The 72,089-nt window shown below is 40.1% G+C and overlaps 1 protein-coding gene across 3 annotated transcripts; it reads left to right on the top strand.

Annotated features, from left to right (window-relative positions):
- Nucleotides 1-3,875: 3,875 nt before the first annotated feature.
- On the top strand, nt 3,876-55,988 carry POLD3 (DNA polymerase delta 3, accessory subunit). 3 transcript variants are annotated; one of them, XM_025356231.1, is made up of 12 exons: nt 3,876-4,058; nt 5,404-5,459; nt 18,251-18,353; nt 25,244-25,283; nt 26,601-26,733; nt 32,284-32,551; nt 33,738-33,810; nt 38,758-38,923; nt 42,513-42,619; nt 47,828-47,940; nt 49,435-49,513; nt 53,828-55,988. In XM_025356231.1, exons 1-12 carry the CDS (start codon nt 3,999-4,001, stop codon nt 54,028-54,030), a joined length of 1,401 nt encoding a protein of 466 aa, XP_025212016.1. In that variant the 5' UTR covers nt 3,876-3,998; the 3' UTR covers nt 54,031-55,988. The 3 variants fall into 3 exon arrangements, with proteins under 3 accessions (XP_025212016.1, XP_025212017.1, XP_025212018.1); XM_025356232.1 differs by having other exon boundaries at nt 3,945-4,376; XM_025356233.1 differs by having other exon boundaries at nt 3,945-4,269.
- The last annotated feature ends 16,101 nt before the right edge of the window (nt 55,989-72,089 follow it).

Here is a 72,089-nt window from a genome sequence, read left to right on the forward strand (position 1 = left end):
CACACCTGATCGAAACAATCTGTGAGCCCTACATAAATCAGACACCGCCTCCTCAAGCTGGACTATAAAGTCCAGTGCATCTGCCACCATGATCACTAGGAGACCCCTCTCTCTCTATATAAAGAGAACTGTTTCTCTTTCTCTTCTGCCTATTAAACCTCCGCTCCTAAACTCTTTGTGTTAGTGTCCTAAATTTTCCTGGCGCCAGACTACCAACCCCAGGGTATACAGCCCAGACAACATAGCCACTTCACTGTCATCTGCTCCATTTGGCATAGGGATAGTATCAAGACTCTTCCCTGGCCAATTATCTTGACTTACTTCCCACTCCTGTGGAGCACTGACAAGGGCCTGAGTTCTGATCCCACAGTAACCACCTAATAATCCTGGAAAAATCTACTTCTCTCTAAGCCTCAACAATCTAGTCTCTAAAACATGGACAATGGCCAGGCGCAGTGGCTCACACTTGTAATCCCAGCACTTTGGGAGGCAGAGGCGGGCGGATCACTTGAGGTCAGAAATTCAAGACCAGCCTGGCCAACAAGGCAAAACCCCCTCTCTACTAAAAATACAGTTTGGTGTGGTGGTGCATGCCTGCAATCCCAGCTACTCAGGAGGTAGAGGCATGAGAATCGCATGAACCTGTGAGGCAGAGAGATTGCGGTGAGTGAAGATCGTGCCACTGCACTCCAGTCTGGGCGACAGATCGAGACTCCGTCTCAAAAAATAAAACAAAATAAATTAATAGGCTGGGCGTGGTGGCTCATGCCTGTAATCCCAGCACTTTGGGAGGTGGAGACGGGTGGATTGCCTGAGGTTGGGAGTTCAAGACCAGCCTGACCAACATGGAGAAACCTGTCTCTACTAAAAATACAAAATGAGGCACATGTATACATACGTAACAAACCTGCAGGTTGTGCACATGTACCCTAGAACTTAAAGTATAAAAAAAAGTTACAATTTTTAGGTACAAAAATATTTGTATTTTAGATGTTGAAACATACACAAAATAAAATAAAATAAAAATAAAAATACAAAATTAGCTAGGCATGGTGGTGCAGGCCTGTAATCCCAGCTACTCGGGAAGCTGAGGCAGAAGAATCGCTTGAACCCGGGAGGCGGAGGTTGCGGTGAACCGAGATTGCGCCATTGCACTCCAGCCTGGGCAACAGGAGCAAAATTCCATCTCAAAATAAATAAATAAATAAATAAATAAATAAATAAATAAAATATGGACAATATAATGCATTTGCAGCATTGCTATGAGGACTAAATGAAATATTGCTCTCCAAGTACCTGGTACAGTGTGTCTGGTATATAATAATGTAATAGTCAATGATTATAGATTTTATTGTGTGCAGCTACTGCATGAGGGTTTTATGTATATTACCTCATTTATAACTTGCCAAATAGAATTATTTGATTTTCTCATCTGCTTCCAGTTTTTCATGTCTCAGTCAAGGGCATCACCATTTACCTAAAGATTTATGTTCTATATCTAGGTATTTTCCTTGATTCCTGTTTTTTCCACACTTCACTCATCTAATTCATCAGCAGGTTTTGCCAACTAACAGAAAACTCAAGTCACTCAGTTCTCTCAATTTCCACTACCACTACTCTATTTTAAAAAATGTATTGGCTGGGCACAGTGGCTTATGCCTGTAATCCCAGCACTTTGGGAGGCCGACGCGGGTGGATCACCTGAGGTTAGGAGTTCAATACCAGCCTGGCCAACATGGCGAAACCCTGTCTCTACTAAAAATCCAAAAAATTAGCTGGGCGTGGTGGTGGGCGCCAGTAATCCCAGCAACTTGGGAGGCAGAGGCAGGAGAATCACTTGAACCCGGGAGGCAGAGGTTGCAGTGAGCTGAGATTGCGCCATTGCACTCCAACCTGGGGAACAGGAGCAAAACTCTATCTCAAAAAAAAAAAAAAATTACTATTTTTTGAGACAGGGTCTCACCCTGTCACCCAGGCTGTATGCAGTGGCGTTATCAAGCGCTCACTGCAGCCTGTACCTCCTGGGCTCAATCCATCCTCCCACTTCAGAGCTGGGACCACAGACCACAGGCTTGCGCCACCACCATGGCTTTTTTTTTTTTTTTTTTTTAGTAGAGATGGAGTTTCACTATGTTGCTGAGGCTGGTCTTGAAATCCTGGAGCTCAAGTGATCCCCTTGCCTTGGCCTCCCAAAGCGCTGGGATTGTAGGTGTGACCTACTGTGTCTGGCACTGCTACCCTACTTTATTTTATTTATTTATTTTGAGAGGGGGTCTCACTCTATTTCCCAGGCTGGAGTGCAGTGGCACGATTTCAGCTCACCACAACCTCTGTCTCCCAGGTTCAAGTGATTCTCCTGCCTCAGCCTCCCAAGTAGCTGGGATTATAGGCATGTGCCACCACACCTGGCTAATTTTTGTATTTTTAGTAGAGACAGGGTTTTGCCATGTTGGCCAGGCTGGTCTCAAAGCCCTGACCTCAGGTGATCTGCCTGCCTCGGCCTCCCAAAGTGCTGGGATTACAGGTGTGAGCCACTGCGCCAAGCCATTTTATTTTACTTTTAGACTGAGTCTTCCTCTGTTTCCCAAGCTGAAGTGCAGTGGCATGATCTTGGCTCACTGCAGCCTCCACCTCCTGGATTCAAGACATTCTCCTGCCTCAGCCCCGCGAGTAGCTGGGAATATAGGCATGTGCCACCATGCCCAGATAATTTTTATATTTTTAGTAGAGACAGGAGTTCACTATGTTGGCCAGGCAGGTCTCGAACTCCTGACTTCAGGTGATTCATTCCCTTCGGCCTCCCAAAGTGCTGGGATTACAGGCGTTAGTCACCGCGCCCAGTCTGCTGCCCTATTTTAAACCACCACTATGGTTCACTTAAATATCTCAGAATGTAAGCTACATGTGAACAGGCTGGGTTTATTATTGTTCACAGCTGCAGCCCCAGCACCTCAGCACTCAGAACAGTATCTGGCCTTTCTCAGGATTTTGCTGTGCTTTGAATGAATGCATGTTGCAATAAGCCTTTGAAGTAGGTACTATTATTATTCCCATTTTATAGATAAGGAAATAGGCTCCTAGTGGCTAAAGAATTACCTAACTTTACACAACGAACTGCAAAACGAGGATTCAAACCCAGTAAGTCTGATTCACTTATGCACTACAGCTGCGGTACTGAACTGCACCACCTTATGCTGAAGTCAATTATTAAAGATTTTTGGGGGGTGATATTAGGAGAAATTTGAGTTGAAATTCCCCAACCTGATAACTTTTCTCCAAGTTTTCCTGAGAACACAGCTCATGCACCTCTTCACATTCTCCTAGGCACAACTATTTGGTTTCTCCCAAGTATCTCTCACCCGCCTCTTCTCCTAATAATCCAGAGATAATGAACTCTTTTCCAGCAAATTCTCCTGCCTCTATCCGAAACACTCAGCCTCTCCTCATCCCCTCTGGAAAAACCTTCCCTAATTTCTCAACTCTGAGGGATTATAACAGGCAGTACTTTTCCCCAGTTGGCAGCACTACTAAAATTACTTGTTTTCAATAGTCTCCCTTTTATCCGGACTTTCCCGGGTTTCATCACCCGCAGCCAATCTCGGTAGGGAAATATTACATCCAACGACATCTGTTAAGAGACCATATTCACTAATGTTTATTACAGTATAATAATAACAATTGTTCTATTTTATCGTTAGTTATTTTTGTTAATCTCTTACTGTGCCTAATTTATAAATTAAACTTTAACATAAGCACGTAGGTATAGGAAAAAACTAGCCAGGAGGCCCCTTACTTTGCTGTTTCCCACTAGCTCTGCCTACTTCAGTCTGCGCCGTCTCCATAACTAGTTTGACTCGCTGAGGGCCGCCGTAGTGCGTCGCTTCCGTTGCCGGGGAAACGACCCGGGACCTGGGAGGGAGCAAAGACGTTTCCCGCCGGCGGGAGCTGTGTCTGTGGTTGAGAGAGGGGCTAGAGGCGGGTCCCAGCGCTGCCGCACCATGGCGGACCAGCTTTATCTGGAAAATATAGACGAGTTCGTCACGGACCAAAACAAGATCGTGAGCAGCTACTACTGGGGAACGCGGGCGTGCGACCGGGGTCCTGGGCCCGGCTGGGGTGGCGGGAGCCTTGACTCTCTCTGAGGTGGCTTCGTGGGGAGCAGGGGGAGACGGGTCCCTACGAGGGGACCTGGGTGAGCTCTGTGCCCCAGGGCGAGCGAGGACTCGTCGGGAAGGTCCTCCGGCACACACGGAAGTCCGTGTCCCTTGGGTGGGCGTGCTCTGAACAGAGCCTGGGGCTGGAGCCGCGGAGACCGGGCGAGGAGGGAGGGCCGTTGGCTGAGTATTTCTAAGGCGTCCCTACACCTATCTTTTAAGGTGGTTGGCGTTTAAAGTTTTACGTTTATAGTTGAGGAAATCGTGTCTTAACTGTGTTAAGTTACAAGTTGTGTAACCTCCAGATACTGTTTCCTCTTCCTGGAAATTTAAGCATTGATAGAGGTTTGACCCGCCTCACAGGGGTGCGGTAAAGATCAAGCGAGATGATGGATGTGAGTGCACTTTTCAAACCTTGATGATCGAGTGCATGCTGTGTGCTAAGGCACTTTAATCTTTACAGTGACCTCCCCGCACCCTACCCCAGGTCGGTGGTGGTATCCTTAGATGAGGAAATTGAATCTGAGGGGCCAAATAACTTGTTTATTTCCGGTTGGTAAGGGATAGGCAATTTTTCAACCTACGTCTGTCCTCTTACTAATACTTTCTTCTACATCACACTACCTTTGCCTAACCTGTGCAAGTCTTCTAACTATTGGAAGCTTGACATTTGGAATTGGAGAGACTTTGAGAGAAGAGAGTGCAGGCATCCTGGGTCTAGGAGGGATGAAGGCTTGATGCTGGTAGTTCCCAATCTGATCTCTTATAAAAATATTTACCCTCTTTGTTCATTTCCTGACCCCTGCACCACCAGCGCCCTTTAATGTTTGCATGGGTGCAACTTTCTTTAGAAGTTTCTGAGACATAACATTTCAAAGTCATCTATCTTCTGCATGAGTTTTAGGATGGCTTTGGCTGGTGGTCCCAAAAAAAAGACATCATGAGGAAAGGGCCTAAGTAAAACAAGGAATGTGAGGAAAATGAGAGCTTTTTCTGCTAGGTATGTTCAACCTGTCTTGTTAGATTATTTTTCATTACTTCATGAAACAAACTTACTAGCATTTTTAAGATAAGTAACTTGGTCCTGCCTATCCAGATAGATAGTTCTTGGCAAAGCCGCAGTGGCATTTGTTGTAATTTATAAGGCATAACCATCTAAGAATAGGGATCTTTAGGAACAGACACTCGGGACTGATCTGCACTCTGGAGTCATCTAATAAAACATTTGAAAATGTTTTTCTTCTTACAGGTGACATACAAATGGCTGAGCTATACACTAGGGGTTCATGTTAACCAGGCCAAACAGTAAGTCCAAGTTACTACCAATTTTAATCACATTGGAGTTTTTTGTTTTGTTTTTTGTTGTGCTTTGCTTTTAACTCTACAGATAGCCTATAGATTAGAGCTAATTTTCTGGGTAAATGAAAATAATACTCTTTTTACTACCTTTTGTCTTGTTTAAAATATTGGTGGACTTGTATTAGGTTGGTGCAAAAATAATCGTGGTTTTTGCCATTACTTTTGCAGCAACCTAAATATATAAAGGTATGATGGTAAATTTATTGGATTTATTTGCAGCCTTGGGCTCTGGTTAACATCACTTTGTTAATTCAAATTTATTAAATGGCCTGCCCAGTTCTGTTTACATCTCGGATTTGTATGTTTGTTTCTTACATCTTCACTATGTTTTCACATGTTTTTCTTAGGCCCATTTCTGGATGTTATTGAAATGCTTCCATAATGAGGTCAACAGGTGTTTGACACAAGCTGTATGACAGTATAAGAGATGGGAGAACTATTTAAGTGAAACTGAAAAGAATATGTTTAGGCTGGTGCAGAACATTATTCTTCTTGAATTTTGCCATATCACCTTTTCTTACTGAAAACTGTGATCCAGTTTGAAACCAGAGGGGAAAAGGCAAGCTTTTGAAATAACTTTAGAATGTTTTGACCTGCATAGGTGCCAGTATCATCTATGTCCCAAAAGGGGGAATTAGTAAACAGGTTGAGGACACAAATATTGGGTTAATTGCTCATTTAGTTTGTTTTATTCCTAAGGATGGTCTGAGTTTTCTCTATTCTTTGAGTCGTACAAACTTTTTTTTTTCTTTTTTTTTTTTTTTTTTGAGACGGAGTCTAGCTCTGTCGCCCAGGCTGGAGTGCAGTGGCCAGATCTCAGCTCACTGCAAGCTCCGCCTCCCGGGTTTACACCATTCTCCTGGCTCAGCCTCCCGAGTAGCTGGGACTACAGGCGCCTGCCACCTCGCCTGGCTAGTTTTTTGTATTTTTTTAGTAGAGACGGGGTTTCACCGTGTTAACCAGGATGGTCTCGATCTCCTGACCTTGTGATCCGCCCGTCTCGGCCTCCCAAAGTGCTGGGATTACAGGCTTGAGCCACCGCGCCCGGCCTTTTTTTTTCTTTTTCTTTTTTTTGAGAGAGAGCCTTGCTCTGTCACCCAGGCTGGAGTGCAGAGGCGTGCTCTCAGCTCACTGTAACCTCCGCCTCCCAGGTTCAAGCAATTCTCCTGCCTCGGTCTCCCAAGTAGCTGGGATTACAGGCGCCCACCACCACACCCAGATAATTTTTATATTTTTAGTAGAAATGGGATTTCACTATGTTGGCCAGGCTGATCTCAAACTACTAACTTCAAATGATCCGCCTGCCAAAGCCTCCCAAATTGCTGGGATTACAGGTGTGAGCCACCATGCCTGAAGGAGCCATAGGAATCTTTGAGCCTTAAGAACATTCCACAAGTCTTAGAAAGTTCCTAGTCTCTAGAATGGGTTGCTTTGACTCTATCTGGGTTAGTGTTAGACAGGTTTAGGAGTCTAATTTTGGTGGTGAGGGTTAGGCTTTCAAACCTGAAAGTCTTAGCCTAGGGATAGATTGGGACTAGTTTTGACTGAGATTGCACAAGAGCAGCTGGCCCAAACCCAAGAGGTTCAGTTAACTTTGGGAATGGATACCTATGGGTTATTGTTCATTGTGGTTATGGATGTTTAAAGTGAAATTAGGCAACTATTACTAAGCCTATTGGGATACAAAGGTGTATACTGTGAACTAGAGTTCCCCAAAGGTGAAATGAAGATGCCTGCAATTTTACTGTAGCTACCTGATTACCTCTAATTTTTGTAGCATTAATGTACTGTCTAGCTCCTGCCTATCTACCCAACTTCATCTCATACCACTTTCTACCTCACTTACTATAGTCTAGCCATATTTGCCTTTCTGTTCTCCAAATATGCAAGCTTATTCTCACTTTAGGATCCCTCTGTCTGGAATGCTCTTTCAGCTGTCCATGTCCTTCAGATTTCAGCTCAGATTTTACATGTTACCACTTGTAAGGAATCTTACTAATCCTCTATTTCAAGTATCCCCACCCCTCCCCAATTCTGTCATATCATTCTGTTAATTTCTTTAGTAATTCTCCCTTTAAAAAGTTTATTGAGATATAATTCACCAATTTAAGGTGTATAATTCAGTAGTTTTTAGTATATTCACAGAGTTGTGTAACCATCACCACAGTTTTATAACATATTCATCACTCTAAAAAGAAACTACCCACTATCACTCACTTACCATTTCTCCCTTACCTCTATGCCCTCAGCCCTAGACAACCACTAATCTTTCTGCCTATAGATTTGCCTGTTCTGAATATGTTGTATAAGTGGAATCATATATAGTCTTATAATGTCTGTTTTTTTTTCACTTAGCATGCATCACTACTTAATTTGTTCTTATGGCTAAATAATATTCCATTATATAATTTATTAGTTTCCAAGGGCTGCCGTAACAATATACTACAAATTGGGTGGCTTAAGACAACAGATATTTAATATCTTATAGTACTGAAGGCTAGAAGTAAAAATCAAGGTGTTGGCGGGGCTGTGTGCTGTCTCTGAAATCTATAGGAAAGAATCTTATTCTTTACTTTTTCCCACCTTTGATGGTTTGCTGGCAATCATTCGCATTGGCTTGTAGCTGCGTAATTCCAATCTCTGCCTTCATTGTCATGGCATTCTCCCTGTGTATCTGTATCTTTGCATGTGTATCTTATATGAACACCAGTCATATTGAATTACGAATCCACCCTACTCCAATATGATCTCGTCTTAACTAATTACATGTGCAATAACTCTATTTCTAAATAAGGTCACATTTTAAGGTATTGGGGGTTAGGGCTTCACCATAGCTTTTTGGAGACATGATTCAGTCTCCAAATATATATGGATACAACAAATTTTGTTTATTCATCATTAATAGACATTTGGGTTATTTCCATATTTTGACTGCTATGAATGATGCTGTTATGAACATTCATGTATAAGTGTTTATATGAACATATATTTTCAGTTATCTTGAGTATATGTATTAGTCCCTTCTCATGCTGCTATGAAGACATACCTGAGATTGAATTTATAAAGACGAGGTTTAATTGACTCACAGTTCCGCATGGCTGGGGAGGCCTCAGGAGACTTGGCAGAAGGCATCTCTTCACAGGTTGGCAGGAGAGAGAATGAGTGTCGAGCGAAGTGGGAAGCCCCTTGTAAAACCATCAGATCTCGTGAGAACTCACTATCATGAGAAGAGCTTGGGGGAACTGCCCCCATAATTCAGTTATCTCCACCTGGTCCTGTCTTTGATACGTGGGGATTATTACAATTGAAGTTGAGATTTGGGTGGGGACACAGCCAAACCATATCAGTATCTGTACCTAGGATTGGAATTGCTGGGTTATAATTCTGTATTTAACATTTGGAGGAACTGACAAACTATTTTTCAAAATGGCTACACCGTCTTACCGTCCTAACAGTATATGAGTATTTCAGTTTCTCCACATTCTGGTCAACACTGACACTTTTTTTTTCCCTTAGACTTCTCGTGGATGAATTCTCTTTTTTTTTTTGAGATGGGGTTTCACTATGTTGCCCAGGCTGGATTTGAACTCAAGGATTCTCCCGCCTCAGCCTCCCAAGTAGCTCTACGGGTGTACATCACCACACCTGGCTAAAACTTTTTGTTATGTCTTATTTTAACCATCCTAGCAGATGTGAAGTGGTATCTCATAAATGATGTTGATTTGCATTTTCCTAATGACTAATGATGCTGAATATCTTTTCATACACGTCTTGGCCATTTGTATATCTTTGGAGAAGTGATATTCAAAATTTTGCCCATTTCTGTCATTGGGTATTTTTGGTTGTTTTTGAGTTTTAAGAGTTCTTTATAGGTTCTGAATATAAGACCCCGATTGAAAAATGATTTGCAAAAATTTTCTACCATTCTGTGGATTGTCTTTGTACTTTCTTGATGGTGTGCTTTGAAGTGCAGACATTTGTTGTTGTTGTTGTTGTTTGAGACCGAATGTCACTCTATTGCCCAAGCTGGAGTGCAGTGGTGTGATCTCAGCCCACTTCTGCCTTGACTTCCCTGGGCTCAGGTGATTTTCCCACCTCAGCCTCCCAAGTAGCCAGGACTACAGGTGCATGCCACCACACTCAGCTAATTTTTTTATTTTTTGTAGAGATGGAGTCTCGCCATGTTTCACAGGCTGGTCCCAGGCTGGTCTTGAACTCCTAGGCTCAAGCCCCTGCCTTGGCCTCCCAAAGTGCTAGGATTACAGACATGAGCCACATGCCTGGCCAATGGAAGTTTTTATTGCTGATTAAGTCCAATTTATTTATTTTTCCTTTTGTTGCTTATGCTTTTTTAAGTTTAAATTTTAAAAGGATTAATTTTTTTTTATCTTATTATTTTTTTTTTAGTAGAAACGAGATCTCGCTATGTTGCCCAGGCTGGTCGCAAACTCCTGATCTCAAGTGATCCTCCCACCTTGGCCTCCCAAAATGCTGGAATTACAGATACGAGCCACTGTGCCTGGCCTAAGAAGATTTTTTTTTTTTTTTTTTTTTTTTTAAGACAGAAGCCTTGCTCTGTCGCCTAGGCTGGAGTCCAATGGCGTGATCTCGGCTCACTGCAACCTCCGCCTCTCTGGTTCAAGCCATTCTCCTGCCTCAGCCTCCCAGGTAGCTGGGACCACAGGCATGTGCCACTACGCCCGGCCAATTTTATTGTATTTTTAGTAGAAATGGGGTTTCACCATGCTGGCCAGGCTGGTCTCGAACTCCTGACCTCAAGTGATCTGCTTGCCTTGGCCTCCTAAAGTGCTGGGATTACAGATGTGAGCCATCGTGCCCAGCCAAGATTTTTTAAATTGACAAGTTAAGTTGTATGTATTTATTGTGTACAACATTATATTTTGAAGTATATGTACGTTGTGGAATAGTTAAATCTAGCTAATAAATGTATTACATCACACAGTTATTTTGGTGGTAAAGACATTTAATGTCTACCATCTTTGCATTTTTCAAGAATATAATATATCATCGTTAACTGTAGTCACCATGCTATACAGTAGAGCTCTTGAACTTATTCCTGTCTAATGGTAATTATGTATCCTTTGAACGACATCTCCCCATTCCCCCTCTGCTAACCACCTCAGCCTATGGAAAGAAAATTCTGCTTTCTACTTCTGAGATCAACTTTTACAGATTCCACAAATGAGTGAGATCATGTGGTATTTGTCTGTGTCTGGCTTATTTCAGTTAACATAGTCTCTTCCAGGTTCATCCATTTTGTTGCAAATGATAGGATTTTATTCATTTTTATGGCTGAATAGTATTCCATTGTGTATATACACTCTATTTCCTTTATGCATTTATCCGTTAATGGACATAGGTTGATTCCATATCTTGGCTATTGTAAATAGTGCTGCAATAAGCATGTGAGTGCAAATATCTCTGACATACTGATTTCATTTCCTTTGGATGTATATCCATAGTGGGACTGCTGGATCATACAGTAGCTCTATTTTTGATATTTTGAGGAACCTCCATACCGTTTTACACAATGGCTGTATTAATTTACATTCCCACCAACAGTGTATAAGCATTCTCTTTTCTCCATACCCTTGCTGTGTTTTCTTTCTGATGTGTTGCATATGCTTCTGACATAGTATCTAAGAAGGCTTTGCCTAACCCAGGGTTGTGAAGATTTACTCCTGTGCTTTTTTTCTAAGATTTCTTAGTTTTTGCACTTACATTTAATTCTGTAATCCACTTAGAGTTTTAAAAAAATCATTTTTATCACTATATTTAAGTTTTCTACAGATCATGTGCTTGTCAACATCATTATTATTATTGTTTTGAGACAGCGTTTCACTCTGTTGCCCAGGTGGAAATGCAGTGGCGCAATTTTGGCTCACTGCAACTTTGGCCTCCCAGGCTCAAGTGATTCTCCCTCCTCAGCCTCCCGACTAGCTGGACCTACAGGTGCACGCCACCACACCTGGCTACTTTTTGTATTTTTTGTAGAGATGGGGTTTCACTGTGTTGCACAGGCTGGTCTTGAACTCCCGGGCTGAAGCCATCCTCCTGCCTTGTCCTCCAAAGTGCTGGGATTGCAGATATGAGCCACTGCACCTGGCCATGTACTTGTTAACATTAGAAATGCTTCAGTCAGGTGGGTGTGGTGGCTCAGTTGTATTAGTCCCAACACTTGAGGAGGCTGAGGTGGGAGAATTGCTTGAGCCCAGGAGTTCAAGGTGAGCCTGGGCAACATAGTGAGACCCCCATCTTTATAAAAAGGTTTTTTAAAACAGAAGTTGGGTGTGGTGGCATGCACCTGTAGTCTTAGCTACTCGGAAGGCTGAGGCAGGAGAATTGTCTGAGCCCAGGAGTTCAAGGCTGCAGTGAGCTGTGATCCCATCTGGGTGACAGAGCAAGACCCTGTCTCTAAAACAGAAAGGGAGAGAGAAAAAAGGAAGGAAGGGAGGGAGGGAGGAAAGGAAGGAAGGAGAAATGCTTTAGTCGTTATAGTAAGACTATACTAAAGCTTTCAGATTAGGTGTTAGTTCAAGCTAATTTTTAAATGAATCACTGAAATGTATAAATATTGACTATATCTTCTAGGAATCACTTGGAGTTAATTTTTTGTGTATGGTGTAAGGAAAGGGTCCAGCATCATTTTTTTGCACATGGGTGTATGGTTATCCCAGCATTTTATAATTCATATTATTGTCTTGGCATTTTTTGCTTATTGTATGTCTTTTGCCACTAGAATATAAACTCGATGAAGGCAGGAAACTTGTCAGGTTCATTGCTGTTCTGATTACTATTGCTGTATCAGAAATCACCCCAAAATGTAGTGCCTGGAAACATCATTTTATTATGCTCATAGAATCTTTTGCTTTGGAATTTGGATAGGGCACAGTGGGAATGGCTTATGTCTGTTCCGTGATGTCTGGCATCCCCACTGGAAAGTCTCAATAACTGGAACCTGGTCATCTCTAGGCATCTTTAAGCACATGTCTGGCTGTTGCTTCTGGCCATCTGTTGGGACTTTCGCAGGGGCAGTGGACTAGAGTGCTTGCATGTGGTCTATGTATATGGCCTGGGCTTCCTCACAGCCTGGTGTCTCCAGGTAGTTGGACTTCTTACATAGCAGCTCAAGGCTCCAAAAACTTGTGTTCCAGCACAGTGTAGAGCCAATTGCCTTTTCTGACTAGCCTCAGAAGTCAAGCAGTGAATCACTGGCCATACCAGATTCAAGGGGTGGACTCTACTTCTCAATGAGAGAATGTAGAAGAGCATATGGAATGGGAGATGCTGTCTCAGCCATCTTTGGAAAATATAATATGCCACAATTATTCTCTCTTCAGTGTCAGGCACACAATGAATGCCAATACATATTTATTGAATGAATACCAAGCACTATGGTTTATGTTTGTTTGTTTTGAAATAGAGTCTCACTCTTATCACCCAGGCTGGAGTGCAGTGGTTCAAACATGGCTTCCTGTAGCCTTGACCTCCTGGGCTCAAGGGATCCTCCCACCTCAGCCTTGTGAGTAGCTGGGACCACAGGTACATGCCACCATGCTAGCTGATTTTTTCATTTTGGAGAGATGGGATCTTGCCATGTTGACCAGGCTGGTCTTGAATGTCTGGACTCAAGCAGTCCTCCTGCCTCAGCCTTCCAAAGTACTGGAATTATTATAGGCATGAGCCACCAAGCTCGGCCTCACTATTTTCACAAACATTTCTCTCACATAATTTTTTTTTTTTTTTTTTTGATGGAGTCTTGCTCCGTCACCCAGGCCAGAGTGCAGTGGTGGAACTTGGCCCACTGCAACCTCTGCCTTCCAGGTTCAAGCGATTCTCCTGCTTCAGCCTCCCAGATAGTGGGGATTACAGGCACCCGCCACCATGCCCGGCTAATTTTTGTATTTTTAGTAGAGACAGGGTTTCACAATCTTGGCCAGGCTGGTCTTGAACTCCTGACCTGGTGATCCGCCCGCCTCGGCCTCCCAAAGTGCTGAGATTACAGGCTTGAGCCAGTGTGCCTGGCCTCATACTGTTTTCTTTAGCATTATTTCAGGCTGTCATACAATAGTAAACCTGACAGACAAGCCCACCCCCCACCCCCCCCACCAATTGATTTAAACAAGATAATTTCAGATTGTGAAAATGCTATGAAAGAATTAAGTTAGGTTAGAGAAAGCAGTATGGGCAATACATTGTACTCATCCTGGGGAACATTATGGGTGGAACTGATCAGGAGGGAAGATTAATGAATTAAAATGGGAAGCTATAATTAATCATACGTGTAGGAAGTGTATCTTGTAAGAAGTCATATATGTTGTTATTCTTTTTTTTTTTTTTTCTGAGATGGAGTCTTGCTCTATTGCCCAGGCTGGAGTGCAATGACACAATCTCGACTCACTGCAACCTCCGCCTGCCGGATTCAAGCAATTCTCCTGCCTCAGCCTCCCAAGTAGCTGGGGCTACAGGCACGTGCCACCATGCCTGGCTAACTTTTTGTATTTTTAGTAGAGATGGGGTTTCACCTTGCTGGCCAGGCTGGTCTCGAACTCCTGACCTCGTGATCTGCCTGCCTCGGCCTCCTAACATTTTGGGATTACAGGCGTGAGCCACTGTGCCCAGCCTGTTGTCATTCTTATTTAAGAATATTTTACATTTTGTTTATTAAAAAATGTTTGGCTTAGGCTGGGCGCGGTGGCTAATGCCTGTAATCCTAGCACTTTGGGAGGCCGAGGTGGGCGGATTGCCTGAGCTCAGGAGTTTGAGACCAGCCCGGGCAGCATGATGAAACCCCGTCTCTACTAAAATACGAAAAAGTAGCCAGCGTGTGCCTGTAGTCCCAGCTACTTGGGAGGCTGAGGCAGGAAAATTGCTTCAACCTGGAGGCAGAGATTGCAGTGAGCTGAGATCGCACCACTGCACTCCAGCCTGGCGACAGAGCGAGACTCTTATCTCCCAAAAAAAAAAAAAAAAAGTTTGGCTTAGATTAGATAAAACATGTTTTAGACTCAAAAAAATAGGCAGGAATTCTTTCCTTTTTTTTTTTTGAGATAGAGTTTTGCTCTTGTTGCCCAGGCTGGAGTGCAATGGCACAAGCCTGGCTCACTACAACCTCTGCCTCCCAGGTTCAAGCAATTCTCCTGCTTCAGCCTCCTGAGTAGCTGCGATTACAGGCATGCACCACCACGCCCGGCTAATTTTGTATTTTTAATAGAGATGAGGTTTCTCTATGGTGGTTAGGCTGGTCTCGAACTCTCGACCTCAGGTGATCCGCCTGCCTTGGCCTCCCAAAGTGCTGGGATTACAGATGTGAGTCACCGTGTCCGGCCGCAGGAATTCTTTTTTAAAATAAGAGTTTGCTTTGAATTTTCTGTTAATAATATAAGAGAGAAGAACTGGGGTCAATTTGGGGAGACAGGTACGTAGAGGACAATGACTGATGATATGGGCAGGACTATTAGTTGTGGATAAAAAATACTGCATTTGGCCAGCAAGCTTGAGAGCATCTTGGGCATGGTACCTGCCTATCACGTCTTCCCTTAGCATGGTCCAAACTAGCATCAACAAACCAAAATGTTCGTGGATCTGTTAGCTCATTTATTCTTCTAACACAATTGTTGTAATGGAAAGAAACATCAAAGGGCAAAGAGGAGGAATCAGCAAAAATCCTGACTAGGGCACCTTTTTATACTGAAGGAGTTAACAGTCCAGAGCGGATGCCTCATATGTAAAATAAGTAGTTAGAATGCAGGGTGATACATGCTGTAATAATGGATATGAGATAAGATTTGTTAGAGCTTAGAAGGCAGAGGCTCATTGTCTAGGCATGATGGCTCACTCCTGTAATCCCAGCATTTTGGGAGGCCAAGGCAGGAGGATCACTTGAGCCCAGGGGTTCGAGGCCAGGCTGGCAGAAGGAGGGGCATATACAAAGGAATAAAGGGAACTGTAGAATGTTTCATAAGGATGAAGATAGTGTAGGTATGTTGGGGAATGGTCAGAGATACCGGGCCCAGAACAAGAAGGGTTTTACCTGTCATACCTAGAGATTTGAAGTTGATCCTTAGGGGATGAGAAGCTGCTGAAAGCTTTGTTACACTTATTATTATTATTATTATTTTGTCTTTTTTTACCCCCGCTTTTTGTGGAGAACGGGATCTCACTATATTGCCCAGGCAGGTCTCAAACTCCTGGGCTCAAGCTATCCTCCCGCCTCTGCCTCCCTGAGAGCTGGGATTACAACCGTGAGCCACCGTGCCTGGCGCTACTGAAAGATTTATAACAAGGAATTATATTTCAGGCAAGACTCTCTAGCAACTTTTTCAACATCAACAGTGACTAATAGGCATTGCAAATTTAATATGCCCCAAAACCTAACTCCTGACTTCTCCCCTCAACGCCTGCTTTTCTTGCTTTTCCCCTATCTCGGTGAATTGCAGCTTGCTTCTTTGGGTTGCCTAGTGCAGTCATTTTTGACTCTTCTTTCCCTTACACCTCACCACAGTATATCAGCAAATCTTCTTGTTTCTCACTTTAAAATATACCCAGAATTCATCCACTAATTACTACCTGCACTGCTACCGCCCCAAACTGAGCCACCAATCATCTCTAGGCTAGGTTATTGCAATAGCCTCCTAACTGGTCTCCTTGCTTCCTCTCTTGCTCCCCTACAGTATATCGTCCACATAACCTCAGATCCTTCCAAAAGGTGAGATCATGTTACCTCTGCTCTCAAGTTTCTAATGGCTTCTTAAAGTCCTATGGTAGCCACAAAGCCCTATGTGCCTGGCACTCTGCCCTCTCTCGCCTACTACTGTCCTTATTTCACTGCAGCACACTGGCCTCCTTTCTTTTCCTTGGATCTTGCTGACCGTCCTGCGTCAGAACCTTGGCATTTGTTGGACTGTCTGCCTAGAACATTGTTTCCCAAGATATCCACCTTGCTGGCTCCCTCCCTCTGTGCAGGGCTCTGCTAATGAGGCCTTCCTAATCACCTTATATAAAATAGCAAAACTTCTCAGGCACCCTCTGTCCTCCTTACCTTACTTAATTTTGTTTCCATAAACTTACTGTCATCTGAGATTATATATATTTATTGTGTATCTCATTTCTAGAATGTAAGCTCTAAGAGCAGACTTGCTTTATTCACTATTCTGTCACTAAGGCATAGAACATAAAGTAATCACTCGGTAAAGTTTTGTTGACTGAATGACTTGATTTGCATTTTTTAAACTTCACTTTGGCAGCATCATGGATAATGAAGGTGAAGTGGGGAGGAGAAGAGGAATTGATACGTGGAATTGAAATAGTCTAGTCAAGACATTTGGAGGGCATGGAGTCAAGAATTACTTGGGAAGGAGAGCTGATGAGACTTGGCAACTCACTGGATAGGAAGAAGTGAAGGATAATGACTCCCAGATTTCTGGCTTGGGTGGTTTGAGCAGATGATGTTATAGTCAGGGATGGATGAAATAAACCGAGGAAAATATGTAGTAGGGTGACCAGCCACCCTGGGTTTGCCCAGGATGGTCGATTTTGTCACTGCAAGTTCCACATCCCAAGAAACCCCTCAGACCCAGGCAGACAGGAATGGTCAGTCACTCTAATACATAGAGTGAAAAGATAGCTGAAGGCAGAACACCAACAGTTAAGGAAAGGGAGGAGGTAGAGAAGTCTCTTCAGAAAGTGAAGCAGAAGCAGTGAGAGGGGTAGCAGGAGACTCAGTGGGTCATGGTTTTATGGAAGCTGAGAGAGCAGGCTCTTCAAGAAGAGAGTGAACAGCAATGTAGGTTGAGTTTCTCTGGGGATTTTTAAATTTCTAGCTGTGCTTGGCAGAAGTATATTATAGAGAGACTGTAAATGTTTCTCGAAATAAAAGACATGTTATGTCTCTTTTTGTTGTTTTTAAACTGGATTGTTGAAGGGAGCCAACTTCTTATACTTGCTGGATCATAGGGTAAAAATGAATTTAGAGATTTTACTAAAAGCAGCATTATTTCTGCATTTAGTATTTGGCTATCTCAGGTTAATGAATTATTCTGAATACTGGGTGATGTGAGTAAGCTGTTACATTCTGCAATTCTGAATCGGCATTAAATCTGAGTAATCTTAAAATAGGAATTTCAGAGCTGGACATTTGTGATCATATACTTAGTAGTTCTTAATGTTTTGGAGTAATTCACTCTTCAGAATCCATCGAAAACTCTCACACATCTCCTCCCAAAAAAGCACATAAACATTTGCTGAAACTTTAGGGTTGGAGGGTTATAGATGGCCACCTGAATCCCAGGTTAAAAGAATCACTAATCTAATATAACCCTCCTGTTCACACCTTGGGATATTAAGAGGCCTAGACACATTAATTATCTTATCCAGAGCTTAGACAGTTACCAAACTACTTCTTGATTCAGTGTTCTATTTATTATGTATCATTGCCACTGTTTTAATGCAGGTTCAGTCCCTCTTGGTCTATTATTAATCTTATTTCAGTTAATATACTGATCACTGTGCCAGCTCCATACAAGTGGACTCTACTCCCCATGTCCTGTCTATAGTCCATCCTTTTTTTAACTGACCATAAGCCAAGCAAAAATGCTACTGTTCAGAAAATTTGATGGACTACCAGATTTCATTTATCTTTTAAGTCGTTAATTAAGAGTTGATCATGTAAGAACTCTTACTGATGACTTACTTGTGGCTTGTTTTCTTTGGAACAGGATGCTGTATGATTATGTTGAAAGGAAACGAAAAGAAAATTCAGGAGCCCAACTGCATGTTACCTATTTGGTGTCTGGCAGTCTCATTCAGAATGGACATTCCGTAAGTTCTCAGAGCCTTGTAATGAGCTTAAATGTGTTTGTGTTATGAAGAGTGTTATAACATAGTTTAGGGGAGAGAAAAAAACCAAGATTCTGTGTTATAGTAGTTTTAAAGAGCTGTTTGATGGTGATGATTATTTTGGGTGTTTAGACTAAATCTAAAACTGAGAAGTTTGGGTAATATCTTGGCTGTGATGCAGAGACTGTATCATTATTATGCAATAAGATGTTAGGAGACTGCTTCTGTTATTCCCTGTATCTCTTTTTCCCTCTTGAAGGTATATGGGGAGCAATGGTGCTTAATTTTACACCTGTTCAAATTTCGAATCACGAATACAAGTGTTCAAAAATTATAATTTCTTTAACTGAACTTCATTTTAATTTTGAACATTCATTTGGGTAGGCTTACGTCTAAGTGCCTAAAGGGTAAGGGTTTTTGGCAGGAGCATGGCTAATGCAGTGCATAGGGTGGGAACATTTTATTCTCCTTCCTCTTCTTTTTGTAGTCCCACCTGGTATCTGGTCATCTGGCACCGCAGGTGACTGCTGGATTTCATCATCCTGACTGTAAAGCTTTCTCAGGTCTGCTTGATTTTTTTCTTAGCTATTTTCATGTCCCTCTCAGGGGCACAGGGATCATTCTGTTACTCCCATGCCTTGGTGGGTACCAGAAGCTCTGCTAAGATGTCTTGTTCCCTCTCCTGCACCACACTGGGCCTTGGGAACTTTAATAATTCCCCTCTCTGGCGTCCTCCCAAAAGTAAGGCATACCTCTTCTGTTCTCACTTCCTCAGACTTCCTGTCTGAAGGTTCTTTTGGGCATAAAAAGCCCCGTGGGACTTTGCCCAAAGGTCAGATGGCCCCTTCTCAAAGATCTACTACATTTTCCTCTTTCCTTTGATTTTCCCTCAGAATCATAAGTTCAGAGCCCTGATTTGTCAAAATATTGACTGGATTTGTTTTTTTTTTTTTTTTGAGACGGAGTCTCGCTCTGTAGCCCAGGCTGGAGTGCAGTGGCCGGATCTCTGCTCACTGCAAGCTCCGCCTCCCGGGTTCACGCCATTCTCCGGCCTCAGCCTCCCAAGTAGCTGGGACTACAGGCGCCCGCCATCTCGCCCGGCTATTTTTTGTATTTCTTAGTAGAGACGGGGTTTCACTGTGTTCGCCAGGATGGTCTCGATCTTCTGACCTCGTGATCCGCCCATCTCGGCCTCCCAAAGTGCTGGGATTACAGGCTTGAGCCACCGCGCCCGGCCGACTGGATTTGTTTTTTAGCAATTGAGTCTCAAGCATGTGAGATTTAAAACTGAAATGTCAGGCTGGGTACAGTGCCTCGCTCCTGTAATCTCAGCCCTTTGGGAAGCTGGGTTGGGAGAATCACTTGAGCCCAGGAGTTCGAGACCAGCCTGGGCAACCTAGCGAAACCCCATCTCTACAAAAAATACAAAAACTAGCCGGGCATGGTGGCATGCGCCTGTAGTCCCGCCTGCTCAGGAGGCTGAAGTGGGAAGGATCACTTGAGCCCATAAGGTCAAGGCTGCAGTGAGCTGTGATTACACCACTGTACTCCAGCTTGGGTGATATAAAATAAAACTGGAATGTCAGTTTAGTAATTTACAAGGAGCAACAAAACTGCTAGAAGGATCAGATACTTAATACTCTCTAGCCAACATATTCTTTTCTTGTTTGCAAGCTATTTGGCGAGCCAAATGATAACCAAGATATTTGCAAGTGTAAAATAAGATGTCATTTATATCTCTGAAGCAAAGTTAAACAGATGTGACTCATTTACTTTCAGAGATAAACCTGCCTCCAGAGTTCTGCCACTCTAGAGCTCTTGAATGGTTATTGTCAAAGATTATAGCTGATTGTCATATTTTCTTCTGTTTACAGGGTCAACTAACCTTCTGTCTCTTTCTTTAGTTATGTCAGTACCCTCAATCTAGTCATATTTAAGCCTTTACTTGGGAATCTTTATATTTCTTTAAAGCAGTAATTTTTTTTCTTTTTTTGGTCACTGAGAATCTGAAAGAAAAATGCATATGTTGACATTCATAAAATTTTGAGTTCATGGATCTTCTGGAATAGGATCCCAAGTTAATAATTTGTGTTTTAAGATAATATAGATTTTTACTCAAACTGACCCATTATAACAGGGGCTCTTAATTTAGGATTCTTGGACAGTCTTCATGGTTGGTCTTCAGAGTCCGGAGTTTTCTTGGATGACACTGAAAGTGTTCAAATTGTTCCTCAGTGCATATTTCTGAGACCATTTTTCAAAATGATGTATAACCTATAATCAGTTAAAAACTTCTAAGCCATGGCTTGCTTATAAAAAGGTTTTCTGTTTCTAAGTATAAGATGGCATTTAAATTCTGCCTATCTTTTTTTAGCAGGAGAATGCTTTTTCAAACAAAATCTTAATCAGAGTTCTATATGTAAAATTTATTAAGAGCGTGGTTGCTGTGGTTGAAGTGGTTGTGAGGATTTTGGAGCCCTGGACTTGCCCTCCCAATAGCCTCACTGGGAAGCTCTGTGGAGCCCTGTGGAATTAACTGACCAAATGTGGATGCTTACCTATGCTTTTTTTCCCTTAAAGGGAATCCTAAGGAAAGGCAAATTCTTAAGCATTATGTCAGGTTTTGTTCTTTTAATTCTTGTATTGATAATTTCCTTTTCAAGTTTTTAGTGCTTCTAGAAAGAAAAAAGACATTACACAGCTTTGTATGGAATTTTTAATCATTTTTATTTTTATTTATTTTTTGAGACAGGGTCTCACTTTGTCACCCAGGCTATAGTGCAGTGGCAGAATCTCGGTTCACTGTAGCCTCAACCTCCTGGGTTTAAGCCATCCTCCTGCCTCAACCCCGCAAGTAGCTGGGATTACAGGTGCTCGCCACCATGCCCAGCTAATTTTTGTATTTTTTGTAGGGGTAGGGTTTTGTCACGTTGCCCAGGCTGGTCTCGAACTTCTAAGCTCAAGTGATCTGCCCTTCTCGGCCTTTCAAAGTGCTAGGATTACAGAAGTGAGCCACTGTGCCTGACCTGGATTTTTTTAAATGTAAATAATTTTTATTTTTCCAATGATTATTATAAAAAATGTTTAAAAATATATAGAACGTGAAAGCTTCCTTCAAATCTCATTCCAGAGATTCTTCCAGAGGATTATTTGAAAATTTCAAGGAAATGTTTGGCTGGTTCTTTTTGTAATGTGAAGAACTGTCAACCTGATCTATGCGTTATGGGTTCCCTATTAGCTTTTCATCTAATGATTTTAGCTGAGATTAGTTTTAATCATTGCCTAAATCATTAATTCACTAAAGGTTACAAAATGGTGATGTTTTGCCTTGAACTCCTGGGCCCAAGTGATCCCCTTGCCTCAGCCTCCTGAGTAGCTAGGGCTGCAGACATGCACCACCATGCCTGGCTAATGTTTTACTTTTATTTTTGTTAGAGACGAGGTCTCACTATGTTGCCCAGGCTGGGTTTTTTTGTTGTTGTTTTTGAGACGGAGTCTTGCTCTGTTGCCCAGGGTGGAGTGCAGTGGCGTGATCTCGGCTCACTGCAAGCTCTGCCTCCTGGGTTCACGCCATTCTCCTGCCTCAGCCTCCTGAGTAGCTGGGACTACAGGTGCCTGCCACCACGCCCAGCTAATTTTTTGTATTTTAATAGAAATGGGGTTTCACTGTGTTAGCCAGGATGGTCTCGATCTCCTGACCTCATGATCCACCCGCCTCAGCCTCCCAAAGTGTTGGGATTACAGGTGTGAGCCACCGCACCTGGCCGACTGGTCTTAAACTTCTGGGCTCAAATGATCCTCATGCTTCTGCCTCCCTAAGTGCTGGGATTACAGCCATGAACCACGACACCTGGCCTTTCTGTTTTTTTAGCCGTAATTTTTCTATGAAGAATTTTCTCTCATCAGCTAGCCATGTTTTCCCTGTTCTGCTAAGAACAGGGGGCTTACCCCGTCCTAGGCTCTGGGTTTGTGGATGCTCCCTAACTCCCATGTCCACTTTAATAGGAACCCATTGAATCAGAGCTCTACTCTGGTCTGCATTGTTTTAGCACCAGCTGGCATTTCCATTCTGTTGTTTTTTACGTACTTTCAGTATCCCCCGAGGCAGTATATAGCCACTCTGACCTGTCTGGTCTATTCAGATCTTCTCATGAGGTGCGAATTACTGTTTTTAGGGCTCTTTACTGCAAAGCTGCATAGGTTTTGAGTGATTCATTCCTAATGGTCTGTACTTTTTATAATCTCTGTAATTTTTAGTGTGCAGTTTTACAGAACCTGACTTTTTTCTTCCCTTAAATAAACCAGTAAAAATGACATTTTTAGGACTGCCTGTTTTAAGAGAAAACACATTATGAGAACATTAATAATCCCAGCTCAAACTTATGGTTACACTTTTTAAAATACTTATTTGATGTTTAGATTGCTCTTTTTTTTATGTTGTGAATTTTGGTGATTCCGAACATTAACAAAAATATCTATTTGCTTTACACAAATATACAAGGTTTCGAAAAGCAAAACCAGTATTATTACCAACAATTTGATTACTGAAAATAAGATTTCTTTGCAGTTCTTTGTCTGTAGGATATGTCCTGCTAAGGATGCACAGTCATCCTGTATTTTAGAATCATTTGAAATAATTCCTCACTCTACTGAAGCCACCAATTCAATATCTAGTTAAATTCAATTTTTTTTTTTCCATTTTGCTTTCAATTCATAGGTTCCCTCCTTTCCCTTACAGGTAACTATTACGTTGGGTTTGCCTTCTCCTTCCTTTTTTTTTTTTTCAGATGGAATTTCGCTCTGTCGCCCAGGCGTTGGAGTGCAGTGGTGCGATCTCGGCTCACTGCACCCTCTGCCTCCCGGGTTTAAGCAATTCTCCTCCTCAGTCTTCCAAGTAGCTGGGATTACAGGCACCCACCACCATGCTCGGCTAATATTTTTTTGTATTTTAGTAAAGACGGGGCTTCGCCATCTTGGCCAGGCTGATCTTGAACTCCTGACCTCGTGATCCACCCACCTCAAACTCCCAAAGTGCTGGGATTACAGGCGTGAGCCATTGCGCCTGGCCTGTTGTATATATTTTTAATATAAGAAAATATATATTAATTTTGCCTCTCTTTCTTAGATAAATGTTTTCATACGTGCAACCTATTTTGCACTCTGGTTTTTTTTTACATAACAGTAGATTCAGAGCATCACTCCACAGCAGTTATAGAAATATTCCTCATTATTGTAGCCACATAGTGCCACATTGATAGATATACCTTAGCTCATTCAGCAATCCTTTATTGGTAGTTGTTATTTACGATCTTTGGCTATTACAGATATTAATAGTGCTGTAGTGAATAGCTTAGTGTCTATGTGTTTTGTATATTTTTGCTAGTGTGTTTTAGGGTTACATTCCTAGAGTAGAATTGCTTGGTCAAAGGGTGAGTGCATGTGTACTTTTGTTGGATATTGCCAAATATCACTCTGTTTCTTGTTCCCACCAACAATGTATGAAAGTGCTTGTTTCCGTACAGCATATGTTATCATATGTTTTAGGGATATTTATATTTCTTTTTCTGTGAACTATCTGTTCCTACCACTTGCCCTTTTTTTTTTTTTTTTTTTTTCCTTTTTTGAGATGGAGTCTTACTCTGTCACCAGGCACAATCTCAGCTCACTGAAACCTCCACCTCCCGGAATTAAGCGACTTTCCTGCCTCAGCCTCCTGAGTAGCTGGGACTACAGGCACGCACCACCACGCCTAGCTAATTTTTGTATTTTTAGTAGAAACGGGGTTTCACCATGTTGGCCAGGAAGATCTCCATCTCTTGACCTCATGATCTGCCTGCCTCAGCCTCCCAAAGTACTGGGATTACAGGCATGAGCCACTGCGTCTGGCCTCTCTGGCCCATTTTCTAAAGGGTTGTTAGTCTTTGTTTTCTTTATTTTTAGAAGTTGCATATTAACCCTTTGTGATGTAAGTTGCAGATTTTTTTTCCACTTTATTGTTTGTTTTTGTACTGAATTTTTTTTTTCATTTAAATTTTTTTTTAATAGATTATTTCAGTTATTTCTGGATTTCAAATTATACTTAGGAAATGTTCCCTCTTTCTTAGGTTATAGCCGGTTATAGAATTCACACATGTTTTCATGTGCATGTATGTGTTCTTTTCTTTTTTTTTGAGACCAAGTGTCACTCTTGTCGCCTAGGCTGGAGTGCAGTGGCACAATCTTAGCTCACTGCAACCTCCGCCTCCCAGGTTCAAGTGATTCTCCTGCCTCACCCTCCTGAGTAGCTGGGATTACAGGCGCCTGCCACCACACCCAGCTAATTTTTGTATTTTTAGTAGAGACAGGGCCTCACCATGTTGGCCAAGGTGGTCTCAAACTCCTGACCTCAGGTGATCCACCCACTTCAGCCTCCCAAAGTGCTGGGATTACAGGCATGAGCCACCGCACTCAGCCTCATTTTTTACATTTAAATCTCTGATCCATTTAGAATTTATTTTGGTATATGGTATGAGGAACAGATCCAATTTTTATGTGGCTCCATGTGATTATACAGTAATTCTTATTAAATCACTCACTAAAAAGCCTTTGCTCACACTGATTTGAGATGCTTTATTTTTTAAATTGTAGTACTGAAATCTGTACTAGATCACTTTTCTTAACCTTATTGAGAAGTTTTAAGATAAGCAAATTATTTTTTTCCTGAAAGTAAGCAAATTAAAAGTGAGTCTGACTTTATTAAATTATAACATATATTTTAAGGAGTGCCTGGTGTTTTCCTAATTCACATCCAAGCACAATTGAATTATTGGGGCAAGGAAATTAAAATTGCAGATTCTTACATTAAGCACTAATCAAGTGTTGTTTTCTTACAGTGCCACAAGGTTGCAGTAGTGAGAGAAGATAAATTGGAAGGTAAGTGTTTTAGTGACTTAGCAAGTTTTCCTCTTATGGCATCAATGTAGGTGCAATAAAAAATCTGCCTCTAACATCTGCATATATTTAGCTATTTAACTGAATAGCCCAATAGTCATTTTATTAGTAGTTTTTGAAGCATGTTAAAATATGATACTACATCTGCCTAACTTCCCATTTTTAGGGCCAATAGCTGCTGACATTTATAAAGCACTTTTATCATAGAATTTCAAAACTCGTGACACATGCAGAAACTGTTATGAATACCATATGAGCTACCTCATCAACTGTAAAAAGACAGTGGCAGTTTTTTTAGGAAGCAAGTTAAAGAATGCTTTTCTGGAAGTCAGAAAGACTTCTAAATTAAATTTGTCTCACTCTTTCAAGACTATTAGTGCTACCATTCGATTGTTTAAAAACCCAATTCAAAGGAATTTAATAACAGGGTTCTCCTGATCTTGGACCTGTATCTCAAGACAAAACCTGTGCTGTTGTACTTTGTATATAAAGGCTCCTTGGCCTGCAGGCCCCATTTCACAGATTGGGACTGAGGAGGGTGGAGGGCAGCCATGTCAGGGACACAAAAAATATGTGTATTTTAAAAAGAAAGAGCTCCTGCCTGTGAGGGTAGGATGGGGGTATTTTACCAAATTTAACTCTAAAGTATTCAAGAGTGGTGGGTTTGTCTACTTTTTACTTTCTGAATTCCCACAGTGTTAAGCAAAGCAAAATTTCTTTATTGTATAGATAGGTAATGACTATCTACTATGTGCCAAGCTCTATACTAGGAACTGGGGACATGGAACAAGTTAGCTGCAATCCTTTCCTTCACAGAACCTAACATTTGTTCTTGTGGTGTTCTTTTGTGTTTCTCCTCTGTAGGCTTATCTAGTTTGCATTGTTTTTATTATAGAGTTGCTTTCTCTAAACTAAAATTGAAATATATAAATGATATTCTCAGATATAAATTACTTAGTCCTCTTTAATTATATGCTATAGTGTAAGGCTCTTTTCTGACCGAAAGAAAAAGATCATCGTAGTCATCATCAATCATTAATATTTACTGAGTGTCCACTGCATGACTGATACCCTCACAGGTGCTGTACTTAGAAATGACTCACCACCACCAACTTGTCATAATGTCCCCATTGCAGACAGAAGGGTTGATGTTTTACTGTATATGTGGCTATGTGGCCTTTTAGAGTTTTTTGGACCACCGCAGATTACAAATGCTTTAATGCAGAAGGGTTTCTTGTTAAAGTCCTCTATGCTATGAAGTTTGTGTATTAACAGACTGCTTTTCCTGTTGACTTGTAGCAGTGAAGTCCAAGCTAGCTGTGACTGCCAGCATCCATGTGTACAGCATCCAGAAAGCCATGCTAAAGGACAGTGGGCCTCTGTTCAATACTGACTATGACATCCTTAAAAGCAACTTGCAGAACTGCAGCAAGTAAGCTTCTTAATGTTCCTTGTGGGCTTCTTTACGAATTGATTTTGTAAGATGTTTACACAGTGGCTGCCTCTTAAGAGTGAATGCCAAGTCTAGTAAAACCCCATTTATCTTGCAATAAGACACATGCCTGGTTTTATTAGTACATCATAAGGTGAAAAATAGCAGCCACAACCCATATTGAAAACCCCAGTGGACTCCCCATAAATCTACTTCTCATGTATTTATCCTGTCACTGCCACCAGAAATGTTTGTCGTGCCCTTTCTAACTCCCTTACCCAGTCCCTGCTTGTCTAAATCCTACCTATCCTTCCACTAGTTCAAATGTTGTCCTTAAAAAAATAATTCCTAATTTGATACCCCTCTACTTTTCATTCAAAAACAACTTTTTCTTAAGCTTCCATACCAGGATCAGGTTTTTAAAATCTTTTGTATCCTTAACAGCACAAGGAGGTAATGGGCTATAATGCATGTACATTTTGGAAATTGGTGGTCACAGGCTTGAGTTGTGGCTTTGCTGCGTAGTAGCCCGGTGTCATTGGACGAATTATTTAAAATCTTTGAGCTTTGGTTTCTTTGCCTTTCAATTCGATGTAATAATGTCTACTTCGTGGGGTTGTATTGAGAATTCAGATCAGTTCCCCAGATATATATTGAGCACCTACTGCTGTGACAGGTACTGAGCAAAATCATTTGAATTCATTCAGCAAATATCTCATGATACCTATGACATACCATACAGTAGAGAGTGAATGTGCCCGCGTACCTTTTCATGTAACTGATGGGAGACAGGAGTTATGATACAGTGTAAGAGTGTTGAAATAGGAGGAATATTGGGGGAAGATGTTGGCTGGGGCACTTATCTCCCACTTTTGGATGGATAGAGTCAGGGGACAAGACAGTTACGACTTATGACACTGAAGGTTATAACATCTCACTTGAGTCTTGAAGGCCCAGTAGAAATAGCCAAGCAAAGGAGAAATGAGAGGCTAAGGACAGAGCTAAGAGAGAAAACATGCTTGTGCAGAACCACAATCGTTTTCTGTGGCTGCAACTTAGAGTGAAAGGTAGGAAATAATTAGATAGAAGACTAAAAAGGCCAAGCAGGAATTACATTATGCTTTGATTACTAGGATAAAAATTTAGACTCTATTCTGAGAGCACTGGGGAGCCACTGAAAATATTTAAGCAGATGGAGTGAAATTATCAAAATTGCATTTTAGAAAGATTGTTCTGGCTGCAGTATTGAAGATAGATCAGAAGAGAATAATCTGGAGGCAAGGCCATCAGGGAGGAGAAATGTGGCAGTGATCCAGGTGGATACGACAGTTTTCTGATGTAAAGTTGTGCTGTTGGGGATGGAGAGGTGTGAAGTTTAATGAGTCATGACCATCAAAAAACCTTGACATGGCCGGGCGTGGTGGCTAATGCCTGTAATCCCAGCACCCAGCACTTTGGGAGGCCGAGGCTGGTGGATCACAAGGTCAGATCAAGACCATCCTGGCTAACATGGTGAAACCCTGTCTCTTCTAAAAATACAAAAAATTAGCCAGGCGTGGTGGCAGGCGCCTGTAGTCCCAGCTACCCGGGAGGCTGAGGCAGGAGAATGGCATGAACCTGGGAGGCGGAGCTTGCAGTGAGCCGAGATCACTCCACTGCACTCCAGCCTGGGCGACAGAGCGAGACTCTGTCTCAAAAAAAAATAAAAAACAACCTCAATGTATGGTAGTGGTCAGGGACAAGGTGTGTGGGGGTAGGGGATGGGGGAAGACAGCCTTTCTTGGTATTAAAAGTTTGATACCCATGCTTCTGGCTTGGGCAGCTGAGTACTAAGACGGGGAATATAACAGGAGGAGCAGGCTTTAGGAGAGAGAGAAAAATAACAAATTGGGTTTTAGAGATGTTGAGTTTGAGAAGCCTGTGAGAAATCCAAGTGAGGATGTCCATCGCAAAAGATAGGTGAATCTAGAGCTAAGGAGAGAAATCTGGGTTAAAGAGAGATTTTGGAATCAGAAAGAATAGTAACTGGGCCATAGTAGTAGATAGTTATGCAGAGAGAATGTATAGAATGAAAGAAGGGCAGAAAGTAAAACTCTAGGCCAAATTACTAGCTGCGTGACCTTGGGCAAATTATTTAACTTCTCGGTGCCTCAATTTTCTTGTCAGTAAAGCTGATAATAGTACCAGCCAAATAGGGTTGTAGAGGATTAAATGGACTATTATATGTTAAGCACTTAGAATAGCACTTGGCACATAGTAAGCACTATTTAATGATAGTTGCTTTTCAAGGGAAGAACAGAAAAAGGGGGCTCAAGAGGGAGCCATCAGAGATAAGAGTATATGGGGTTTTAGCCCCTAAGGAAAGAGATTCAAGTAGGAGGGACCAGTCAACAATGTTAAACGTTGCTGAGAAGCCAAGTAAGTTAGAAAGTGAAAATTATCCATGGAATTTAGTGATAGCCTTGGTAAGAGCATTTTCAGTGGAGTGACCAGATTCTGGTGAGCTAAGTAAATGGGAACACAGGAAGTGAGACAGCAAATATGGACAGCTCTTTCCAGGAGATTTGACTGCAAAGCAGAAAAGAGGGTGGTAGCTAAGGAGGGATTGAGACGGGAAGGATATATACGTTTCTAAAGTTGAGAATGACTTGAACTTGGATTGTTAGGAGAGTGCTATAGAGAAGAAAAGGCTGAAAATCCTGGGGAGGTGGGATGACTGATAAAGATGGGTCCTCAGGGAGAGAGAGAGACAGAATTGCCATAGTTTCTGTAAGTTCCATGAGAATAGGGATCGTGTCTCAGTTAACTATATACCCAAAATAGTGCCTGGCACACTAATAAGTAGTTATTGAGTGAATTAGTGATAGACATTAGTTCTTTTTTTCTTTAGCTCAAAACCTTGAGCATAAGTATACAAATATTTATTAAATAAACAAATGTATAGCCAAAGAGTAATAATTTACAAGTCTCTTGTCTTTTAGGGAAGGATTTCAAGAAAATATTAACACCCTGATAAGTTTATTTGAAATATATTACTAGATTTCAAAAAATTTTTAAATCTAGTTGGGTATTCCGGGCTCTAAAAATCAGTTCCTTTGTTGTATCTAGCAAGTAAGCAAACAAGAATAAAAGTGACGCAAAAGTTCAAAATGAAATCTTCCAGGGCCCACTAAAATAAACATGGCAAGTAGAAATGTGGTAATAGGAAGCACTTCAGTGAAACTTTACCTAATTACTTAAAGCATCCTCAGTAGAAAAGTGAATTTATCTCCAACAAATGAGTTTGTATTTGGTCCTGAGAATTATGGGCCAACTGAGATCTGACTCATGATTTCGTGTGTTTTAAGTGCCGTGACATGAAGAAAGTTGAAATTTTAGGATTGACCAGAGATCTCTTGTCATCAGACATACTCCCAGCCTAACTCGGTCTCTTCCTCATTGCCAATTCCTGGTCCTGACCCTAAGGTGTGGAATTCAAACCAGAAGGAGAAAGAGTTGTTTCAACGCCAACTTCAGACATTGACAGTGAAATAAAACATTACCCTTTTCCTTGTATGTGGAAGTACTGCAAGGCCAGAGAGGAAGAGCAGTGGGTGAAAGCAAATGATTTCCATCTGTTCTTAACTCTGATGCACAAAAGATGTGTGTAAATACAGAGTTTTCTGATGAAGACCATAATACATCAGTGGAAGATTTTTGGAGCTTTTGACTCTAGCTTTGGGGCTGTCCAGTCTAAAGTTACTTCTGAGATGAAATGATGTATCAGGGATTTTCTTTTTTTTTTCATTAGACCAGGTGTTCTAGCAGTTAATCTCAAAGTTGTGCCTGGTTGATCTTTAAGATAATTGCTATCACCACATAGTTTAGAAATCTCCCACCCCAAGTTGAAGGTGATACACTAAAGAAGGGAGAGAAGCCAGAAGCCTCACTTTCATTCACTTAGTCATTCTTTCAACATGTTGTTTCTAGCACTTTTCTGTGCCAGGTCTTGAGCTGGGTGCCTGAAATAAAAAAGATAAATAAGACTTCAAGGAGGTCTTACGTATGCTCAATAAGCAAGACTGGGAAAAATAAAATATTTTTCTTTGTTAGAAAAAGCTGGGGAACTTTGCTTTTTCTAACAAAGAAAATAATCCTGTGAGAAGGCTAAATTAATTACCTATTCACAATGTGGAATGTTACGTTATGGATTTGTGTGAAACGGCACTTCTATAATGATTAGAGAAGAGATGTATGTTCCCTTTAATATGCCACGCAAGCTGTTCCACCAATTTTCTTCTCTTGGCCTTGGGCATACTTACTTGTCTGGTGCCGTTAGTATTATTAGAAATTATTAACAAATGGCTGTCAAGGACTATAGGTTATTGGAGCCAGTGGCTGTGCTCCCAGCTTCTCCTATTCTTCTTTTTTTTGTTTTTTGTTTTGAGACAGAGTCTCACTCTGTCACCCAGGCTGGAGTGCAGTGGTGTGATCATGGCTCACTGTAACCTCTGCCTCCCAGGTTCAAGCAATTCTCCTGCCTCAGCCTCCTGAGTAGCTGGGATTACAGGCACGTGCCACCATGCCCAGCTAACTTTTGTATTTTCAGTAAAGACAGGGTTTTGCCGTGTGCCAGGCTGGTCTTGAACTCCTGACCTCATGATCCACCTGCCTCGGCCTCCCAAAATGTTGGGATTACAGGCGTGAGCCACCACACCCAGCCTTTTCCTTGTTTTAAAGCATGATTTGTTTATTTATTTTGAGACAGCGTCTCACTCTGTTCCCTAGACTGGAGTTGAGTGATGAGCTTATGGCTCAGTGCAACCTGGACCTCCTGAATTCAGGTGATCCTCCTACCTTGGCCTCCCGAGTAATCAGGGCTATAGGCGTGTGCCACCACACCCAACTAATTTTTGTGTTTTTTGTAGAAACAAAGTTTCACCATGTTGCCCAGGCTGTCTTAAATTCCTAGACTTACACGATCTGCCTACCTCAGGTTCCCAAACCTCTGGGATTACAAGCATGAGCCAGCACACCCAACCCTGCAGCATGATTTACTCTGGCCAAGAGCGTTGCCAGGAAATTTGTTAATATTTAAAGCTTAGTTTTGATTCAGTCAATATTTATTGCAAATCTAGCCCTATCAGAGGCAGGTCTTTAAAAACAAGGGCTATTTCATTTCCCAAGGATAATGAAATTACTGCGTCTTTTATTATGGTTGGTTGCATTCTTTTTTGAATTAGGATACTTTTTTCAAAAAAAGCAAGAATATTCAATTAATGGTGGTAGAAGGCACCTAATTCCAACCCTGTCTGTTACTAACTAGATGTATGACCTAGTACAAGTGACTCACTTCTCTCTAGTGTTTGTTTCTTTATGTAATAGTTTCATACAACATTTTTCTAAAGTTGATTTTAAACAATATTAGAGTTAAGTATTGTGTGGAAGAAGCAAGAATTTGAAAATAAGGTTGTATACTGACATTAGTTTTTTTTTCTTTCTCTTTTTTTTGTTGAACCACCCAAGAATGCATATGCTGACATTAACTTAATGTAACATTTCTGTCCCTAGATTTAGTGCTATACAATGTGCAGCTGCAGTCCCTAGATCTCCTGCTGAATCTTCTTCATCTTCCAAAAAGTTTGAGCAGTCACATCTTCACATGTCAAGTGAGACACAAGCCAACAATGAGCTGACCACCAATGGTCATGGCCCACCTGCATCCAAGCAGGTTTCCCAGCAGCCCAAAGGAATTATGGGAATGTTTGCCTCCAAAGCTGCTGCTAAAACCCAAGAAACCAACAAGGAAGCTAAAACAGAGGCTAAGGAAGTAACAAATGTAAGTCTTCTTTGAAGATACCCTTCATTACAGCTCAGAGTGGGTAACTAGAAAAGCATTAATGGTCCCAGGGGTAGTAGTTTATTTATGTAAGGTTCTGATACTCAGTTCTGATTTTTCTACTTTAGTTTGAACACTTTAATACTTGATACTATTACCTGAAAGAGTTCTTTTGCTTTTGATAATGATTCTCACCAAGCCTTGGATTTCCTTTGCAAACGAGATTGTTGTGAGACCCAGATGAAAACATGTGAAAACACCTCTAGAATTGTTAACATTCAAAAAAATGTTTATTTGCAATATGTCATTCTGAGGAATATCTTATGTTCTGGGCTTTGCAATATATACCTTCCTTCCTAGTGTATTTCCCATTCTTATTATACTTTATGTGGGTTTTTTTGTTTTGTTTTGCTTTATTTGCTTCCCTTAGATTTTTATTGTTCAGTCATCTGAACTAACTTAAGGGCATTGACTTAAGAAAAGTATCATTCCGATACTATTTTAAAAATCCAGAAAAGTATAATTATTGTTGTTACTATTATTATCACTGTCATTTTCAAGTGTCAAGTGTATTCAATTCAGATCACTGTCATTTTCAAGTGTCTGTCTTGGGGAAGAAGGATGGAGGAAAACAATAATGTTTATTGAATTTCAGCTGTGTGCCAATAGTTTGGTCTTTGTTCAAATCCTCTTATCAGTTCTGTGAGGGAGGTATTAACTATTTCCCTTTCGCATATGGTAAAACTGAAACCTAGACTTAAGTAATTTGCCTGGAGCTCATATTGCTACTAAACGGTGGGAACCAGGAATTCAGATCTACTTCTGATGATTAAAAATGTAATGTTTTAGGTTTTCCCGCTTTGTGTACATACTGCCTCTGATCTTTTTTAATTCTGTCAAATTAAATAGTTTTTAAATGTGCTCAAGAAAAGTTTAGACATATCCATGGGTACTTAATTTTATAAGATCTATAAGAAACTAAGCTTTAGAGATTAACACCAGTTACTATCTGGTGTGGATTATTGTTCTAGATTTGTTCTTATATCTAACGCCTCTGCATTTTGGCACTATTATATAGAGACTATACTATCGCAGCAGTGTGCTATAGAAGAGATTGTTTGAGACTGCTACTTCATGAACAGCCTAAATGCTAGCAAAAAATCATACGTGTTTTCTGTGCTTGTAGGCATCTTCAGCAGGCAACAAGGCCCCAGGGAAAGGGAATATGATGAGCAACTTTTTTGGAAAAGCTGCTATGAGTAAGCATGTTCTTACCTTACTTTGACTAATGAATGAATGTTAATGTAATGACATATTATACCGGAAGTGAAAGTTACTTTGTTTAGTTTTTGCCTGTCCAGGAGACTACCTGCATCCTAACATAAATTTACAGTGTACTGCCCAATATATTGATGAAAGTAACTTAGCTGGAACTTTATGGGTGAGTTAGGCTCAGTTGAGATCTCTTCGAGAGCAGTTTATTATTCCTGGTTTAACTTCCCGCCTTGAAAAGATAATGAACTATTTCCTTCATAGGGCCCTTGAAAATGGGTGATTAAAATAAAAGGGAGGCTGCCTGGCTACGCAGTATAGTATTGAGGTTAATAACATGGATGCTAGAGTCAGTTTGCCTGGTGTGACCTTTATTTCTTCTATCTCTCAAGGGTCCACAAAAGCAAATATTTTGCCTTTCTTTGGTTATTTTTTGCAGATTACTTACAGTAATGAATTAGACTTCCAGTGTGAATTAGAAGGGCCCGAGTCATAATGGACATTTAAAAATCTTTTTTTGAGAAAGCAAAAATCTTCTTTATTTTTAAAAAGATACTTAAGTAAGAATTCTTCTGTATGGAAAGAACCAGTAGTCACATATTTTCATACTTCTCATATCAAGTGTACATCCCCTGAGAGTATGTGGTAGAATACCAGGAAGAATGCAGGAGCCACAGGATAATTATGGCACACTTTCTTGGAGCATCAGTTTTACAAAGATTTTTCAAGGAGGCATTTTGTTACATGCCTATGCAAGCAAAATTAGTCAAAATTCTGCCTTTCCATGATGGCTAAATTTTTTTTCATATTCTGCTTATGTAAGCGTGACAGTTTTTGTGTTTGCTATAAAAGCTGTCAGAGAACATTTTTGTGTTCTTGCAGCTCAGAATGGGTAACTAGAAAAGTGAATGGAAAATGTGATACTTAAAGGTTTCTGGGAAGCATTGTTGTATTACTGCAGGCACAGTTGGTGTACAGGGAATGATTCCTACTTCTGTTAAAACAGGTCCCCAACCCACAGGCCACTGATGGGTAGCAGTCCGGGGCCTGTTGGGGACTGGTTTGCACAGGAGGTGAGCAGCAAATGAGCAAGCATTATTATGCCTGAACTCCACCTCCTGTCAGATCAGTGGTGGCATTAGATTCTTATAGGATTGCGAACCCTTTTGTGAACTGTGCATGTGAGGGATCTAGGTTGCGGGCTCCTTATGAGAATCTAATGCCTGATGATCTGAGGTGGAACAGTTTCATCCTGAAACCACCCCTACCTTGCTGCCCACCACCACCCCTGCCTATGGAAAAATTGTCTACCATGAAACTGGTCCCTGGTGCCAAAAAGGTTGGGGACTGCTGTGTTAAAGCATCATGCTGTCACTGACCTGCCTAGCTGGTATGGGCCACTGTACCCAATCAGATCATGGTTTCTTGGCAACTTTGATGAGAGCCATCTTTTTGTTGGTTGCTTTTTTTTTAATGCATTTGTAACCTTAAAAACCCAGTGAATTTTAAAATTCTTATTTTTAAAATACATAAAATATGTGATTGTGAATTGTTTAAAAAAATCAAACTATACAGAAGTGTACTTATTTAAGTCATGTGTTTAGTTAGCAAATAGATCAAGCACCTGCTATATGCTTGGCATTGTTATGCACTGGTGATACAATAGAGAAAAAGACAAGGTCCCTGCTTCAAGTCCTTATACTCTACTGAGAGAGATGGACAAATAAATATGGAAAAAAAGCCAGGCATGGTGGTACATGCCTATAATCCCAGCTACTCGGGAGACCGAGGCAGGAGATTTGCTTGAGCCCATGAATTCAAATCCAGCCAAAAATATAGCAAGACCCCATTCCTTAAAAAAAAAAAAAAAAAAGAAAGAAAGAAAGAAAACATTCAAATAGTGGATGATTGTAATTGCTAGGTAGGAGTAATAAGGTGTTATAATGGCACGTAATTCAGTGAGGGGGAAAACCTGGATAAAATAAAATATTATTAAATATTAATGTAAAAAAAAGAATTGCTTACAAAGTTAATTTATTTAACAGACATTTCTTCAAGGCTGAATGTTCAGAGTAAAATTAGGACTTTTTTATTGTATTTGACACATGACAAGATCATTACAATGAAAATGAAGCTTGAGAATTTGATGAAGAGAGTTCATTGTGGGGACTTGAACCATGTAAACTTAATACTGGACAGTAACAAGTGTTGGCAAGGATATGGAGAAATTGAACCTTCACGTTCTGCTGTGGGGAATGTAAAATGATGTGTACTAACTTTGGAAAATGATATGGCAGTACTTCTAAAAGTTAAACATAGAGCAGCAGTTCCTCTCCTAGATATCTACTCAAGGGAATTAAAACTGTATGTCCACACAAAAACTTGTACATAGATGTTCATAGCAGCATTCTTCATAATAGCCAAAAATTGAAACAGTCCAAAAGTCTGTCATCTGATGAATGGATAAACAAAGGTGGTATATCCAGACAATGAAATGTTATTCAGCTATAAAAAGTAATGAAGTACAGATTGATATGTGATATACATGGATGAACCTTGAAATATTAAGTGAAATAAGCCAGATAGAAAAGATCATATATGATTTCATTTGTATGAAACATCCAGAATATGCAAGTCTATAGAGACAGTAGGGGCCGGGCGTGGTGGCTCATGCCTGTAATCCCAGCACTTTGGGAGGCTGTGGCAGGCGGATCATGAGGTCAGGAGATCGAGACCATCCTGGTTAACACGGTGAAAATCTGTCTCTACTAAAAAAATACAAAAAATTAGCCGGGCATGGTGGCGGGCACCTGTAGTCCCAGCTACTCGGGAGGCTGAGGCAGGAGGATGGCGTGAACCCGGCAGACAGAGCTTGCAGTGAGCCAAGATCGCTGCACTGCACTCCAGCCTGGGCAACAGAGTGAGACTCTGTCTCAAAAAAGAAGAGAGAAAGAGGAAGGACAGGAGAGGAGAGGAAGATTGGTTGTCAGGGACTGGACTGGGGTCAAGGAGGAATGCTAATGGGTTCAGGGTTTCTTTTTGGGGTGATGAAAATGCTCTAAAACTGGACAGTTATGGTGGATATATAACCAAAACCCACTGAATGTAAAGTGATGAATTTTATGGTATGTGAATTATATCTCAATTTTTAAAAGTAATGCTTTATATGTGATAAAATTCAGCATTGATTACAAAATTTAAAGGTCATAATTGGTTATCTTTATTTGCTTGAAAAGGTTTCATGTTTTCTTGAGTATAAGAAGGAAATGCTTTTAATCAGCTAGAAAATAGGTGATTTGATCATTCAGGTAACAAAATGTCATTAAATTTTCCTTAATAATCGCCTTAAATTGTTGCATTGAACTACCTCTTTACCAGTTAATTGGCTATTGGTAGCTGCATATATGTTTAAGTTAGAGTTCTCAAAATTCTGTGAAACCAAGACAGAGAGAAGAAACTCTGGATGCTGAATCTAATGTTTGATCAGTGGTATTTTAATTGAGATCGGTTTTCTGTAATTGGTAAACTCAATGCAGTAGCCACGCTTTCCTTAATACATAAGGTAGGTAGGAAGTATTTGGAGGTTTTTTCTCCTAATGATGCCATTTTTAAAACAATCGCTATTAAAACAGCATAATTTATGTGATAGATTGAAAATTTTGCATAAATTTTAAAGCTACACATGTGACTCCAGTGTATTGTATTTTTTGGATTGGCTGTTGACCCCTAGAGCCCTGGAGATGCATGTTTACTCTCTTATACAATTTGAGATATTTGAGAGGCACTGATACTTGAGAACAACAGTTGAAAATGCAAGAGTATGCCATCATTGGAAAGGTGGATTCCACCGTTCGCATTTTCTATTCAAGTCTTCAGGAAAGAGAAAAGTGTAAATAGATTACATTTTACACTTTGGTCCATCAGCTACACCTTCAAATAATACACATTATTTATAAATTATTATACTAAGCTATGCATAATAGCCAAGACTATGATACTAGTTTTTTCTACACTGTAGAAGGTTTAAGCTATTATAACAACATATAACCAAAACTACTTATTGAAGCGCCTCCAGCTATTGACAGCTTTCTAATAGTATTTTGTGACTTTACTTGTGAAAAGCTATCACTAAGTACAGTGTGAAGGCTAGATGACATGCTTCTATAGTTCCTCAGATGGCTAGGCCTTTTTGCATTTCTTAGTTCTCCCTGTTGCACAGTAGTCATTCTTCAGCTCGGTGTAGGAAAAGGGTTAAGGACTTTGAGGAGTTAAACTGACTTCTGTTCAAATCCCAACTCTTACCTTTTCTGTCAGTGTTACCTTGGATAAATCATTTAACCAATACTGATCTCTTTTAGTCCTTATAATAATCTTGTAACTATTATCCCAGGTGTAGAAAAGACTGACTTTTAGATACAATAACTTGCCCAGAGTGAAGCGGGGTTTGAACCAAACTTCTTTGAATCCAAAATGTCTTTAACTTTTATCATTAAGGTAGTAGTGAGATATTAAGGGTATCCAGGCATTAAAAGATAGAATATGTAGAAAGTAAAGGTCTTGGCTACAAATCGTTGTCACCATTTGTAAACTGTGTATTGTTGGGAAACATCTTGTAATCCTTCTGATTATTGATTTTCCTCATCTGAAAATGAAAAAGATGATACCTCATAAAGTTGTATATGTTTTTTCTAAGCCTTGCTTTTACTATCATTTAGCCTGGGGGCTGTGATACAATGAGGGATTAGCAGGAGGCAGAAATGAGAAGTTACAGTTAGAGTGGTGGTTGGAAAGGAGGAATGTTTTCTAAATAGTCCATGAGCTCCTTTTTGCCCCTGCTCCTAACATATTACCTGGCACATGGTAGACTGTCAAAAGAATGATGTATTAATATTGCATGATGGGGTCATATGTTGTCTACTATACTCTATTTATAGATAAACTTAAAGTCAATTTGGACTCAGAACAAGCAGTGAAAGAAGAAAAAATAGTGGAGCAGCCTACGGTATCTGTCACTGAACCAAAGCTGGCAGCTCCTGCAGGCCTGAAAAAATCCAGCAAAAAAGCAGAGCCTGTTAAGGTGCTGCAGAAGGAAAAAAAAAGGTAGGAAAATGTTGTTGCTTGTTGGGGAAGAGTCTCTACTGGGGGTGAGAAGGTCTCTTTGGGCTTATTGACAGCAGGCAGTTTTCAGTTAAGTACTAAATCCCACTTAATGCCTTACGGATACAACTATACAACCAAAATGGAAAGAGAAGCCCACTAGCTTATCTAGTGGAGTAGAACTGTGGAATCAGCCAGTTTGGATGATTTAAGGACCAAAGTCATTTTTTTGGCCTTATTGATCTAAATTGATTGTTAGTTTTTGTTTTAAATTTGTGGACATGGCATAAGTGTGTCTAATTGTGTGTGTGTGTGTTTCACTTCAATTTGCCAAATGAAGGGTTACTGTTTCCAGTCAAATTTAAGAGAAAAAGTTCTTTGTTTTCTTTTTGTATCAATGAGTTTATTTTTCAAGTGGTAAAATGTAATTAGAAAAGAAAATAAAAAGCACATAAGCTATTAAAACTAGATCCAGGAATTGGAGACACTACCTCATAGTTGGTAGAATTAGTCTGTTGAAAGAAATTCTAAAGGACACTGTCAAGACTGATAGGCCTAGAAAGACGACTTTTGTGGCAAGGTTGGGATTACTCTCGTTGAAAACATCAACAAAATGGTGAAATTTTAGAGGGTTAAAGCTCTGTCCAGTGGGCCTTACCTCCTAGGAACTTATGACTTGTATGGATAAAAATGTCCCCAACCATGGGTACATCACTCACTGTTGATGCTTATTGCCAGGAATGCATTCAGTATTTCACTACTAAATGTGATGTTAAATGTAGATTTTTAATAGATACCCTTAACCCGATTGAGGAAGTTGTTTTCTGTTCCAAGGTTGCTAAGAGGTTTTATCATGAGTGGTTATTGAATTTTGACAGATGCTTTTTTGAATTTATTGGATGCTCAGATGGTGTTTTTATTAATGTGGTGAATTAGGCCAACCTTGTGTTCTTGGGATAGACTCCACTTAGTTATGATATTATCCTTTTTTATATATTGCTGGATTAAATTTGTTAATATTACACTAAGCATTTGTTGCCTGTGTTTATGAGGGCTATAGGTCAGTTACTTTCTTTTCTGGTAATGTCTTTATCAAGTTGCTGTGTCAAAATTGTGCTAACTTCGTAAGATTAGTCATGCACTGCATAACAATGTTTGGGTCAACAATGGGCCACATATATGACAGTGGTCCCATAAGATTATAATGGAGCTGAAAAATTCCTATTGCCTAGTGACATCATAGCTGTCATGACATGGTAGTACAATACTTTCCTCACGTGTTTGTGATGATGCTGGTATAAACATACCTACTGTGCTGCCAGTCATGGGAAAGTATAGCATATATATTAATAGTTATGTATACATAATACTTGATAATAAAAATGGCTATGCTACTATAATTACTGCACTATACTTTTTATCATTTTAGAGGACAGTAGTCTTTCTACTTATAAAAAAAGTTGACTGTAAAATAGCCTCAGGCAGTCGTTAGGAGATACTCCAAAAGAAGGCATTGTTATCATTAGAGATGACAGCTTCATGTGTGTTACTGCCCCTGAAGAAGACCTTCCAGTGGGACAAGATGTGGAGGTGGAAGACAATGATCCTGACCCTGTGTAGGCCGAGGCTAATGTGTGTTTGGGTCTTAGCTTTCAACAAAAAAAGTTTAAAAAGTAAATACAAAATTTTTATAACAGAAAAAAGCCTATAGAATAGGGATATAAAGAAAATATTTTTGTACAGCTGTACAATTTTTTGTTTTAAGCTGTGTTATTACAACAGAGCCAAAACGTTATAAAATTGAAAATAAAGTTACAGTAAGCCGTTTATTATTGAAGAAAGAAAAACATTTTAAAATAAATTTAGTGTTGCCTGAGTATCCAGTGTTGATAAAGTCTACAGTAGTGTACGGTAACATCCTATGACCTTCACATTCACTCACCACTCACTCACTGACTCAGCCAGAGCAACTTTCAGTGCTGAAAGCCCCATTCATGGCAAGTGCCCTAGACGTGTGTACCATTTTTAATCTTTTTTATACAGTATTTTTACTATCTTTTCTCTTTTTAGATGTTTAAATACACAAATACCGTTGTGTTACAGTTGCCTACAGTATTGAGTACAGTAACAATGATGTACAGGTTTGTAGCCTAGGAGCAGTAGACTAGACCATCTAGGTTTGTGTGAGTAGACTCTATGACGTTCACACAGTGAAATCACCTAACAATGCATTGCTCAAAATGTGTCCCTGTCATTAAGCGATCCATGACCGCAGTTGGGAGAAGTTTCCTCTGTTTTCTGAAGGAGTTTATATATACGTACATATTTTTCAAATGTTTAATAAAATTTACCAGTGAATCCAGGGCTGGATTTTATTTGTGGGAAAGGTTTTTGTTGTGAATTTGATTTAACTAGAGCTGTGCAAATTCTCTAGTTCTTTTGGATCCGTTTTGACTGAGTTGTGCTTTTAAAACTCAAAGTTTGATCTAAATTGCTGAGTTTATTGGCATAAACCTGTTCATTATATAACCTTATTCTTCGAGTTTGTAGAACCTGTACTCAATACAGATTTCTTCACTGTTTCATTCCTGATTGGTAATTTATATTTTTCTGTTTTCAAAATGGGTTTTATAAAAAGCTTATTAATTTTATTAATCTCTTTCCCACAAGTAACAACGTTGGCTTTGTTAATTTTCTTTTTTTTAATCTCATTGATTTCTGTTCTTATCTTTATTATTTCCTTTTACTTTGGGTTTAATTGTTCTTTTTCTAGTTCAAGGTAGAAAGGAAAGTTGGTATTTAAAGTTATATAAGACATAAGGTACTTGTTGGCAAAGATTATGTCTTGTATATATTTGTATCTCTAACATTCAGTAGGCCTTTGATAAATTAGTTGTTGGTTGCATGAGAAGTGTGATGGAGTATCCATTCATCCTGAGGAGCTAAATAATGTCACGGCGGAGTCTAGGTTTTTTTTTATTATTATTATTATGTCATTAGAATCACCTTAAAAGGATATCTCTGCCTTTGCTCATATTGTTCTTTCTCTTTAAAATATGTTTCCCCTTTCTACATGATGAACTTCTACTTAGCTTGTAAGTTTTCCAAATATGAATTATATTCCATAACATTTTATTTGTCCAGTTAAATCTACCACATTGCCTTATAGCCAGTGGTGCTTGCCAGAGCTTCTTGAAAACAGTATTTTCTTCTGTATCATTGTATTCTCAATGGCTAGCAAAGAGCCTTGTAGGTATGTAGTAGCTGCTTATTTAATGCTTGTTGGATAATTGAAAGTCCTATCGGGGAAGTAAGAAGGAATTTGGAGAGATTTTTGATAACCTGGTTGTAGCTTCCAGCAGTTTCTAGAAAACTCTAGAAATTTTTTATTCAAGTCACCTCATAAAGTGACCTAGTTAATGGTCAGTTAGCAGAGTATCCTTAACAAGAGTCCTTATTGGACTATTTGGCTGTCCTTTTCTACCCTCTGGAATTAAGACCACGAGTTATAAAGCAAAACCCATAAGAGCATGTGAATACTTAACATTTTTGTTATGTGTAACAAGCTTAATTTATTTCTGGATGACAACAGGGGGAAGCGAGTAGCGTTATCTGATGATGAGACAAAGGAAACTGAAAACATGAAGAAAAAAAGGAGAAGAATCAAACTTCCTGAATCTGATAGCAGTGAAGATGAAGGTGGGCATTACCAGTCATTTTTGGTTAGGGGGATCAATTTTACTTTTAATGTTCAAGGAGCTAAAAAAGTAATGGATTAAGGATCACAATGAGAGTAGTAATTCTAGCATTGAGAGACACCATAGCACCTCTTTCTGTTTGAAATTTGCGTTAGCCTTTTGACTAGAACCATGATCTTTTGTCAGTTTGTCAAAATAACACAGAGGGAAAGAGGATAAGAATTATTATTATGCACACTATCTAAGACTTTTTCTTTTCTTTTCTTTTCTTTTAAGGGGAGGATATTCCTTTGGCTACCTTCATGTGAATCTTTTAAGAATTGTGACATTCTAGGCAGCCAGGATATTATTGGTGGTGGTCCACACAGGTAAAACTAGGGTTAACTGGAACAACCTGCAGTGTCATTATTGGAAGGGAATGACACTGTGGACCCTTCTAGTTTTAGGCTGTGGGCCAGTGTAAGATAAGCAAACCTCATAAGGGCAAGAGTCTTACCAGGAATATTAATATGCCTTTAAAAAAATATCAAGTATTTTGAAGAGCCAAGATCTTGCCCCAAATTGTATAAAGTATATAGAAAAAGAAGGAGGGTAAAAAGAAAGTTAAATGGGTTGAACTGATATACTAGTGCATGACTCTACTTTGAAAAGCCCACTTTGAGACACAGTGGTTAAAAGTTTGAACTGCTCTAATCAATTGTCCATGAATTCATGGCATAATGGGTATAAAACATTTTAAGTAATGAGGGGAAATCTAGTCTAAAGTATTTCAGCATCACATGAAAATATAGAGACAAACACAAACAGATACTAAAAGGGAGAGTAAAGAATAATAATGAATGCAAAAAAGGAACCTACTGTGCTATCAAAGGACAAAATGAAACTTGTAAGATTCTACTTTTTCTAGAAACTAAGAGGAATTGAAAATGCTAAGAGAGGCTTCTGGAAAAAGGATATTAGCTCAACTATACAAGTGAGTGAAAAAAAACAAATTATATATATGGATGACAGTAATGCAAAAAAATGAACAGACCCAAGAAATAGTAGCAGAAAGTTGAGTCTGTGATAGAGATGTAGCATCTTTTACACTTCTGTGGATTTAGATTCTACCATTCATGCTATGTGTTTAGAATTACAGCCGTTGATATGCTGTGAGAGGTACAATGTCCTTCTGTGGTTTTTAGTGGCCCTTCAGAATGGGTAGGATAAGACACATGAGCATCCCAGAGAGGCAAATGCTATATTTTCATTCCATTGTCATTTATCAAAATGCTTTGGCCAAGGCTGCAGAAAGGAACAACTCCATGTAGACACATGGGAAAATAATTAGGAAGTAAATGTAGGAATAGGTGCTAATTGGAACAGTCTTCCCTATTTCCAATCAGTAAAAGACCTTGGGAAGATTTTGGAAAGGTCTTTGAAGCCATCAACCTAATGTACATTAAAAAGGTAAATTAGATACTCTAGTATTAGTGAAGGAGTCAGTTCTAAGTTAAGGAATTACTATGGTTGGTTGAGCACTCATTATATCATTCTGAAATATTCCTTGTAGTTCTGATCTGTAGCCTACAACAATAATACTGTTGGGTGATTAGAAATATAAGTGGGGTTATTTAGTTTTGAAAGGAATGTGAAGAAATGCGATAGAGATGCACAACCTATAATAACAGATGATATAGAGCAGAAGCTCTTAGATTCTTTTTTCCTCTGGCAAAGATAATTTTTGGCATCTGACTAAATTTATAAACCTCTGCCATTTTATTCTTAAATTTCGTCTTTGTCTCAAAGCCAGTGGGATTTTATTTTAAACCCTTACACAGTCTCTAACTGATTATTGCTTTATTTCTGTTACACTGAGTATGTCATATAGTTCAATATGCTGTCTTCAGCCAGAAGTTAGAAAAGGAACAGCAGGAGAAGAGAAAATACAAGAACTTTGGAGTCAGGCAGACCTGGGTTTAAATTTTACCTTGACCATTTATTGTGTGACTTTAAGCAGGTTAGTTAACTTGTTTAATTCCTTGTTTTTCATCTCTAAAATGGGGATTTTTATCACAAATGGTACAGGCTTTTTATGAACATGAAATAAGATGATGTGTCAGAAGTGCCAAGACAGTGCTTGGTACATGGTTTTCTTTTGTTTTGTCTTTTCTTTTCTTCTTCTTTTTTTTTGAGACGGAGTCTCACTCTGTCGCCCAGGCTGGAGTGCAGTGGCGTGATCTCCGCTCATTGCAAGCTCTGCCTCCCGGGTTCAACCTGTTCTCTGCCTCAGCCTCCCGAGTAGCTGGGATTACAGGCGCCCACCACCACGCCCAGCTAATTTTTGTGTTTTTAGTAGAGATGGGGTGTCACCATGTTGGCCATGCTGGTCTTGAACTCCTGACCCTGTGATCCACCTGCCTTGGCCTCCCAAAGTGCTGGGATTACAGGCGTGAGCCACTGCACCTGGCCTGTTTTTTCTTTTACCTGTGTCTGGAAACAAGTTCAGATAGTTTTCTTATTATTCACTCTACTCTTCCTGCTGAGGTGCCCATACTTGCAAGTACCTTCAGTTTTTTCAGAAAATTCCCTTCCACTTCTGTTTGTAACTCTCTACCCAAGGGACTGTGTCTTTCTCTTTTACCCCTGCGGGGTCATATGCACCTTTAGTAGTTCTACATACTCTCTTTGTAAAGCAAAATCAAAAGGCCAGACCCAGAAAGAAATAACATTAAGAATAACATCTACATTGCTAAGAAGAAATGTAGTTTTAACTGATAAATATTTAAGTCTTTGCTAATATTTTCAGTCCTTGCAAGGTGCTTATGGAGAATGTTAAGCAAATGATCCCCAATTTTAGGTAAAGATAGGTATTTTTAAAAAATACTGAGTCCTAGGAAGCTGTGAATGGTTTCCAAGAATTCTAATTACCTGTCTCTGCCAGAGAACTCTTTGACACAGTGGATCTCTGAAATTAGTTTCATTGCAGTTTTTACTCTGTCCCAACAAAGGTTGCTTTCCTGGAATAAGTGATACTTCATTGCTTACCTTTCACTTGAAGAGCTGCAGATTGGCTACAAATCTGTTTAAAATACACCAGTGCATGGAACATTCTTTATGTCTGTGTCAGTAAAAATGTATTGAGTGGGGATGTTTGGCTTGGTAAAGACTAAGGCAGACAGACATATATTCTAGTACATGAATGGCGGCAAGTTTAAACAAAGTAGTAGATATTTACAATTTTAAAAGTCAGATAAAAATAGAAGTTTTATAATAGATAATAATCTCTACTCTCTGACTCATCTAATTTGACTGATGCCTCTTTTGTCAACTTTCTCCCATCTGCCTTCCATCTTCCAGGGATTTGTTGAAATTTCTTAATCATTAAGGGCTCTTGACTCCTCTACTATTCTCCTCCCTGTTTGGGGGAGTCATAATGTTTTACTTGTTTATTATCACAGTGTTTCTCTCAGGGAGTGTGTGGAAGGAAGAGAGAGATATATGTTGTCTTCCTTGACCTGGGTTCCTCATTCCAAATTTAGTTCAGAAAGTGGTGGTTTTCCTTTATGTAAATAAATACACACACACACACACACACACACACAGTTACTCTGTGTTTATGCCAGGGAAACGTGGTGTCTCTGCCTTTTTGGAGCTTAGAGTCTAGAGTGGGGATCTGGATAAACATTTGCATACAGTGCTGTGAGAGGGGTCTTAGAGGGTGTCACTAGGATTGTTTTCTTTGGTTAAGTCAACTGGTTTCAGAACTGGAAATAAGAATGCCTAAGTTTATTACTGTGAGTCTCAAAATTCCTTTGGCTTCCTCATTGCCTAAACTTTCCTCTTCCCATTATAACACATCTACCATTATAGCCCAGCTTTCTTCATAGCTGTTCCTTCAGAACAATGGAGGCTTACTTCTGGTGTTTGACTTTTCTCTTGCCTGAGTTCCCATCATGTTCTAGCCTCCCAGAGCTGGGCTGATAGCTGGACTGCTTTCCTTTTGTGTTTCTCTCTCTTGTTTCCCAGAGCTTATAAAGTTTTTGGGGCCCATTTTATACTTAAAGTGTGTAATTTATTGTTCATTCTGGCTCTTGTTCTGTTTCACCTCTTTAGGTCATTTGGCCTTGAACTCGCTTCACTGTCATAATTTTTAACACTGACCTAATCAGTTGGGAGAATTTCAGATCCAAGACTTGTGTTAAGAATTTGAATACAGCCAGGAGAGTCAGGGAGCAGGTGAGGCTAAGTTGCTACCCAGCACTTTCTTTGTGGTGATTGAGTAATAGGTCAGTTGAGGATTTTTGCTTCCCCTCTCATGGGCCGTTTACTAAGACCACCAATTCTGCAATTGTTAAGAAATCATGGGATCCCTCTGGTGGTGCTCATTTCTTGGGTGATGCCACTTCCACAGCAGTATTTTTTTCCTAAAAGTATGCTTTCCTGTTAACTTCAGTGTAGCAGAACAAGCCCTATCAGTGGAGCAGTCACTAGAAATATGCAAAATATTAATCAGGTCCTAGTTGTTAGAGCTTAAATAATGATAATCATTTAAAAGATGACTTCACCCACCTCCAAGTTTATACTCTTAACATCAGCTGGAGATTTTCAGTCTAACAAACATCTCAAGTGATGAAAACCCTTAGGTCACAGTGAAAGACTCTGGCATAGAACGTTCGTTATAACCTGAGGATTGTCTCCACATAGATCTTGAGAGAGAATGTCTTGTCCTCAATGGTAAAGCGGCATGGTATAGTTGGAATAGCAAGGCTGTATAATTGGATTGACTTAGGCTTAAAACCTCCTGTCTCCGTTGTAAGCTGTGTGACCTTGGCAAGTTTCGGAACCCCTCTGAACCTCTATTTACTGTAATGTGCAAATAAGAAAATCTGTCTCAGAGTTGTAAAAATAAAGTGAAATACATGGCATATGGAAGGCGATGAGTGGATATTTACAAACCAACTTCATAACCTGACTTAGCTATAAAAGAAAACATTTAGCTAAGATACTTCTGGCTGTAATAGTTCTTGATTCTCTGATTTTATTTATATAAAATTAATAAAATATATATTTTAAAGATAACTATATAACTGCAAAGTTCTTGGTTATCATGAATTACTGCTTGCTAAATCCCCTTTGCTGGACATGTCAATTTAGAGAACCAGTGGAGAAGGCATTATACCAGATAGTGCTTGTAGTTCTCTGATCTAAGTCTGTTTCGTTATTTCAGTCTTCCCAGACTCTCCTGGGGCTTATGAGGCTGAGTCACCACCCCCACCTCCTCCTCCGTCTCCACCTCTTGAACCAGTGCCAAAGACTGAGCCTGAACCTCCTTCTGTCAAGGTAAAATTATACTGGGATTCTTGCATATCCATGTATCCTTTATGTCTTAAGGACCTACAACCACTTTGCTAAATCAGTTCCCTTGCTGTATACTTCACAAATGCCAGTAGATGGCTCTTGTCTCATTCTGCTCTCCTACAGGTTGTACAGAATGGGTGTTCCTCCATTCTCACCTGAAGGGAGATTTCGCTAGCGGGTATAATCTCAAGAACGTTTCAGAGGTGGAACCTGGGAGCTGTTCTGTATTCATGACCTTCAGCATCTCTGCTGTGCTGTACACCTCCTGTTAGAGTGGTGCAAAAAGAGATCCCCCTGCATCAGAGCAACATGTGAAAGACAGGGGAACAAACAACTTAAACACATTTGCTGCCCTTCAGAAGCAATTCTGGAAAAGGGCTGGATGGGAAAACTGTCAGCCAGAGGGGAAATACAGCTTGGAACGCTCTTCAGCTGCATCTTTTTTACATCTATTAGTGTAGATAATGAAGAGTTGAAAAAATAGTTGCTGACAATTTTTTTTTTTCCTTTGTGGCTGTTAGTTTTTCTTAATTCATTGTGCATCATTTAAATCTTACGCCAATTTCCTCATTAGCTGAAGAGAAAATGAGATGAAAGAGACCAGTGGAGATAAAAGGAAGTTGGTATTAGTAATACCTATTTGAGACTAAATTAGATAGGTGTAATGTTGAAGTGTCAAGGCTGGCCAGGCATGTTGGCTCACACCTGTAATCCTAGCACTTTGGAAGGCTTAGGTGGGCAGAACGCCTGAGTCCAGGAGTTTGAGACCTGGGCAACACAGGGAGACCTTGTCTCTACTTTAAAAATATCTGGGCATGGTGGCACATGCTTTTTAGTTTCAGCTACTTGGGAGGCTGAGGCGGGATGATCATTTGAGCCCAGGAGTTGGACTACTGCCATGAGTTATGATTGCACTTCTGCACTACAGCCTGGGCAACAGAGCAAAACCTTGCCTCTCAAAAACAAACCAAAAAAAAAAAACAAGAAATGTGAAGGCTGACATAGCAAGTATCTACAGCAAGGGCATATGCCACAGAAACCCCTGGTGTGGTTTAGGGGCCATCCCTGTGTGCTCCCATAATATCTGCCTCAGCCCTCCATTGAAGCCTTCACCACATCGTATTGCAGTGGTCTGCTTTCCTTATCTGTCTCCTCCACTAAGGTCCTTATCCTACTTTTTAACCATGTCGCCTGCACTACCCAGCAAAAGCTTATTGACCGAATGAACAGAACACAGTTCTTTCTTCAGCATGCTACTTTCCTTCTTATGAACAATGAAATATCAAGCCTGTGTATATAGTGAGCGTAACTTGTCTATGTGATGGGGTTGGTTCTCTAAAACTAATGTAGAGTTTCTCTTTCAACTTTTTATCATAATGGAGTACTGGAGAATGATTAGTATAGATTTAAAAGCTTTTGTTATTTTTCTGTATAACATAATTGATCAGCTTAACATTGTATCCTCTGATCTTTTAGAGCTCAAGTGGAGAAAACAAAAGAAAACGAAAACGCGTACTAAAATCTAAAACTTACGTGGATGAGGAAGGCTGCATAGGTAAGGCAAATATTTGGCTCCAAATCCGGAAAGAGTCTCTTATTACCGTAGAGGCACCATAATCTCTTTTAGAACAGGTACATCTCAAACTTTAATTTACATATGAATCATCCCCAAGTGCTACCGATGCTGTTTGTCTATGGCATACACTTTGTGTAGCAGAGTGTAAGTCAGAACACCTAGGTTCTTGTTTAAGTCATACACTAGAAAAATAAGCACTGAGATGTTGGCTGAAAGTTATGTTGTCTCTGGTGAAGAGTTTCTTATCTGTGGAATATCCATTTTGCCTAAATGTGTGGTTGTTATGAAGATTCAGGTGGCATAAATATGTCTAAAAACAAGATGGAAACCACAGTATGGGCTTAAGATGTTATCATAGACATTGAGAAGCATTTTTTTTTTTTTCCTAGAATGTTTGTTTTTATAAATCTGAACAGTGGAAAAGAAGCTACAGATGATTAGACTGTATCAAGAGTCATTTTTGGTATTTGGTTCCATTTGTTCTTCAGAAGGGAATGACTCATCCAGATTACTTCCTTTGTGTTTCCTATTTGTAAGCCATGTTAGGTAAAAGCATGTGCTTGTTACGAAGGCCTAGGGAGGAATTAGAGTTCAGGCTTTGAGTCATTGGCTGGTTCTTCGGCCATGTTTTAGCTACTTCTGCCCTTTCCATAATCAAACCAGACTTCTGTGGAGCTTTTAAGATTTAGCACTTGAGGTTTGATGGGATGCTCATATCCTGGTACTGTATTTTTGTGTTTGAAAAGAGTTGTGGGTTTAGGCTTTTACCTTTGTTAGTTGGATAGCCCATGGTTGTCATTTTGCCTTTTGTGGCACCTGCCACAGGTTGGATCTTCAGAGAAGGTTATTTTTTCCTGTTCTTGATTTTTTTTTTTTTTCTTCTAGTTCAAACTTGTTTTTAAAAGATTGGCTCTGAAGAATCAACCTTTCCTGGTTCTTAAAACTAGTGAGGACATTTTGTCATCTGTGTTACCTGTCCCACTGTTCCCAACCTCCCAGTCCTCTGAAAAGGCCTCTGCCATTTTAATTGTAGCATGCAACTGGGGAGTAAAATTCTTTACATGTGGAAATTCTGTCTTTTCAGTGCCAAATTTCTTATGAACCTGTGAATTCTGGACTTTGTATGGGTTTTTTTTTTTTTTTTCTTTCTTTCTTTCTTTCTTTTTTTCTTTTTTTTTTTTTGGCTTTCAGTCTTTTAATAGTTGCCATTTTCAAGCCTCTTGGTTTGGCCGTGGGTGATAATATATGTATTTACTATTGACTTTCTTAATTCAACAGTATATTTTTTAAATTTAGGAGGACAAAAGCATTGGTGCCAGTTTTTTCCTCCTCTTTCTGCCCCAAAGAAAAAAGTCAAATGTCGTTGTGAGAGTTCATGGGGAATTTGTGGGTAATTATTTATTGCTTTGTTTAAAACATAGTACTCGAGTTTTGGCCAGGTGTGTGATGTGGACTTTTTTGCACTCCTGTCTCCAGACAGAACTGTTAAGAGCCTTGGATGCAACAGTGAAAACTGTGCTCACATTGCACCTTTTTTTTTTTTTTTTTTTTAAGGTTTTTGGTCCAAGCTCGACCTAATGAATCTTGGCTTTGGTTACCAACAAAGGAGTTCTGCTTTCCTCTCTCTGCTCAGACTGTTCCAAATGTACCAGCATAGGGGGTTTGCCCTGTTCCATGCTGAATCAAATTTGTTCTGTGGGTTTAGAAAACTCATCTTTCCCTCTTTGTGAGTTTGCAGCAGAAACTGGGGAGTTGGGTCCCTGAGATAAGTTTGGAGTAGACTCCTGGACAAGGGGATGGGTTTCTAAGAGCAAAGCAGTTAAGTGGAAAAGAAATCTGATGTTACCCACAAAAACCAGGTTTGTTTGCTTTTTTTAATGGCAACCCAGAAAAGTGGCATGTTGTTCAGCTAAAACAAAGGCCCCATATTTTTAATGGAGGCGTCGTTTTTCCTGGGGTTTGAGGTAGCTACAGCTTTGAATATAGAAATATGCCTTTTAGCTCTTACAGTATACTGAATATGCTGCTAAAGAAATTTTATTGGTGCTGCCCTGTTTTTTAACTCCCCCAAGCAATGTGTTGCACAAAATTGGCAATGAGACAGCCATTGGTTTCGTTAGTAAGTAATGAAATAATGAGCTAATTGATGCTGAAGTGTAATGTTGTAGATACGCTGCCATTTGAATACAGAATATAGCTTATGAAGGAGCAAAGTCTTATACCACCAACTAGTAGAAAGTCATTTCCTTTCTGTGTCTGTAGATGGCTCTTCAGACTTTTCTAATTTAAGATATTGAATAAATAACAGCTCGTAATTTTGTCCCATTAATTCAGTTACATAATGCTTTTGAAGATGCATGTGAGACGGAGGTGGTGTTCTGGGGTCTAATTGCTGAACGAATAGGTATGCCGTGGAATTCTCTAATTATCTTAGAGCAACATTTCTCAAACTTCGCCGACTATGTGCATTACTTGGAGATCTTGCTAAAATTGGAAATTCTGCATCAGTAGGCCAGGAGTGGGAACTAGAGTACATTCCTAATAAGCTCATGGGGGATTCCGTTGCCTCTGGTGTGTGGAGCACAATTTGAGTAGTAAGGCCTTTCAGAATACTTAGTATAATACTATCTAAAGTTTATTAGTATTGTTTAGCCTCTAAGTGAAAATCAAAGTGAATTCTTGGCTCTTACAAAATTAAAGACAAACTCTGGGAACTCTCTGGGAAGGGATTGTTGATTATGCAGCCTTAATGGGATTAGCTGGATAAGAGAGAAGGAGTGCTCCAGTGGCAATTGTACTTCAACATTTAAAACAGGGAAGGAAAGAACATTAATTCCCAGAGTGTGGTCCCCAGACCGGCAGCATCAGCATTTTCTGGGAGGATGTTAGAGAAGCACATTCTCAGTTCCACCCCAGATCTGCTGAATCTGAAACTTGGGAAACAAGAGTCTGGCAATCTATGTTTTAACCAGCCCTCCAGGTGGTTCTGATGCATAGTAAAGTTTGAGATGATATCTTAAGTAGCAGAGTAGGTATTAGGACACAGAATCATTTGATTCCAAAGCTTATGCCTCTAGAACAATTTGATATATTTTATTAGAAAGAATTATCAATAAGAGCTTGAGACTGTCATTGTTCTTTAATGGAAAAAAAAAACTTTAATCATTTGAGCATTTAATATGCATATTAGGTTACACTTTTCAGCTAAGAACGAGCTCTTTTCCTTCAATGTTTCTCTATCACTTGCTGCAACCAGGAAGGCTGAGAAAGAATTTAGATAGTATTGGTTATGCAGCTGCCACAGCTCTCTCAAATTACAGAAAGGTGGCGTGCTGTTTCTTGTGGTTGGTGTATGTGTTGCAGTAGTGTGGATCCTCCTCGGTTATGTGACATCATGGCTGGAAGCCACTATCTCTGCCTGTGCCCTTTGGGGCTTGCTCATAATGACTGCTTACTGGTATAGTTCTTTTCCAAGTTTCCCTTGGGAAAGGTTCAGTGAGTTTTAATAGCAGGGGAAAGGCAATTTATGCCTTTGGCTGATAGAGAGTAAGAAAACTGGTAACTTTGTTTCTCATTTTATCACTGTCATTCCTTAAAACTAACAAGTGTGTCATCTGATAGCATTTGCTTGAGATAGTTAACTTTCGTGATATAGACTACTACTAAATCTTGGGTTAATTTGCAGCCATTAAGAACTAAGAACCGAACAGTTGAGTAACTAATCTTCAATTCTCTGTATCTAGGATGTGCAGAGAGTGGGTGGCATCAGGATAGAGCTAGACAGGAGGGTCCACGGTGAGCTTGGCTAGACAGAATGGAGGCAGGCAGATAGGCCAGCGGTTTAAGACCAATAACGGGAATAGGCAGGCATTGTAGGTCAGAGAGATGAGACTTAAGAAGCCAGTCAAAGCATGGAGTTAGAAGTAAGTGTTTGAGATACAGACAATTCAGGTATAGAGTTCAGGAAGTTAGCTAACATAGGCCAGGACCCAAATAAAGGATTTAGGCAATTCACTGATAAAGGGCCATTTAAAGGCATGGGATATAGCAGTGAGGGAGAAAAGTGAATGTTAATTCTAAGCATCAAATAGAGGCAGTGTGAGCTCAGGATTCCACGTACTTGCTACCTTAGGCTAGATCTGATCTCCCAGTGGGAGAAAGATTCAGTCCTAAGTAAGCATATTTGCCTTGATCAGAGAGTCTGAAATGATTGGGGTTAGCAAGACATCCCATTTTCTTGATAGAGTAAATGATTCAACCCACCCATGTTCCATTTTTTTCCCATCCTACCAGTGACTGAAAAAGTCTACGAGAGTGAATCCTGCACAGATAGTGAAGAGGAGCTTAAGATGAAGACATCCTCAGTACACAGACCCCCTGCCATGACTGTGAAAAAAGAACCCAAAGAGGAACGAAAGGGCCTCAAGAAAGGGACTGCTGCTCTGGGCAAAGCCAACAGACAGGTGTCCATTACTGGCTTCTTCCAGAGGAAATAAACTGCCATCTCTGGTAGATCAGAGACTTGAAGTGGTCAAGGGAGAAGACCAAGAAATGTGCTCCTCACTTACTATGTAAGTTCATCTAGATCTCCACCTCACTTGTATCAAAAGACTGTTCTTTCATCCTGTGAGGTTTATACTATTTCTGGTTTTTAACCAAAAGGAAATCATCTGGAAGCAGGAGACAAAAAGCTGTTACCTTCTAATGACATTTAAAAAGCACAATCTTTGACCTGTCCAGGAGAAGGATTTACTCCACAATTATACTGGAACAGTTTTCAGAATTCTCACTGAAGCCGTTTAGTGGCTAATCCACTGTTCCCCACTTGCCTTATGCTCTGGTCCGCATATGGCACAGGAATTATTCCTTCTTGTTCCTCTGTATTCTGAGAATTCATATGGGTGTTTCTTATCCTTACATTCTGCTGGATGTGTTTACCCCTCTTGTCTTCCTCCAGTACCACACTTCTGTCCCCTAACCTCCTGAGGCTGTTCTCTGTAAGTCTTTTAAGTCTTGGTTGGACTAAAGGCTGAAGTGAAAATCTCCCTGTAATCCTCTTCCTCCATTATGCAGTATACGGACACCTGGCTACAGACCAGGACATGGCTTGTGTTCTGTTCCTTTCACAAAAGCTCTCTGGGACCTTCACTCTCAATTAGTGGTTAGGGAAAAGCCTCAGGCAGAACACAAATAGAAATTTAATGATGTGTTCAACTCCACCAGAAATTACCTCGAGTCAGCATTGACGATATTGGAGGAGCTGCCGTGCTGCTGACACGGGGTGTGCTTTATGCTGCTTTTTTTGGTTTGTTGATCCCCCTCCCCCACTCTCAGTACCTAGAGAGTGAAACCTGTACAATGAGATAAAGACTAAAAAGAGAAATCCCTTCCTATATACAGTGTACTACATTTACATAAAATTTCTTCTTTTTAAGAAAACAGAATATTCAAAAACAGCACTTTTCCAGGAAGTTAGTGAGGAAGATAAGGCACACATTTATACATGGATGTTGCTCCTTTGTATTTTTAGCTCCCGTATTTGCTTAAAAGTAGAGGCTCCCCAAGAGAGGATGGAGAGGGAGAGACTGAATTGTTAGTAGTCTAAACAGCAAAGAAAACATTTTTATTAGTTACTTATGGAAAATCGTCTATTGCAATGATAACCTTCAAGCGACTTCCATTATGGCCGGACAGGCGGTGAGCTCAGTGGATTGCAGTGGTGTGCTGGTGATTTTGCAGTGAGCTCTGCGGAAGGGGTCACGCTCAGCTGCTGATGTGTCTCACACGTAGCAGACGAGGTGTCTGACCGGCTTCTTCCGCCTCAGGCTGGTGTGTGTCGTAAGTGATGCAATCAGCTGTCTCCTCTTTAAGGTTGGGATTGTGCTGACCTTGGGATTAACATGAGCTTCTTTAGCAACCAAGCATGAACTTGATTAAGACCAGAAGTGTGGGAGATGAGTCCTGGCATTATGTCTAGGGCTAAAGCAGTGGCTTTGTATAGCAAGCTGTATAGCAAGGTTGACATACTCCAAAACCCTTTCTTTTTAAAATGAAAAAGGATGGAGAGAAGGATGGAAAGCCTGGACTTAAACCATTAGAAAAAACTTCTGGAGAGAAATCTCTTTTAAACAGTTATTTTTGTCATTGCCTCTGGTCATTTATCTAAATAGGAATGGAAAATTAAAAGCAACAGTCCAATCTTTTTTCTAAAAATTATGCTGGGGTCTCGACTAAAACAATTTGAATTGGAAAATTCTGGTGCTGGTTGGAGTTCCAACTTTCAAGGGATAATACAAATCTTATGATCTCTATGCCCAATATGCTGCCTCAACTTGAGCTGCTGCAAGGCTTAGTAAGTATTGAGTGGTGAGGGTTTTTTTTTTCTTTTTACATAACACCATGTTAACCACATGAGTTAAATAAATTTGAGAAGTTTTAAGACAGTGCTTCAAACTGAGTATCTGATGAGTCTTATTTGACGGATGGTAACAGTGTTGCAATTATTTAAACTCTGAATGGGAAGAAGGCTGGTTTTCAGTTGATACTGTTAAAACTGCATACCTATAGTCTGAGATGAACAAGTTATTTTCTGCCTTCATCATTTTTTCAGCCCTGGGGAAATCTTAGTTTCAGCGAACCTCATTGTTTAGTTCATCTATAAGAAAATCTAGCACATTGTATTAGTTTGGCTTCATCACTTGCTAGCTGTATGACCTTGGGCAAGTTTCACAGCCTCAAGTTCTTTATCAAAATAAATGAATTACCAAGGGTTGTCAAGACTAAAGTCAAGTGTATGTAGCATGAATTCGGTACATGATGGTAGTCACATATGCGCTCTACAAATGGTGGCTTCCTTTCTGATGTCGTAAGTGATGTAATCAGCTAACAACTTACTGAAATGTTATCAGTTATACGGCCCAGGTGGTGTATTCTTCAGTCATTCCGGCTGTACATGTGGTAAAAAGGGGAAGATAGTTGTCCTATTTCATGAAAGGTTTAAAGAGAGTAGATATTTTCCTATTGAAGGAATTACAGATGGCTATATTTACTGTTCATTTATTGTATATCTACTATGTGTCAAGCCCATGACCTGGGGACTAGAGGATATAATAGAAACAGTAGAATTTGGCACTTGATCCTCACAATGTAGTGGAAGGGAAAGCCAGTAAAATGAAATGACAATGCCATATGTGAGTCCAATGTACAGGTCCTCCAAGAATTCCTAGGAGGATAGGTATCAAGGCAGTCTTCCTGGAGGAGAGGAAAGCAAGCAGTTCTTTGAATGATGAGCAGGATTTCACCAGGCAAAGAGGAATGGAAACTATTTTCTAGGCAGAGGAGCATGGGTTTTGGGAGAGGTGGCCGGTAGAACTTGAGAATAGGGAGGAAAGTGTATTCAGAAATGAAGTTGGGGTCTTGCTAAGCAGTTTGGATTTGATTTGTAGATAATGGGGGCCAACTGAAGAAATTTAAGAAGAGTGACAGCCAATATTTACTTTGATTTTGTATCCATGATAGTATTTCTACCCTTGCATATGCACATCGTGTCTTAAAATTCTAGCGGATTAAAGAAAACTATCTTAGTTAAAACAAGGCTGCTTAATTCTGGCAGTCAGCATAGACAATTGCAGTGTTTTCCTTGTCTTCCCCTGTCAATGTAGATTTCTGTAGCAGAATCAGTTTTTTAAAGTGATTTCAAAAGCTGGTGTTTCTTCTTTGACACTCTCAGTGATGAGCCTCCACTCACCTCCCTGGAAAAAACTGGGAATTTGGGGGCAGAGGGGCTGGTAAACGAGTGAAAGAGTTGTCTTATTCCTTTTCTATCTTTGTTTCTTTAAGAAGACATTAGTTATTATACAGGAGAGAGCTGAAGAGAAGGGCCATATAAGGAAAGTAAATAGTTTCTCCAGGACATGAGTAGAATGAGTGCCTAATAATGTATTTGCCAGAAACATACTCTGTGTCAAGACTCGTTTTGGTAAACTTGTCTCCTTTCATTGGTTCCAGGATCTCAGTATGCTGTAATGCAGCTTTTACCACCATGAAACATTCTGGGACTGCCTCGTTTTGCTGTGAGAAGGCAGTATTGCTTTCTGAGTTATTGCCCTGGCAGCTCTGTAAATTAGCCCATGCTGTCACCATGCCCTCTCTGAAGGGCACATTGTACCCAAATGACTGCATTTAGGATTGACTCTTACCACTCCCTGCTGCATGACACTTCTCTCCACTTGTATCTGTGTCCAGTTTTTTGTGTTCTTAAGTGCAGACCACCCACAGATTGCCACCCAGGCTCTTTAGCCAGAGAAACTTGGTAAGGCTTCTGATCCAATATTTTTCCATTGGATCAGAATCCACCTTAACTCTACAATTCCCCTTCTACTTCAAACCCTTAATGTTTTCTGAACACCCACTCCCCTTAATTTTTCTCATTTTCTCTTTCCAGATTCCATGTTTCTTGAGGTTTCACCTTGGCTCCCCGTACCTTCATTTTTAATAATCAAAGCTCTTCATGGCTAGTTCTTCAGCTTCATTCTTTTGGTGTTTTAGGCTTTCTCAAGGCTTTTCATGGCATGTCTTTTACCAGACTGCTCTTGAAGAATGGAAAAACTACTTTGTTTAGTGTCTGTTTGTGATCAGTCAGATCCAAAGCATAAAGCAGTTATTGGAAGCTAGTTATGTTTAGTCCTGGATAAAATATTTCGGGGATTGTAAGAGCCCAGAAGTTACCATTTTGGAGTGACAAGACAAACATACTAAACAGCATTTAGCATTTGAGACAATGCTTAGATGAGTGATAGACATGGGACTTAATAATTTAGGAACAAATTAGGATAATCATTATGGGCAAAATGTTATATTCCTATGCAAAGAACAATAAAAGATTTAAAGAAACAGGCTGAGGTAGGCTCACCATTTTACTGGGTGTTATTCAACTATTTGAACTTCAGTTGCCATTTATGTATTCATGGTGTAAGTAAACCATGATTTAGTGAATCTTTTAATTAATGGAGTTATTTCTGTTGTGCTTTAAGCATGAGAGTATTGACGAGAAAGCAAGCAGTTACCAGGAATTACTTCAAAGGGCAGTTTATACAATATAAAGTCTGTATAGGCTCCACTCAGTTTTGTACACACTCAACAATTTTGACCTACTAGGGAGGCCGGATGCCATGATGGAAACAACACAGACTTGGAGACAGAGGCTGCTGGATGCAAACCCTGTCTGAGGCGCTGACCTTAAGCAAAGTATGCATCCTCTCTGAACTTGTTTCCTCATCTTTCAAAATGAGCTGCCCACCTACCTTAAAGGGTTGTTTTAGGGCATTAATGAAATAATGCATGGGCAGTCGCTAGTATTTTGACATGTACTAAACTAATACAAAGCAGAGTAACTCACATTTACCTCTTTTAATCCTCAGCCCTGTGAGATAGGTAGTTTTATTCCCATTTTGCACATGAGAAAATGGCGGCAAAGAGGTTAAGTAACCTGCCCAAGGTCAGAGCCACGATATAAATCATGACAATTTGGCTTCATTGCCCTCAGTCTTAACTGCTGTGCTATATCGCCTCTTGGCTATATATTAGTTCACACTTCCATACCGCCAAGTGACGATTGATGGGTTTTTTGGTTTTTTATTTGTTTTTTTAAGACAGAGTCTCACTCTGTCACCCAGGCTGGAATGCAGTGGCACAATGTCGGCTCACTGCAACGTCCTCTTCCCAGCTTCAAGTGATTCTCTGCAACCTCCGCTTCCCAGGTTCAAGCGATTCTCCTGCCTCAGCCTCCCCAGTAGCTGGGACTACAGGCACATGCCACCACACCTGGCTAATTTTTGTATTTTTAGTAGAGATGGGGTTTCACCATGTTGGCCAGGCTGGTCTCGAACTCCTGACCCCAGCTGATCTGCCTGCCTCGGCCTCCTGATGTTCATTTTTATAAGTGAAAGTGCAGCTGGTTGTTCAGATCCCAGATTGTCAAATTTGAAGGCAGTCTTAATGCTTATCTAAATCAACCTCTCATCTGAAGTCTGCATCTTCTCTACAGCATCCCTGCCAAGTGGTCTTGAATCTATAAACAAAGATTCAATTATGTTCAGTATACCATACTTAACTAAATTACAAAGTTAGATAAGTAGGCTAATAAATGTTAAGAAGAATTTAAAGAGAGGCTGGACTAAAATTAAGTTTTCCAATTACTTTTAGATCACCAGGAAACTTCCAAATAGAGCATACTGCCATAAGCAGTCCATTTAATTGGTTTCAGTTTAAGTTGAGAACATTGTTTTCCTTGAAACAGTTTGTCTGATTCTTGGCCTTGCCTCTGACTTAATATTTGTAAGAAAATCAAGAGGACATTTGGCATTTGTGCCCTATTTAAGCCATGCTGCAGGTTCATGGGTTGAAAGTGGTCCTGGGGTGCTTGCAAGTGAGTTAGGTCAGGGTGGTGTTCTCCATTTTGAATGTCAAAACCTTGTTTTCCTAGGATACTTGGTTTCAAGCTTATCTGGTATGTGAAGATTATATAAACATAGCATAATGATGGTACAGTGCAGTGGTCCCCAACCTGTTTGGCACCAGGGACTAGTTTCATGGAAGACGATTTTTCCATGGCCGGATAGCGGAGATGGTTTTGGGATGAAACTGTTCCACCTCAGATGATCAGGCATTAGTTTGATTCTCATACGGAGCACACAACCTAGATCCTTGCATGTGCAGTTCACACTAGGGTTTGCGCTCCTGTGAGCATCTAATGCTGCAGTTGATCTGACAGGAGGCAGACCTCAGGCAGTAATGCTCGTTGCCCACCTGCTGCTCACCTCCTGCTCTGCAGCTAGGTTTCTAGCAGGCCACGGACCAGTACCAGTCCACAGCCGGGGGTTGGGGACCCCTGGTGTACTTTTTAAAGTTCTGTCCTGGAATGGGATATACAGAAGGCAGAACCATTTTCCTGCAAACCATAAAACCTGATTGGAGTGTTTTCCCTTGTCCCTCTTAGTTGTATTCTATATGTATTTGTATGGTGCTTTACTGTATCTTACTTCATCCTTATGATAACCTGCAAGGTCTTTCTCTCCCACATTTTGCAGAAAACAAGCCCAGGGAGTTGAGCTAGTATGGCCAACATCATACAGTGAGAAAGTGAACCAGGGCTGGAACCTAGGTCTTGAGACTTTGCGTCTTCAGACTCTGCATCATGTGACTTTCCCGCAGTATAGCAACCCCTAAGAAGAATATATGGGTCCACTTATAAATGTGGCTTGAGTCATTCAATGCTTACTTATTTGACCAACAACTATGGTGGCTACTGTGGATTCAAGAAAAGTATGTGACAAGTTCTCTGACTTCCTGGGACTGACCATCTGTTGGGAAGGCAAAAAAACATGTACATATTTGTACATTTCGCAGAGTTTTGACTGAAAGTTTACTATGTACTCAGCACTGGTGCATTAAATACTGGGGATACAAAGATGAATTTCTTGCCCTTGATACATTTACTATCTGGTGAGGAGAGAGACAGACAAATATGCTATCATTATATTATAATAATATTTATAAGAGTGCTTACCATGGGCCCAAATTTTTGGAGATATTTAATACACTTTCTGTAATCCTCACAATACTTTATTTACACATGAAGACAGGAAGGCTCAGAGAGTTTAAATGATTTGCCTAATAAGTGGCAAAGGTGAGATACGTCTCTGTTTAATAATTTATAATGAAAAGTTAGAGAAACTAGTATATTTGAACGCTTGTGATTAGCAAACCTGCATGGAAGTCAACTTCCCTTCAGGTGTATCAAAAGGAGCAAAATGAATTAGACCTTTACAGTTGTCATTCTCAGGTAGGTGTGATCTTGCCAGTGAGTCTGAGTCTTTTGGCTACGATCTTCAGCTCGTATCTCCACATAAGTAAACACACACCAGTGGACTATATGTTAGGCTAGAGATGAAGGCTTTCTCCCCTCTGGTTGGTGTTCTAGCTGGCCTGGGGAGAGGGCCACGGTTTGAACTCTAGTCCTTCTGACTTGAAGTCTATATTCTGACTACCGTACCATGTCCTTCCGCCTGTGTAAAGGAGGTGTGTGTTCATAGGTCAGTGTGGACCCAAGAAAGGGTTGCCTATGACTGCCTGAGGGATTAAGGGAAGATTCACAGAGGGGGAGGTGCTTAAACAGGTCTTGAGAAAAATAGGAGTTTGCCAGATGGAAAGTGAGAAGGGCATTCCAGGCAGAAGGAACAGGACATACAAAGGCATGGACACACAAGAAAGCACAGACTGTTTAGAGAGTCGTAAGTGGTTTAGTGAGAGGCAGACTGGTTGGCTATGAGGCCATATAAGTAGGCAGAGGCCAGCTCACAGAGGTCTTTGCTAAGTAGTTTAGACCTTGCACTATAGGCAATAGGAAGCCACTGAATTTTAACATGTCAGATTTGTACATTAGAAAAATCAGCTTTAGTAGCCTGAATAATTACTGGTATAAAGTAGATCATAAGTAAGAGCCAAATGGAACCTGCATCTCAAGTTAGAACAAGCAGAGGAAAATAATTTGAAGTTAGATCTAGTTTTGTTTTAGGCAGATGACTCCTTTGATCCCCTTGGAAACTCAGGAGAGGAGAGTATTAGGAGTGACTTCAAATGTGGAATGATTAGCCTTTTGCTAGGTCGTCTCATGCTTGGAAATTCTCTGGCTCTTGCCTGAGCCATGGTCCTAGTTAAACCATGGAGATGGGATTGGTTCCACAGTTTCACCAAGGATTCATGTAGGCCATTCTCTGACGCACGTACACTGATTCAGACCTGGAACTGACGGCATCTCCCTGGAATTCTTTGGTTCAAAAATGACCCATAGTCCTAGACTAATGAACTGAATTCATCCCAAATCTTACTATACACCTATTCTATGCCAGATGCTTTCATATACTTTATATCATTTGATCCTTAACAACTTTGTGAGATGTAGGTATCAGCCCAATTTGATGAATTAGGAAATTCAATGGTAGAGAGGCTGTCCAGCTAGTACATGGTAGAGCTGGGATTTGAGAGGCACACAGAGTATCCTATTGTCATCCATTCTTAGTGTAAGTTTTTTTCCAGTGGTGTGAAGTGTAGTAAACATTCTTGCATATCATAAGTGACATCCATATTAGACATTGAATGACCATTATACTTAGGAATGTACCAATGATTTAGTTCCTTTCTAGCAGTAAGTTTTGCTGTGAACTCCAAAGGTCACCCCTAAAATACAGGAACAGCTATCCTGAAGCTCCTGCATGAAACGCCCCACTCTTAGAATTGTGCATAGTTCATAATATGTGTTATGTGTCTTCCCAGCCTGTACACTTTAGAAGCAGCAAAGCAGCAAGAGACAGTTGCTTTCTAGCCACGTGCGGTGGCTCATGCCTGTAATCCCAGCACTTTGGGAGACTGAGATAGGTGGATCACTTGAGTCCAGGAGTTCGAGACCAGCCTGGCCAACGTGGTGAAACCCCATCTTTATTTATTTGAGAGAGAGAGAGAGACTTATATTTTGGAAAGTGAGATATATATATATATTTTTTGGAAAGTGTACTCTGGCTGCAGTTGGAGAGCAGACTGTCTCACTTTTTGGTGTTGTAGAAAGTCCTTGGACTTTAGAGTTGGGCAAACTGGAGTTCATGCCCTTTTACCATCAGTGTGACTCCCAGAAAAAGCCACCGAATTTCTCTGAGCCTCAGTCTGCCCATCTGTAAGATGAAGCTTGTATCTACCTCAAGGTTATAGTGAGGATTAGAGATAACAAATGTAAAGTGCCCAGTTTATAGTGGTTGGACTTTTATTGTTTCAGAGTAATGCTTTGGGCTTTAATCTTACCTGTGTGAGAAAAATGAGTTGTCATACTTTGTTAATTTTTTTGTCAACAAACCTTTATTGGAGTGCCTATTTCGTATTGTAGACAATACATTAGATTGTCAAAACTGAGGTTCTAACAAAGTGAGGAGGGAGGGCTAATGGACCCAGTGTTTCCTTGCGGTTCTGCTCACCTGTCAAATTCCTGACTCCCCTTTGCCCCACCAGCACCCATACCTTTCAGGTGGGCTGCGTGTCATTCTATGTGCTACACAACACATCCTTGTTTCAACAATATTTCTACATGAAGTTGTTTAGAGAAAAGCGAATGGTCTGAGTGTGCATTCTATTTCCTCAAGTACAGACATCAGAGAATGCTGTTTATTAATGAGAAAATAAACAGATATTTAGCAGCAAAGAAGCCTCTCCCAGTGATGTATGGGGTGCTTGGGCTATAGTCATGCCTGCAGTTTGAGCCCATCTGTTTTCTCTGTTCACCTCCTGAGCACTGTCCCCTTGTGGTTTGCATCATTCCCTAAGCCCAGCCAACTCCAACCCTCTTCAGTCCACTCATTCAATAGCTGTCTTATTTAAACACACACACACACACACACACACACACACACACACACACACTCTCTCTCTCTCTCTCTCTCTCTCTCTTTGGGTGCCAGATGTGAAGTTTCAAGGCAGCAGAGGCCTGGCTGGCTAGTGCCATGACACCTGCTTTAGCAGGCAAGCCAGTCAGCTGCTGCTTCTGATGATATTGGCTCTTGTTCATGGACAGCATGAGGGTTTCACCCCACCAAGTGCACACACAGGCAGCTGAGGGAGCCTCATAAATTATGGTTTTGTTTGTTTACTTCGGTCAGACAGCGTGGTGTAGTGGAAAGAGCCCTGCACTTGGACGCAGAAAGCACGGGTTTGAGTGCTTGGTGGTTATGTGCTTTCTGCCTACAGAGCACCTCTTCATAGTACTTATCACTATCTCTGCTAATTGTGTATCTGTTTATCTGCTTATTGGCTATCTCGTCCACTACAGTATAAGTTCTAGGAAGTTAGGGACTGTCTTAGTCTATCATTCTATCTCCAGTACCTAGGACAGTACCTAGAACATAGTAGGCTCTTAGAAAATACTTATTGAATGAATTAATGAATTATAAAACTGCCTCTTCTACTCACTGGCCATGTGATTGTGGGAAAGTCATTCTCTTCTCTGGGTTTTATCTTCTCTTTCAGTTTTATCAACTCAAATGAAAGCATTAGGTCTCTATCCCTGATGCTGTAAGAGTTTAAGAATTCATTCATTTAACAAATTACCTTGTGTCTCCGTAGGGGGTATTGCCAAGCCCTAAAGCTACACAGTCATGAACAAGGCAGAAACAGAATGTGCCCTCAGGGAGTTTTGAAAGAGAGAGACAACCAAATAAATAATTGCATGAACAATTATGTAATGACCATTGTGATAAGCCTTATAAAAGGATCTGTACAGGGCACTAGGAGAAAAACCACATATGAGGGCCATGTTGGGGGTTGTCAGAGATTTCTTGGTGAAAGTGATATTTAAGTCAGACTTTACAGATAAGTAGTTGACCAGGCAAAGATGGTACAGTTTTTCAGGGAGAGGGAAGAGCATTTGTGAAAGTCCGGGGTGGACATGTGGCTGTAGCATGGTGACCAACAGGGAGGTCATGCCAGGATCAGGCTAGAGAGGGAGGCTGGGCCAGATGGTTCAGAACCTTGTGGGCTATGGTAAGGATTTTGGCATGTCTAAAGACAAAGGGAAGTCATTGAAAACAATTCCTATCATTACAAAGGCTTTACTAGTACATACAGAGGGGAAAGCTGAACTCAGCATTACATGGCTGTCAGAGGTAGGTAGAGCACATAGTACCTCCATTTTATAGCTGAGGAAATAGGCCCCAGGGACGATAGGTAACTTACCAAGACCACTAGGCAAGTCAGTGGTAGAACTTGATCTCTAAAATTTTAGTCTACTTCTCTCAATACTATATCACATTACAAAGTTGAGAGGGTTTTCTTTCCCTTCACATACTCTAGATGGCCACATTTTAGACCTAAATGCCTTGTAATAACAGCTCTCATCTGCAAATTGAATGTCTCATAAGCAATTTTTAAGCAACTCTGTTAGCAACAAATCCCTCCAGAGCATTATGCTTGCATTTTGGGTAACTACAACCATATCTTTGATGCCCATTTTAGATTATTGTTAGGATAGAGTGTTAGGAATAGAATTACTGTGTCAAAGGATATCAATTTTAAGAAACTTTTCATACATATTGCCAACTTGCCTTCCCAAAGGTTGCTTATCATCATCAGTATATGACAGTGGCTTTCTCAGTGCTTCAGGTAATAGAGACCAACCCTAATTTAAGCAAAACTGAATAGAGCTTACTTTCTAATCATACATATTTTGTTCACTTAGAGACAGGAAACTCAAGCAGGCTTTGGCAATTTGAATTGAGGAAGAAGATGAAGCTATAGAGATAGTGCCCAAAGGAGGCAGAAAACTCCCCAAGGCATTGTTCATTGTTAAGAAGCAGACAACGTAGACATTAAAGACAGGAAAGTGAAGGCAAACTCTATTGTATTCTACTAAAGGAAGAATCTTCAGCATTGTGACATTTCTGCTAAAAGTAACTCCAACTTTGAAAAGCCCTTCCTCTGGCTTGCTAGAAAACTAATTGGAGATCCTAACTTGGAGTTTGTTGCTATGCTTGCCCTTGCCCCACCAGAGGTTGTCATGGACCCAGCTTTGGCAGCACAATATGTCATGATTTACAGGTTGTTCAGATGCTCTCCCGAATAAGAATGACGATCTGTGAGAAAATGAAGCTGGAGCCCAGCATCAGAAGTCTAGTTTTATAAGCATCTGTGCTATGCTGTCAGTAGTGTGGTGTGTTTGCCATTTTATTATGTAGCTAAGCAGAACATGTGCTTTATCTTTGGGATGCTGAAGGAGATGAATGGACTTCAAAAATACCTTCAATTTTTGGACCTGCATATTTAGCTGTTTTGGTTGTTTCCTTCTGGTGTTTCATATATATTAGGGTGGTGCAGAAGTTATTGCAGTTTTTGCAATACGTTGGCAAAAACTACAATTACTTTTGCACCAACCTAATATTTCACATCATAATATTCAGTGGTGAGGATCTTATTTTACTGCCATTCCCATTCCTTTTCATTTAGAAACAGAATGAAGTTGTATTTCAAATACCTAAGAGAGAGATACACACACACACGTACGTAGTGTGGTCCATAACATAAGTAGAAATAAAATACTTGACAAAACTAGCACAAAGGATGGGAGGAGGGAGTATGGAAGTATAGTATACTCTTCTTCTTATGTTATACTTGAGGTGGTATATTATTTTTAAATTAATAACTTTAAATAATTTAACTGTTTTAAGTTAAATATACATATTGTAAACCTGGAGCAACCACTGAAAACAACGATGTAACTCAAAAGTATAGTTAATAAGCCAATAATGGAGATGAAATGGAATACTAAAATTACCAATGAATGTTAGAAAAGAAGGAAAAAAGGACAAAGAATAGATGGGACAAATAGAAAGCAATAAAAAGACATTAGACTTAACCGTATCAACATTAAATGTAAATGGAATGAACACTTCAATTAAAAGGCAGAAACTATCAGGCTAGATTTTTTTTTCTGTAAATAGATACACATATGCTTTGTACTAGTCTGTTCTTGCGTTGCTATAAAGAAATACCTAAGACTGAGTAATTTACAAGGAAAGAGGTTTAATTGTCTCATGGTTCTGCAGGCTGTACAAGCATGGCGTCAGCATCAGCTTAGCTTCTGGGGAGGCCTCAGGGAGCTTTTACTCATGGCAGAAGGTAAAGCAGGAACAGGCATGTCACATGGCCAGAGCAGGAGCAAGAGAAAGAAGGGGAGGGGAGATGCCACACACTTTTGCTCAACCAGATCTCATGAGGACTTACTATTGGGAGGACATCACCAAACCATGAGTGATCCCCCCAGATGACTCAGATACCTCCCACCAGGCCCGACCTCCAAGATGAGGGATCACATTTCAACATGAGGTTTTGAGGGGACAACATCCAAACTATATCATGCTGTTTACAAGAAAGCATGTTAAACATAAAGATGCAGATAGGTTAAAAGTACTAGGACAGAAAAAGATAGACCATGCATACATAAATCATAAGAAACCTGGAGTGGCTATATTAATATCACATGAAGTAGACTTTAGAACAAGGAATATTACCAGATGTAAAGAGACATAATAAGAGAATCAAGAAGATATAATACTCGTAAATGTGCACACACTTAATAACATGAAATAAAACTGACAGAACTAAAAACAAGTAGATAAATCTGTAATTTAGGGGAATGTGGAATGATGAGGCAGGACTTCTGGAATGACAGAGTAAGTAGCTCAGAAAATCCTCTTTAAAAAGAAATTGTCAAGAACAAAATTGATTAAAGGCTGACAACAAATTGAGAAGCATTTATTCATGAAAAACTACTGACCCTCAGGTTAAAATAGTGGGAGTCTGTGGTGTTTTAACCTGGGGCTGCTTGCAACCCACTTCCTCTCCTCTGCTCCCCACCAGCTTGGTCACCATAGTAATTGTGCTACAAGGAAAGATATCACGAAAACCTGCAGCTTTGCTGTGGGAAGGGGCTCACTTGATTTGAAGCAGAATTTGAAAAACTGCACGCCCAGGGGTATTGAAAGAAATAATAGCAGACTCAGTGACAGACTAACAGACAAAAAACAAGCAAGACCAACAATTCAGCTAGCCTGAAGTTGAGGTCCTGGTGGGAGCAAGCAAGGGACCAGGGAGATAATGGGAATGAGAGCCATAGTGACCCTCAATAAGCTGCCACATATCCCTAGCAAAGCACATGGGCAGGAGAGACCAAAGAGTGCCTTAGCTATCCACATACACCTGGTAGAACTTGAGGCCATGAACATAGAGGAAATGTGAGAGTGCCCAACAGAAAGGAAATGCTATGAAATATGCAGAGAAACAGGAACATGTAACATACTGGCGGGAAATAAAATGATATGCAAGACTTGAAAAACTTTATCAATCAACTTGACCTAATTGATATTTACAGAACACAATACTCAACTGCAGAATGCCTGTTCTTTTCAAGCGTGCATAGAAGACAAACCATGGGGATTTTTACAAAATTCAACACCTATATTTGACCAAAAAAAAAAAAAAAAACACCACTTTTCAAAAAGTAGGAATAGAAGAAAACATCCTCAACCTGCTAAATGGAATATACAAAACACTAAATACCATATATCATACTTTGTGATGAAATATTGAAACTTTCTAAGTTTGGAAACAAGGCAGAGATGTCTGGTATCAGTTCATGCAGTATTATTATGTGACTGGAGGTTTCAGCAAAAGCAGTAAGATGAGAAAAGTAAGTCATCCAGATTGAAAGGAAGGCATAAAACTATTTTCAAAGAAAAAACAAGTAATCTACAAAACAAAAATCTAGGGCTAATGTGTGAATTTAGTAAAGTGACAGGATACGAGGTCAATAGACAATATAGATTCAATTCTTTTGTATACCAGCAATAAGTAATTGTAAAATTAAAATAACATTTAAAATGCCATTTATAATAGTGTCAAGAACATAAAATAGGGATAAATTTAATGAAATATGTTCAAGATCTCTACACTTAAAAACTAAAACAGTGATGACAAAAACTAGGTTATTTGAAGTTTTTCTTCTTTCTTGATGTAGGTGCTTATAGCTGTAAAATTTCCTCTTAGTATTGCTTTTGCTGTACCCCATAGGTTTTGTATGTTGTGTTTCAATTATCATTTGTTTCAAGAAATTTTTCGGCCAGGCTAGATGACTCACACCTGTAATCCCAGCACTTTGGGAGGCCAAGGCAGATGGATCACGAGGTCAGAAATTTGAGACCAGCCTGTCCAAAATGGTGAAACCCCATCTCTACTAAAAATGCAAAAATTAGCCAGGCATGGTGGCGTGCGCCTGTAATGCCAGCTACTCAGAAGGCTGAGTCAGGAGAATCGCTTGAACCCGGGAGGCAGAGGTTGCAGTGAGCCAAGATCGCACCATTGCACTCCAGTCTGGGTGACAGAATGAGACTCCGTCTCAAAAAAAAAAAGAAATTTTTCAATTCTTTATTTCTTCATTGACCCACTGGTCATTCAGGAGCATGTAGTTTAATTTCCATGTGTTTGTATAGCTTCCAGAATTTCTCTTGTTATTGATTTCTAGTTTTATTCCATTGTGGTCAAAGAAGATGTTTGATAATATTTCAGGGATTTTTTTTTTTAAGGTTATAAGACTTGTTTTGTGGCCCAACGTATGGTCTGTCCTTGAAAATGATCCATGTGCTGAGGAGAAGAATATGTATTCTGGAGCCACTGGATGAAATGTTCTCTAAATAACTATTAGGTCAATTTATTCTGTAGTTCAGGTTAAGTCTGAGGTTTCTTTGTTGATTTTCTGTGTAGGAAATCTGTCCAGTGCTAAAAGTAGGGTGTTGAAGTCTCCAGCTATTATTGTACTGGGGTCTATCTCTCTCTCTCTCTAGCTCTAATAATATTTTCTTTATATATCTGGGTGCTCCAGCTTTGGGGGCATATATATTTATAATTGTTATATCCTCTTGATGGATTGATGCCTTTACCATTATATAATGACCTTCCTTGTCTCTTCTTACAATTTTTGTCTTGAAGTCTATTTTGTCCGGTATAAGTATAGCTACTCCTCTTTTTTAAATTTCCATTTGCATGGAATATTTTTTTCCATCCCTTTATTTTCGGTCTTTGTGTGTCTTTTTTTTTTTTTTTTTTTTTGAGACAGAGTCTCGCTCTGTTGCCCAGGCTGGGGTGCAGTGGCACAATCTCCACTCACTGCAAGCTCCGCCTCCCAGGTTCATGCCATTCTCCTGCCTCAGCCTCCTGTGTAGCTGGGACTACAGGCGCCCGCCACCGCGCCCGGCTAATTTTTGTACTTTTAGTAGAGACAGGGTTTCATCGTGTTAGCCAGGATGGTCTCGATCTCCTGACCTCGTGATCCGCCTGTCTTGACCTCCCAAAGTGTTGGGATTACAGGCGTGAGCCACCGTGCCCAGCCCTTGTGTGTCTTTATAGATGAAGTATGTTTCTTATAGGCAATAGATTATTGTGTCTTTTTTTTTTTAATCCATTCAGCCACTCTGTGTCTTTTGATTGGAGAACTTAGTCTATTTACATTCAATGTTATTATTGATAAGTAAGGATTTACTTCTGCCACTTTGTTGTTTTCTGGTTTTCTTTTCCTTCCTGTCTTCCTTTTAGTGAAGGTAAGTTTCTCTGGTGTTATGACTTAATTTCTTGCTTTTTGGTTTTTGTATATCTGTTGTATATTTTTTGATTTGAGGTTATTATGAGGCTTACAAATACTATCTTATGACTCATTTTAAACTGGTGACAACTTAACACTGATTGCATAAACAAACAAAAAGAAAACTAATAACTCTACACTTTTTGTCTCCCCACTTGTTAACTTTTTGTTGTTTTTGTTTATACCTTATTGTACTGTATGTCTTGAAAAGTAGCTATTATTTTTGATTGATTCATCTTTTCGTCTTTCTGCTTAAGATAAAAGTAGATTATACACCACAGTTACAGTGTTAAAATAGTCTGTTTTTCTGTGTACTTACTATTACCAGTGAGTTTTGTATCTTCAGATGATTTTTTATTGCTCACTAACATCCTTTTCTTTCAGATTGAAGAACTTCCTTTAGCATTTCCTGTAAGACAGATCTGGTGTTGACGAAATCCTTCAGCTTTGAAAGTCTTTATTTCTCCTTCATGTTTGAAGGATGTTTTCACCAGATATACTATTCTAGGGTAAAAGTTTTTTTCCCTTGGGACTTTAAATATGTCATGCCACCCCCTCCTGCCTTGTAAGGTTTATTAGATGCCTCAAGGTAGTCTTAATCTATTTGGTGTTCTATCATCTTGTACTTCAGTATTTGTATTAGTTCATTTTCATGCTGCTGATAAAGACATACCTGAAACTGGGAACAAAAAGAGGTTGAATTGGACTTAGAGTTCCACATGGCTGGGGAGGCCTCAGAATCATGGCAGGAGGTGAAAGATACTTCTTACATGGCAGCAGCAAGAGAAAAATGAGGAAGCAAAAGGGGAAACCCCTGATAAACCCATCAGATCTTGTGAGACTTACTATCACAAAAATAGCACAGGAAAGACCGGCCTACATGATTCAATTACCTCCTTCTGGATCCCTCTCACAACACGTGGGAATTCTGGGAGATAAAATTCAAGTTGAGATTTGGGTGGGGACACAACCAAACAATATCATTCTGCTCCTGGCCCCTCCAAATCTCATGTCCTGACATTTCAGAACCAATCATGCCTTCCCAACAGTCCCCCAAAGTCTTAACTCATCTTAGCATTAACCCAAAAGTTCACAGTCCAAAGTCTCATCTGAGACAAGCTGAGTCTCTTCCACCTATAAGCCTATAAAATCAAAAGCAAGCTAGTTACTTCCCTGATACAGTGTGGGTACAGGTATTGGGTAAATACAGCCATTCCAAACGGGAGAAATTGGCAAAAACAAAGGGGTTACAGGACCCATGCAAGTTCGAAATCCAGCGGGGCAGTCAAATTTTAAAGCTCCAAAATGATCTCCTTTGACTCCAGGTCTCAT

This window comes from Theropithecus gelada, chromosome 14, assembly GCF_003255815.1.
Source record: "Theropithecus gelada isolate Dixy chromosome 14, Tgel_1.0, whole genome shotgun sequence".
Classification (NCBI taxonomy): Eukaryota; Metazoa; Chordata; class Mammalia; order Primates; family Cercopithecidae; genus Theropithecus; species Theropithecus gelada.

What these genes read in the sequence shown, in the direction of transcription:
- POLD3 (XM_025356231.1), top strand. Translation starts at nt 3,999, where the DNA reads ATGGCGGACCAGCTTTATCTGGAAAATATAGACGAGTTCGTCACGGAC. An exon ending in GAGAGAAGATAAATTGGAAG is followed by an intron (nt 25,284 to 26,600) that starts GTAAGTGTTTTA and finishes GTTGACTTGTAG; the next exon opens with CAGTGAAGTCCAAGCTAGCT. An exon ending in AGGCTAAGGAAGTAACAAAT is followed by an intron (nt 32,552 to 33,737) that starts GTAAGTCTTCTT and finishes CTGTGCTTGTAG; the next exon opens with GCATCTTCAGCAGGCAACAA.